The 72,089-nt window shown below is 37.3% G+C and overlaps 1 protein-coding gene across 1 annotated transcript; it reads left to right on the forward strand.

Annotated features, from left to right (window-relative positions):
* The first annotated feature begins 1,863 nt into the window (after positions 1 to 1,863).
* On the forward strand, positions 1,864 to 60,416 carry foxk2b (forkhead box K2b). The gene is made up of 9 exons (XM_056452847.1): positions 1,864 to 2,294; positions 40,911 to 41,102; positions 48,670 to 48,814; positions 51,101 to 51,247; positions 53,387 to 53,580; positions 54,819 to 55,027; positions 57,806 to 58,024; positions 58,213 to 58,425; positions 58,742 to 60,416. Exons 1-9 carry the CDS (start codon positions 2,011 to 2,013, stop codon positions 58,930 to 58,932), a joined length of 1,794 nt encoding a protein of 597 aa, XP_056308822.1. The 5' UTR covers positions 1,864 to 2,010; the 3' UTR covers positions 58,933 to 60,416.
* The last annotated feature ends 11,673 nt before the right edge of the window (positions 60,417 to 72,089 follow it).

Here is a 72,089-nt window from a genome sequence, read left to right on the forward strand (position 1 = left end):
TTAAGGAGAAAGTCTGAATGTGCAAATATAAAACCAACCTTACGGTTCACATACCCTGCCGTACAGGTGTAGTTCTCTGTCAGAATGCAGTATTGCTTGTTGATGATTACCCAGGCCTTGTATAACTTGTCCTGTATAGACCTTTTTCCTTGTCTTTGGCTAGGCAGAACCTCGATTTTTAGCACTACATAGTTTCGAATCTGGTAAGCATGGAACATTATTTCTTGCACATGACCACACATCTTGTTAAAACACTTGGAGTTTCAATGAGATCGTATATTTTTGGCTGGACGCATGTCCATTTCGTCTTATCCAATATTCATTGGGAGGGTGCTATCGCAAATGGACCTGTCAGATGAACGCCGCTCACTTTAACGTTAATTTTGCAGAATAACTGCTTATCACTGGGTGACAAACTGTTAGAATACTCTGAAAGCATTATATAAATAATATTTATATATAATATGTAATCAATATAACTTATCTCTAAGACAACAACAAACTCTGTACAGCATGGGATGTCATTCCCTCGCTGTTAATGCTGGCGCTCCCGGTTTTTTTCTGCAACCTCGATGCGCACGCATCCTGAATGTTTACAAACATTGTAATTCATATATTGGCTAGTTTTTAATTTAAAACTTTTTTTTAAAGATATACGATAAATTTGTATTTTTAAAATAAATATTATTTCACATTTCTTTATTCTCAATTTTTAGGAAATATTTTTGGTACATCAAAGTGTGGTTATGATAACCATCCGACAAGCTAATCCAGCTAAACATAGTGCTTAATGCAGCATTTAAATCTGATAATTAAATAGAAAATCAGGCGTATAACTGCAAAAAGGTCCAGCCCTTTCACTAGGCGGGCTACGGGCCTGGCAAATCAAATTTGTCCCCCATCCCAATCATGAAGCAGGTTAAGATTTATTTTTTAAATTATTTATGATTTTCGATTTATTTATTTATTCATTCTTTAATTTTCTTTTCGACTTAGTCCCTTTATTAATCTGCAGTCGCCACAGCAGAATGAACCGACAACTTATCCACGCACATACACTGCGGACAACTTAGCCTACCCATTTCACCTATAGCACATGTCTTTGGACTGTGGGGGAAACCGGAGCACCCGGAGGAAACCCACGCCAACACGGGGAGAACATGCAAACTCCACACAGAAATGACAACTGACCCAGCCAGCTCGAACCAGTGACCTTCTTCCTGTGAGGTGAGAGCGCTATCCAGTTATCCCTCTAGTTATTTATTACTATTTTTAATTGTGAATTCATTTCAAGAAAGCAAATAATTAAAAATGTAGAGACTGCATTAAGATGAAACAGAAAAGGAAATTGAGTTACAGCTAAATAAATAAATAAATAATGAATGGATGAAAATACAAAGGGGGTATTTTAGGATTGTTTGGGCCCCATTGCTGGGATTGCTTGCATAATATTAGGGAGGCTAGTAATAATAACCTAAATATGGTTTAAAAAAATAAAAACAGCTTTTATTGTAGCCGAAATAAAACAAATAAGACTTTCTCCAGAAGAATAAACATTATAGGAATTACTGTGAAAAATTCCGTGCTCTGTAAAACATCATTTGGGCAATATATGTATGTAGTAAACCCATTTCACATCCACAGCAAACATCCAGTCCAGTGTTGACAACTTTCCACGTACATGCGTGTTGAATCACAGCGCAACCGACCTTCAATCCGTCAAACCATCCATATCCATCACTCCATTGGCTGCGGTTGAATTACCGCATTCTTTTGCGCGCCTCCAATTGGCTGTCACACCCGTCAATCAAAGAACCTCCACCACTGGCGCGTTTTGATTGGCTAATGCCCCCTTCCCTTTCTCTCTGGTGAATCGCGGCGGTGGGTCGAGTCGCCGCCGCTGATGCTGCTGCTGGTGGAGTCTCCGGTCGGGCACGTTTAACGTTTTTGATTTTATTTTCTCCCCCTTCATATTAAATTAACCGCGTGTGCCCCCCCGAAAAGATAAAGATGGCAGCGATGGCCCGTCTGGAGGGCCGCGAGTTCGAGTATGTGATGAAGAAGCGCTCGGTGACGGTGGGTCGGAACTCGTCGCAGGGCTCGGTGGATGTTAGCATGGGCCACTCGAGCTTCATCTCCCGCCGGCACCTGGAGATCTTCACCGCTGCCGCCGAAGACACCGGCTCGGGCCCCGGAGGAGGAGACTTCTACCTGCGCTGCCTAGGCAAAAACGGGGTGTTCGTGGACGGGGTGTTTCTGCGGCGGGGGGCGCCACCCCTGCAGCTACCGAGAGTGTGAGTAACGTTAATTATAAACCCTCCCCCTCGTCTTCATTATGCTCAACCGTCGAATAGTCAAAATCGCTGTTATTGTTATTGTTGTTATTGTTGTTGTGATGCAGCCACCGGGAGCACGTGCTGGTGTTTCAATGTGCACGCGTTTTCCGTTTCGATTTCAGAGCCTCGGGCTGTGTCTCAACCCCTAAGCGAGCTGCCTAGCTAGGCGGCATAGCATTCCAGTCATTGTGTGAACGTTCCTTTTTATTAATGTGGTTATTTGCATCGCCATGACTGTTCTGCGCTTAAAATGCACGCGTAATTATTGTGATACTTCTCACACGTTAGTATCACACACACACACACACACACACACACACACACGCTTCTTCAAAAACACAAAAGACGCCAAGCTCATGTCTCCTACTATCACGTCGAGTATGAAATGGGTTTTATAGCTCGTATGTGTACAATATTGAGTATAAAAACGCGATGTTAGAGTCTGAGAGGCAAATGCTGCATTTCTGGGCACCATCGATGCATGCAATGGTGTTTTGGGGGGGTGTCATATATGATGTGCATGCTGCTGCAGCAGACACCATCACACGCGGGCTGTAACCTTTCTCAGGGCATTCGCTCAGTGTGATTGGAGCAGTTTTTATTGTTGTGCATCATTTTAGACGCGTGAAACCGCGTTTGCAGCACCATGTCTGATTAACAATAGGTGCATGCAGTATTTTGGGAGTCACAGGCACATGCTGCTGCAGTTTTAGGGCATCATAGGCGTGTGCAGCAGCATTTAGGGTGCATGCGTGTGAATGGCGATGTTTAAAATTGCTAGTAGTTTATTATTAATTGACAAAAATAGGCATTTTTTTAACAGTATAAGGTGCTTGCTTCCATGTCAAGGTGTGTGATATTTTTATGCATCATCACAGATGTGTGTAGTAGCCTGTAGTGTTTCATAGGCATGTCTAGTAGTGGGGTGTGTGTCATTTTGGGAGTCAAAGGAACGTTACAGCAGTATTGGGGTTTGCAGAATCTTAGGATTCATTCATCAATTAAAAATATTGCATGCCATGTATTAGCATTTATTCATTTTTGAGAATGAAAAATGCATGCAGGTGTTTTGTAAGTGTGCAAAATTTGACATTTTCAGCCATTTAGGGTGCATGAAACACTGCTGGTTGTGACTTGTTTTTTTAGGGAACGTTTAGTAGCATTTCTTTTTAATTGTACAGTGAAATGGTGCTTTTTTTTTGCATTATTCTTAGTCATCACTGGCATTTTATATTGCAAATGTATAATTTGTGTTTTCATTCAGCAACATTTTTAAAATGACATTAAAAATTGCAGATTTAAATAATATTAATTAGAACAAAGCTGTATATTCACAATGGGATAGACAACAAAACGAAGAATATCAATACATTTGTTTTAATAAGAGCAATAATGCTTCATATTTTTGTTTTGTGATGGATATCTGGGTTTATTGATGTAATCCGGAAGTCGACCTTTGGATCATACATTTGTTTTTTGAATGTCATATTTGGATCTGTTCTATTTGTTCTTTTAGTCTATAATATAATAATTTTGCACTGATATTTTAGGGATGCACAATATTGGAAAAAACCTACAATGCAATATTTTTATTTATTAAATATTAATTATTAACCCCAATATTTTTATTTATTTTTATTTATTTATTCATTTATTACAATATTTGACCAAATATCTTTATTAGCTCTTTTTCGAAACAATGAATACATTTATATTGAATTTTGATGATTTTGTAGAGGAGTGCCTTTGCGGAAAATAGACTAATTACCAGCATAGATAAATACAGTAGAGTAGCCATATAAGTAAATGGAGTCTAGCAGTATTCAGGTACAGATATGCCTGTCAGGATAATCAGTAGAGTTTTCGCACAACACATGGACGTGACCTCAATCATTTTTGGTAATGCTGTATATATCGCCCATACATAAACAAATCTAGCAATGTTTTAGCTGATGCTTTAGTGCAGCATCTCTATTGGAGGTGTTAGGGCTGCTCAATTATGGGAAAAATCATAATCGCGATTATTTTGGTCATGAGTTTAATCAACTGATAATCGTTTTGAATAATCGTGAAGTCAAAATCATTAGCGCTCCGGTGAATTTTGTATTTTTTTAAATAAATATTTCCAAAATGATGTTTAACAGATTCAGGAATTTTAAGAGTATTTCCTATAATATTTTTTCTTCTAGATAAAGTCTGATTTGTTTTATTTCGGCTGGAACAAAAGCAGGTTTAAATATTTTGAAACTTATTTTAAGGTTAAATATTATTAGCCCCTTTAAGCAATATATATTTTTGACTGTCTGCAGAAGAAACTACTGTTATGGCTTGTTTCCACTGACTGGTATGGTACAGTTTGGTTTGGTACGGGTCACCTTTATCAGGCTTGCGTTTCCACTAACAAGGGTACCCTTTTGGTGGGCGTGGTGTATGACAGACAGTTTCAGTCGACGTCATTCTCGCTGGAGGAAATGTCTACAATAAAGCTGTACGGGTCACTTACATATCATATGAGAAGCACTTCTCATAAAACAGATGCTTTACACACATAAATACTTGTGTAGAAATGTTTTTTACTAACTTTTCAATGAACATGAGTTGATTATAACTGCAGATCAATGACAATGCGAAACAGCCTACTGTAATGTCTGTAATTATATTAAATAAGTAAATAAATTAACATATATAAACACATACAGCCCCTTACAGTCTCCGATATGTTACCAACTACAGAAGAACTACATATAGCAGACATTTCGTCAGTATTTAGATTCAAAACAACACAAAATACAACCCACAGTCAGTGAAAACTTCTCATCTGTGTCTGTAATCTTCAGAAGCACATGTAGCCTCTGTTAGAGAGTAATTCTGTCATTCCCGGTTCATATTAGTCCAAAAGATGAAGATAATAAGTTAGTTATACATGCCATTTTGTTCATGTTTGCTGAATAATAATGTGCTCCTTTTTTTCCGGCTTCTCCTTTGTTTCGTCACGCTTCACTCTCGCGTTTGTCAGTGTCTGACAGGATCGGGTTTCAAAAGCACGTCAATAATTAAGCGCAGGTTATTATCATCAGCTCAAGAAGTTTGTTATTTCAGATATAATGTTAGAGACGCGCGCGAGCGCTAGCAAGAAAGCGAAACCGCTCGCGCCTCAGACTGGCTCGTAAAAAACTACAGGGCACAGGGTAAATCTGCTCTTCTTCTTGGCTTTGTGGCTGTTCATCAAGACGACGACAAGGTTAGTTTAAGCCCAGATCGACCATGGCTCATTATTATATGTATTTATAATTCCGCTTTAATCTCTCGCTGTGTATTTCAAACATGGCGGTTTTTTTGTTTTCATTCTTGTTGTGTAAGCGAGTGACGTATCTCTGTAAACCAATAGCGTTCAGCTGCGCGTGTGGCTCCGCCTTTTGGTACCCTTTCTCGTGTTTGGTACCCTTTCGAAAGGGTGCCGAAAAAGTGGTACGGTTCGGTTCGATACGCCTTTTGATAGTGGAAACGGCTATAAAAGCGTACCAAACCAAACCGTACCGTACCGTACCACTCAGTGGAAACGGACCATTATACAATCACTTGCCTAATTAAGCCTTTCAATCGCACTTTAATCGGAATGCCTGTATTTTAAAAATATCTAGTCAAATATTATGTACTCTCATCATGGCAAAGATAAAAGAAATCAGTTATTAGAAATGAGATATTAAAACTATTATGTTTATGCAGTAGGAATATCGCACGCTGTCACTTTAATGGTTTCTCTTTCTTTTGATTCTCAACTCGTTTGTTTTACACAAATGAGGGTTAATATGAATAATCACTAGACACCGCGTTTTGACACCTATTTGACCATTAAAGCGCTCACATTAAAATGATTGAAATAAAAAAAATGACTTTAGATGCGTGTGCTATGCTATGCGGCAGCATGCGGTCTCATTCGCACTTTTAAAAACATGAATGACAGGAATGTACATCAGTGAACGATGCGCATCCCATGCTGCAAACGTTACATTACAATACATGCTTTTAGTCATTTTCATGTGAAACTGAGCTTTGCAGAGCAACAAATGTGTACAACATGGAAAGGGGGCGGTATATGATGCAATAATCGTTTATCTCGACCAATGCTTTTTCATAATCGTTAGAAGCCAAAATTGAAATCGGAACCGAATTTTGGATTAATTGCACAGCCCTAGGAGGTGTCCGTACCTGTATAGTTAAAAAAACAATATAGTGTTTACCATAAATTGTCTGACAGCTGAAAATAGATCTAGTAGCAGAAATCGCAGCCTCTGTTACTTTTTACCTTACGCTTTTTTTGTGTTAACAACATTTATTATTATTTATAGTTTAGGATATAGGCGATGCAGTGGTGCAGTAGGTAGTGCTGTCGCCTCACAGCAAGAAGGTCGCTGGTTCGAGCCTCGGCTGGGTCAGTTGGCATTGCTGTGTGTGTGGAGTTTGCATGTTCTCCCCGAGTTCGCGTGGGTTTCCTCCGAGTGCTCTGGTTTCCCCCACAAGTCCAAAGACATGCGGTACAGGTGAATTGGGTAGGCTAAATTGTCCGTAGTGAATGAGTGTGTATGGATGTTAACCAGTGATGGGTTGCAGCTGAAAGGGCATCCACTGCATAAAACATTTGTTGGATAAGTTGGCAGTTCATACCACTGTGGTGACCCCAGATTAATAAAGGGACTAAGGCAAAAAGAAAATGAATGAATGAATTTAGGATATTTTTGTTTTTTCACGTTCTGATTCCAGTGCCTAATTATTAAATTGTTAAAATGATTAAATGATCAAATGAAATGATGTTGAAATGATAAAATGAAATTAATAAAAGGAAATATTCTAAAGAATAAAATATAATGTGTTTTTGCAAGAGTGTACTTGATTTATGATGCTATTATATTGTCATACTGGTATTATAGAATGAGAGTCTTAAAATAACAGTATTGTATATCGCAATATATTTTGATGCAATATATCATACAGCAAAAAAACTATCGTGACAGGCCTAGGTACACAAATCAAATAATCAAACGTAGGGCTGGGCGATAAAATCGGTATCGATATTTATTGACAGAACACTATTGTCAATATAAAAAAAATTGCTATGTGGTTTCACTATGAAGCGCTATAGTTTTATTAAAATGTGGCTGTTGAGCACGCGCCTTGAAAGCAATGACAATAAGCTTAAGGTGTCAGTTTGTCATTTTCATTGGAGGCGGCATGTTGTGGAAGTGGCGCGCACATGAACCGCGCGCATTTTCCAGCCACACCTAGTTGAAAACATCTCAACTATTCCAAGTGCTGTGAGGGTGCCACGATTCATGTAAGTAGAACTAACCAAACTGCTTCACACTTTGTATGAGATAGACATATTTCAGTAATAACGGCAGACTAATTACCTCAGACAAACACAGCGCATCCAAACACTGCAGCGCTTTTTGCTTTTCTCCATAAACTTGCATCGAAACCGCAGCAGTGGTTTGTTCATTTGTCATCCTCTGAGAAAATGCTTGATGGTCACCTAGTTATGAGAGACACCAGCGGAGCGCGAGCGCAAAGCCCATTGTAGGGGGTCAAGGAATCCACGTGCTTGTCACTTCAGGTCAGAATAGCAACATATGTGAAAGTGAGTGCCGTTATAGCAGCAGTGAGGAGATTGTAAATGAAAAAAGGATGTAAGGATGTCGCCAGAGTGGCTTTTTGGTGTCTTGTGAATCCCAGCCACTAGCTCCCCATCTGAAAGATTTTTTTAGCATAGGTGTAATGTAGTCATTCAACTTCACAATTTGTCATTTGTATTTGAATAATAATAGTTGGTTCCTTTACTTGAAAGCTCAGATTTGATCATGATAATTAGTGTTGTTGACAGTTTGAGGTTTACTGTATCTTTATTATTCACACCTTAAAGTTTGCTTTGATTTTTGCATTTATGCCTTACCATTGCACACCCTTTGTAACATTTTATTTATCAAGTTTAAGAGTCTCTTTAACACGTATGGGTATTTTACTATAAAGAGATCACATATTTTGTTTAAATATCATTGTTTTTGACTATTAAAGCTATTTGCCTTAGTAATGTCACATTTCTAGAACTGCTCGATCTTGCAGATTCGCACTCTATAACATCAGAAAGGTCCGACCCTTTATATCTGAACATGCAGCTCAACTCATTGTTCAAGCTCTTGTTCTCTCCAAACTGGATTATTGCAACTCTCTACTAGCCGGGCTACCAGCTAATTCTGTCAAACCTCTTCAGCTGCTTCAGAACGCAGCAGCACGAGTGGTCTTTGATGAACCCAAAAGAGCACATGTCACTCCGCTACTCACCCGTTTGCACTGGCTGCCAGTTGCTGCTCGCATCAAATTCAAAGCTCTGATTGTTTGCTTACAAAGCGACCTCTGGCTTTGCTCCTTCTTATCTGCTCTCACTTCTGCAGATGTATGTGCCCTCCAGAAACTTGCGTTCTGTGAATGAACGTCGCCTCGTGGTTCCATCCCTAAGAGGGAAGAAATCACTTTCCCGAACTCTCGCATTCAATCTGCCCAGTTGGTGGAATGAACTCCCTAACTACATCAGAACGGCAAAAAAAATACATTACTAATGCTTTGCTTCTTAGACTTTACACACCTGAAACTTGTCAATAGCACTTGTTCACTGCTGCTCTTATAGTTGTGTAAATTGCTTCCTTGTCCTCATTTGTAAGTCACTTTGGATAAAAGCGTCTGCTAAATGACTAAATGTAAATGTAATGTTTGTAAATTAAAATAAAGTGGTTAAATAACAAAAAAAATCCTATTATTCCTGAATGTTCAAAAAATTCAATAATTATCGATATTGAATGATATGAAAATTAGTACTTATATGCACTCACACTGGATTAACTATGGCTAAGGCTATCAAATGACACCTCTATCACATCGCATGTAAGATCATCGCATGTATATCATGTCTTTTCACGAGTTCACACTTGCAATAGTTTCAGAATAAAGCGTATTTGGCGTGCTGTCCGGGGAGAGGGCTCTGAGCTCGGGGAGACACCCCAACTCGAGTTATTCCCCTTATCAGGAAACAGAGAGGAATTGGGATTCGAGCGAAGTATCTAGCCCGGCCCCAGAACGCTCCCCCCGGGATTGTAATGCTTACGAAGTGAGGTGTTGGGGTGGTGGAGGGATGCTAAAGTCGTGAGATGCTGCAGGTAAGACAGCTTTGGTATATATAGGGGTTTGGTCAAGAACTGATTGGATAATAGAATAATTGTCAATGACGTATTTGATACTGAAACTTCTGCGCGTGCTCCTCCCGAAATTTGTTTATGAAACATCACTTGTGTGAGCAAGTTCAGTATTTCCACTGGAGGCGATGCGCTTTCCTGGCATACGTAGTTGAAAAGACCTAAACTTTTCAGAATGCCGCGAGTGCACCACGAGTCACATGATCAACAGATCGCTCGGCTTCATACTTTGTATGGAATATACACATTTCTACTCTAGTCCGAGAAAAATGAAAATACTAAACAATTTTGTAATATAGTTGATCATAAGACAGGTTCAACAGCCTTTGGCTACATTTGTTCTCTTTAAAAAGGAAATACTTAGCTAATATGTAGCTTAGATTTACATTAGACAAATTCTATTTTATTTAATCTTATTTTTATTTATTCATTGTTTTGTCATTTTATTTTCAGTGTAAATTGATTACTTCTGTTTAAATGTGTAAGTCCAAAAAGAAATGGACTATGGTTTGTTTTTTATTATTATTTGTGCTGTGTTATTAGGTTACTGAGCAGCATTAAATAACACTTTAAAGGTCACATAGTTTACCTCTTTTTTTATGATTTAATATTAATATTATGGTTCTTCTGAGTGTGTCAGTTTAGGCTCAGTTTAAAACACAATTCAGATTTTTTTATCATAATGTGTTAAAAAGTGTCATGTTGGGGCGTGTCCACAGTTCGCTGATTTATGGGTGTGTTGCTTCACATGTAAATTAGTTTCGGCTTCCCGCCCAACGTAACAAGGGGGCGGGGCCATGAGCTCACCCGCTCTGTGTCTGCAACACAGACAGGAAGACTGAGAGAAGGAGTAGGAGTACAAAATCATTTGTGTCTTTGTACAGTTTTACAGCCAACTGTGTGCTAGTTTCAAGTGCTGAGCTTGTACACAGAAACTAATAACCACGCACACTGAATTAACTTTGACTGAGGCACCGGATGCACTGCTCGAAGCCGTGACACGGCACACCAGACACTCTCTGTGGCGCGGCAGAAACATGAAGTGTCCCGAATCGTCGCGCCACGCATTTTTGAATTCTAAACATAGGTTTCTGCAGCGGTCCGCGGCGCCCAGCCGTCGACTTGATTGTACCCTGATAGAAACCTATGTTTAGAATTCTAAAACGCATGCTAGTTAAGATCACAGGGAGCTTCTGGGATCGCGAGAAATGCAAACGGCTGAAGTATAAGGTAGACTCAATGAGAAGTACACATGTTTGCAAACCTACCTAAAGATACAACCAATAATTCCGATTAGAGTGATAATGTGGAGAATATTGATCTTGTGTTGAGCCCAATAAGCCCTGCATCTAAAAATAGAGCTAGGGTGTTCCTTTAGTGATATCGCTTCGACTCACGCTGAAAATGGCGGACGTGAATCAACAAACTGAGGATATGATGACGCGCCTGTCAATCAATATTGGTGGGCGGGGGGACCGCTCTCCTACATAAAGTTGCGGTCGGTTTGAAAACCGCTCAAATTGGTCCACCGTTTTTTATGTTGTTAAATTGGAAAAAAAAGCACTGGGTGTGTTTATTTCACCCCAATATGACGGTCTATACACCATACATGCACATATGGCTGTCCAAACAGCTTGAAAAGTAGATTTTTTACCATAGGTGCCCTTTAAAGTAAACTGAATTTTCATATGATTTACTAAACTATTAGTGTTTTGAAATTAATGAATGCGTAATAATCGTGATCACTGTGAAACCATGATTCTTCCTCAGACTATAATCGTACAACTAAAATCTATAATCATTGCATCCCTGTTACACAGTCTCACAGGCCTTTTTAATGATTAAACTGAAATGACTCCACTATCTTTCCTGGTCAACTATAATCCTGACTCCACATTATAGATCCTGCAATGTGACTATTGCCGATGCACCCATTGCGATATCAATGCTATATATTGTGCAGCCCTAATGATTCATATATTTCAGCTATCTTTATTTTTAATTTGCATGGTATCAAATCACAGTGTCAAGCACGACTGTAATGCACACTTATCCTCTGCTTTTTTTAACGCACGATGACCCACATATCTCAATATAACAACAAATCTGTTGCACCCTTCGATGCCAGCCTTGAAAGCTATTTTTCAGCACTGCCGTTTTCAGCCTTGTGATCAAAGCTTTCTGTGTTACAGATCTAAAACTGCACATCACTTCTATCTAAAATTCATCTTCTTGATATGTGGAGTCACATTCAGAGTGCAAAGTGGAAGTGATGGTTTGACTGATTAACGCTTTCTAAATATGGAAGCATACATGTCGTTTTGTGTTATGAAGCTGTGAAGAGACTCTGATGTCTTTGATGACACACTTGAAGTGGCTTCAGAAAATGTAAATAAGGCTTTATATATCCTACATTTCTCTTTAAAGCCAAGCCGTGTGAAAATTGCTTTCTCACATGATATATTTTCTATTGCAGTTTCATTTGGATTGTGTTTTAATGTGGAAAATTAATAAATAACTTCATCAAATTAAAGATTAAAGGGACTGTTCACCCAAAAATGATAATATAGTCATTTACTCATCCTTGTGCAAAACTTGTTTAACTTTCTATCTTCTGTTAAACACTCAATTTAAACCATTGACCTCCATAGTATTTGTTAGTAGTGATGAGTCGTTCTTGAATGATTCGTTCATTTTGAACAAATCTTTTGTATCACTTGAGAATGATGAATCCTCTCAGGGAGTGATTCGTTCATTTGCACATGTACACATTAGGAAAAGATTAGTTCATTTTTCAAGTCCTCCATCGGATTTGAGTCGTTCGTTCATCACATGAAATACAGAAGCCATTCATATACAGTCAGAGGCGGAAAAAGATTCGATCCGTTCATCTCTCGAGTCCTCGGTTTGAGTCGTTCCTTCATCACATGAAAGACAGAAGTCAGTCATATGCATTTAGAGCTGGAAAAAGATTTGATCTTGAATCTTCGGTTTTGAGTCATCTCTTTACATGCTGTCATGTGATGAATGAACGACTCAAAGGGTGAACTAAACATGGGTGTTTCTGGCTCAAACTGTATGCATTGCTTAAGCTTATATGGTACTGTAAGTAGCTACGTTTCCATCCACCTATATTTATGTGCATTTTGGATATGTGCATAAAAAAACGGTTGATGGAAACGCCAAGATGCGCCTCAATTTAGAAAATGCGCATAAAAAACATGCGTATAATTGTAGTAAGTAAAACTGGCCTCAGACTGTTTAGTTTAGTCCGCGTCAAACCTGCAGGAAAATATCAGGCTTTGCTAAAAGGCTGACATTTTACCATCGATTAGGGGAGCATATTCCAGATTTCAAAGAAAAATCTTAATATTAAAAAGGAAACATAAGCTGGACCACGACAGATCATATCAATGTCATAATGAACGCTCAAATAATGTTTAAAGCAAGCATCATGTTTAGATTGTGGACCATAGGTCTGTTATTTTTACTAAAGAAGATATGTTATTTGAGTTTATCACCAGAACTATAGAAACTGTATTATGTTAATAAAAAATAAACGGCACAGTATCGGGATCGGATCTGTATCGGTTGATACTCAGAATTTTGGTATCGAGATCGGATCGTTTCCAAAAAAATGGTATTGATGCATCCCTATACAGGAGACTCTGCATGGAGGAGATTGATTAACAATGGTCTACAGCTAATCAGGATGCAGAACACAATGCACTAATCAGGGCACAGAACACAACGCTGTTAAAAAAAAAAAAGCATGTCAAATTGCACTTAAAAAATCCTCGAAACTGTGAGGCATAAATGGTGAACCATGTTATTGTGAGGGACCACTGTAATCCCAACTTGACATTGAAGATCTTGCAATTTAACTATTGCAGATTCTCCACATTGCAATATAGAAACCATATATTGTGCAGCTATAGTATTTGTTTTTCCTACTATGGATGTCTAGGGTTACAGGTTATTGCGACAGACCAGCCTGACCTCACAAGGAAACGTAACTATTTTACGTTGTATCAGTTTAGTAACTAATTCGTACCAATTTGTACGAGTTCAGTTGTACGAAAATGTATGATTAAAAAAAGAGGCGTGGCATCCAGCCCCGCCCCTAAACCCAATCAGCATTGGGTGATGAGCAAATCATACTAAATTGTACAAATTACGATTTTATACGAATTAGCCACTAAATCAGGACAGACCAATATTGGACAGACCAATAACGGCAAGCAAACCAGGACTAAATGGATCTGAATCAAACTAGTGAACTCCCTGATCAGTTCATGCATTCATTGGAAATCAAATCTAGGACCAAGGTGTTTCTTGCACCAAGATGTTTTAGTTAAAATGACCCGCTCATAGGTCGCTGCACGGGTTGTTTATAAATGCTCAATCTAGCAGTTTAGTGTATCGATGAAGGTTATTAGTGCTCTGGGTCTTGCGCTAATTAGACTGCCACTTGTCTAAAGATTGCAAGAGTGCCACGTCCACATACTTTAATTAGGCAAAAATCAATCTGTTCCACTCGCCGAGATGCGCAGGACGTCCAGATGGCTTGTGTGGACCATAATGGGCAGCACGTTTGGGGTGGAGACGCTTTGAGTTGCAATATTGATCAAGAAGCTAAAGAGCATTTAATTAGTGGAGAACGGCTCTTTGGGAGCACAAAGAGCTGCTGACGTTTCCACAGATGTCATGAGCATGCACGCTTACTACGTTTTTGCCCTTATTGTGGGGAAGATTCTGCTTCTTGAGATCCCACATTGTAAAACATGTAAAAATACTTAGAAACGAATAATTAAAATCTATATTTTAAACGAGTAACTACCTGACCCGCATGGTCTTTGTTTTACCCATAACCAAATTATGAATGAATAAAGATAAGTTACACACAAATTACCACCTGTAAATCTCTGCATGAATAGGCAGAGTGGTGTGTGTCGCTATAATGGCGTCGACAAACTTGGTTGGTAAAAAAGGTGCACAACTAGCAGGAACCAACCAACAGTATCTGAGGTTTTCACTAAAATTACCAAGTACAAGCGTGAAAGACTGAAGCAGTGTACTGACGCTGTGACACATTACATTATAGATTCAAAAGACAGAAGATTCATTAGATAGAGACTAATTAAGATTAATTAAATATAAATAGTGAGACGCGATCTAGCGGTACATCCTTAATCAACTGTCCGATGTGCAGTGGTCTCTGGGGCTTTTTGCTGGAGCTCAGACGAGCGCATGACAGTGTGTGTGTGGTCACGTGATGTGCGTTTTCAGTAGTATAGTGTGGACGGAGATCTGTTCAGAAATTCTAGATGAAACGCCAGTGTGTATGTGGATTGTTTTCGTTCTAAAATGCCATTTATTACAGACGTATTATTGTAAGTGGGGTCGAAGTGTGTATTTTTGCAAGCAGCTTGCTGCTGCAACGGGGTGGCATGGAGGATCGCTGTGCCGGCTTAGCATCGTGATGTCTATTGGCCATCAGCGATGGACGATGGCATTGTCTATCGACCCAACCCTAGTAAACACTGCCTTAAAATAAAGTACACACTAATTTTTTTTTCCTTGTTCAAACTACTTATATAAAAAGAACTGAATCAACACAATTCTTGTGATTTCATTGGGACAACTTAATTTTTTGATGTTCAATCCACATAAATTTGTTAAACGTGTTAACTTAATCGATGTGTTGTGTGGAACCCTGCATTTTTTACAGTGTACATGAACTGTTCATAATTATAAAAATTAAGTTAAGTGAACTTAATAGTTCTAAGAACAGAAATACATTACATTTTTTAAGTAAAATCATCTTAAGGGCAATGTGTTTACTAACTTTACACTTTATTATCAAGTAATTGTTTTTTACAGTGTAGTAAAACATGTAAAGCATCCTCAGTTAATGCAACTCTTTCTACATTTCACATCTATAAATCCCCATACATGGTGTTCTTGGCAGTGTTCCTGTGTGCTTATATGTCAGACAGCAGCAGTGAGATGTCGGGTCTTTGGTTTGGGAAGTATGTCGTAAAAGACAAACAAATCCACCTCCTGCTGGTTTTGGTTGAACCCCCGAGAAACCCAAACACTGACCTTGGCTGACCTTCGAGGAAACAAAAAAACGACAACAATCTGGGCTGTGAGAGAGTTTAAACTGCAGGAGAGCATTCTGGGAATTCATTCATTTGAATGAAGGTGTAGAGGAGGAAATATTTTTGCAGAAGTTTTCATGTCTGTCAGGCTTTATTTTTATTTATTTTTGTCAGCAAAACTCCTTCGATCTAGAATATGTACTTAAAATGTCTGTTTTTGCGAGACTTGTGTATTAATTGCTTGATATTACCAATGTCTAAAAGCTTAAAGGAGTAGTTTTTTTCTAAAAAATTTAAATTGGCATACTTTTTACTCCAAAAGTGGTTTTAAAACTGTTTGACTTTCTTATAAGATATTTTATAAGTGTTAAATCTGATAAATGAGTGAAACCTATGGTTTGAAGGATATTGCTAAGATTTGCCAAGTTGCTAAACATTTCATATGTAGTTTAATGAGCGTTTTGGGGCTCTATTAAATAGCAATTTTAGTTTGTCTTTTTTTCACGACTCTTGTTCTAATTGTGCTTGACAAGATTGTTTTTGTTATATCAAATGATGTTTTAGTGTGAGAAATTTTATTGTTGTCCTAATTTTGTCCAAATGTCATTGGAGCCGTTCGTTTGACTAAACACATTCTGTATTTAAGCAGATTTCCACACTATTTCTCAACAAATTAACAGCAGAAAGATTTAATTAATTTGCCGGTTTAATAATAAATGTCAATTTTGTCTACACACACACACACACACACACACACACACACATACACACATATGTATGTAAGTATATATATGTATGTATATGTGTATATATATGTATATGTATATAAATTTATTTTATAGTAGTTTTTAATACACCATTTTATAGTTTAGTGGTAGCTTGATCGTTTTTGTGGTCATGTTCTTCTTCTGTCATAATGTTGGTTTGCAGTTGTGACTCTAGACATGATCAGACCACTGGAGAGGAGGAGTGACTCCAGAATTAATATCTGTTGTAAAGTGGCGTAGTGACTCTTCCGTATTTGGAATGTTTTTTTTTTTTTTTGGTCTGGAACATTAGGGCTTGGTGTTTTGGTCTGTTTCAGCATATACACCCTAACTAGTATATTTTTTTTACTCGCTTTCTTGAGAGTATTTTTAATCCATATTCTGCAAACATTTAAGCACTGTTGTTTGTGTATCTCTATTTGTACTTGGTGATTGTAATAATTGTCTTCAATGAATCGTCCTGCCCTAATTTAAATCAATTTTCAACCTACTCATAATCAATCGTCATTACATCCCTAATTATTATATGTTTCAGTGTAGGGTTGTATCGAATTCAGTACCAATCGGTACTTATTGGTACTTAAATGTTAAAAACGTCCATTTCCGGCTAACATTTGAGCTTTTGAGCATGTTCTTAAATGATACTAATTGAACATCAACAGATATGACAAAACTTTTAGGACTGGTTTAACAGCGCTCAGATTTTAACAGGAAATGGACTATGGACACCAGTATTGGTTTGACCACTTTGAAAATGTAAAAGTATCGACTTCGGTGGGAAATGGACAATAGACATCAGCACTGGTTTGGCCATCGACTCGTCTGTGACAATCATATACTAGAACTAGTCTGTAGGTGTGTATGTGTGGTTGTACGTGTTAATGCCCTGTGAGTTAACAAATATGTGTTGCATATTTATGCAGCAAAACTTAAAAATATATAAATCAATAATAATAATTAATTTTAATAGTTTAACTTGGGGCTGTGCCGATAAACAATATTATATTGAATCATGATAAAATTTATGTCAATAACAATGATAAGCTCTGGACTTTTTTACTCTAAATTGATCTAAGAGCCAATCATACAGCAGAAATTTGCAACAATAGGAATCTAAAAGTGTGTTGATATTAGAGATGTACCGAATTTTTAGCTACTGAAAATCAGCTGAAAATGTTATTCTGTTTAATGGACCCTCAAATTTTTGTGGCTTCAGTCATTGTTGTTGATATAAACAACTTATATCGAAATGTATATCGTTATCTTTCAATATGGAAAATCATTATCGAGATTGCATTTTTGCCTTATTGCCCAGGCCTAGTTTATCTAATACCGTTAATCGGTCAAATGCATCCATTCAGTTAACGTTTAATGGTCAATATGAGCATCCCTACTCCCAACTCACTTCATAACTTCAGCCTAGTTTGAAATAAAACCTTTCTTTAAGATGATTGTAAAATTGTTTTCGATTAATCATCCCGCCATAATTTCAGTTTATTTTCAACCTGCTATTGGTACTTAAATTTAACGAACGTCCATTTCCTGCTAACATTTGAGCCTGTTTATAAACACTGTTGATTGTCCATCAACAGATTGGGTTCAGAACGTACTCAACAACGGTTGAATGTTCGCAGGAAATTGGCGTTTTTAAAATTTCATTACTGAATTCGGTACTTTTGACAACCCAATTGAAGTGTCAACAAGAAAACCAAAGAAAAGTTTTGAGTTTTGGGGTAAACGACATGCATTTTCTGTAGAGCTACAACAAGTTTTTGGGAAATAGACCAATTTAGGAGAGAGATTACGTTTCTTTTTCTTCATCTGACACACCGCACTGAACTAAAGCTGTGTCCTAGTGGTTTCTAAACTCACTTTGTAAAGAGTGCAAGGCTTGGCTCCATGCCTCGGCTTTAACTGTTGAGTTGTGCAGACTGAAGGGAGTTGGACAATACTCAAATGCCTTCAGTGCTGCTGGTTTGGGGGAAATTTACCATAGGGAAAGCTGTGGCTCGTCACTGAACCACTTTGGTGCAAAAATCTGAGGAAAATTAGTTTTACCAAACTGGCTGGATTTTAAGAGTGATGTTGTTATTTTTCAATGGCGACTAGAAAAGGAAAGGCAGAGTTTTGGGTGTTTGGGAAAACAATTCTTCTTTTGTGTAATCTGATGTGTGTTTTTGTACAAACTTGTAGCGTTTTGTGAGTAAGATGCAAAGAGATATGCAAGAACAAGTCTGTTCAGATCACATACACTTTCTCACACATTCATTCTCTCTTTCTCTTTCTCTTTGTTCAATTGATCTCTCTCTCTCTCTCTCTCTCTCTCTCTCTCTCTCTCTCTCATCGTAACAGAATGAAGTCATATCGGAAAGTAAAAATAGAAAATATTTAATTCACTGATGTTTTACTTGCAAGAGATTTACATTTAGTCATTTAGCGGACTCTTTTGTCTAGAGTGATTTACAATTGAGGAGGCATTCAGCAACAAGAGGTAATACATACAAGAAGTGCTAAATATATAAGCAACTGTTAGTGCTCAGTAGGGATGCAATGATTAACCAGTTTCACTATTAACCGCACATTAATTCGTCACAGTTAAATAAGCGTAAAGGCTTCTCAACGCCGAACAGAACAAAACTGCTGTAACTAAACAAAGTTATGCAAACTGTGCGTTAGTTTAAAGTTCCGAGCTTTTTATCTGAAGCTAATAACCACGCACACTGCTTTAGCTGTGACTGAGGCTATTAATTAAGGCAAGTTCATGCAAGTTTGTTATTTCCAAAGGAGGAACGCGCACGCAAGACAACACGATCGCGCTATCCAGGCGAACTTAGTTGAGATGACGGGGAGCTTTTGCAACCGCAGGAAATGGAAATGGCTTAAGTTTGCCGAAGACGCAATGAAAAGTACACAAGTTTGCAAACCCACCTAAAGTTACAAACAATGGCGCCGGTGAGAGCAATCATGTGGTGAATGTCGATCCGCCAGCCGAGATTAATCGAGGGTTTCAGGAGAAAGTGCTGAAAAACTTGGAGTGGATAAGCTGTTTAATGGCCTGAATCTCAATACGTTGCATTCATCGCGCGGCCAGAGCAAATGGCCGCTAAATGTAAAATCTAACACTATACGTCATCGCCAAAGAAGCTCGCCTTTACTAAGTTTAAACTTAAACGGCGGCTCATAACAAAGAACAGTACTGCGCAGATGGGCATTGAGAGAAACCTGCTCTGCCCCGCTCCTATATTAGGTCGGCTGACTTGCCTGCTTTATTAACAGAAAAATGAAAATCAGCGCATTACGAGACTGAGTATTTAAAAGGATACAAACCGAAAGCAAAACTTTTAAAGAGTGGTAGAAGTGAGACTTTTCTTAATTTCGTTTGTTCGGTCTTTCTTTTATTTTTCTATGTAGTTACTGATGACTGCTTTGCAGCTTTCAGCCCTGAATTAAATGATTTAATCTAATCTTACGTTTATGTTTTGTAGCAGACATATAATTTATTAAATTGACATTCGTATAAAAACTAAAGTGCAAAATTTATATTTCTTACTGCAGTGCTTCATTTTTCAGGGTGTCCGCAGGGTCTTAAAAAGTATTCAATCAAATTCAATTCAAAAAGTTAATCAATCGATTATGATAAAATTAAGGCCCTTAAAAGGTATTAAAAAGTCTTAATCACGTTTTACGAGGTCTTACATTTTGTTCTAGCGTTGTCCAAAGTGTTTGACTACAAAAAAGCATTAATGTATTTATTTTCCTCCTAATATTAACAACGACATGCTCAATCCAAGCAATTGGTTCGTGCCGGGGTGCATCTGGCCAAGCTCCTCGGTCTGGCTGGTGTCACGTAATTTGTGACAAACTCGGGAAGGTGATGTGATGCTCTACACATGTAGCGAAATCATAAAGTGAAACAGACGGCAAAATAGGAAAATGTAAGTTTGTGTACTCCTGGTTGGAGAAAGACGAGTTTAAACAGTGGCTGAAGCCTGTCGCTGAAAACAACGGTGTAACTTTGTCTTTCAAGCTTCGTTTCTTCTGAGCTTATCTGAGTTCTGTTGCGTAGTTTTGCTCCATTTGATTTATTTAACTACAACTGGTTATTAACAACTGTTTATGAAAAAAAAAAAAAACTTTTAATAACTTAAAAAATAACTTGAATGATGGCAATGAGGTCTTAATTTTTTGAGAAGGTCTATAAAAAAGTCTTAAAAAGGTATTGAAATTACCTTTAAGAAATTACATATATTCATGTTCTTTGTACTTTAAATGACAAAAAAGTTTGCTGTAGTTGTTTCAGCATTTATGTAGGTTATCTGTAAATTTGTTTACAGTATGTTTGGATTCTTAAGTTTAAGATTTTCTACGTAATTAATTTTGTTTTATTTACGATACTATAGTTATTTTCTTCATTTGTCATGACAACTTTATTTTAAAAAATGGCAGCGACGTTTAAGAGGTTTCGAATAAACAGTAGCATAGTGTAGCGTATTTTGCAATTATGCTTGGTCTTTCTTTGGTTGTTAAATCCACCACATCAAACCCTGTATATATATTAATAGAGATAAGGGTGTTTCTACAGGTGGTTTGTCAAGCCCACATAAATGCACATTTTTTATGTTTTTTATAAGAGATTTGGAGTGATTGTAAGAAACTGCAAAACTTGCACAATTGTTGGTTAAAGTGTCAGAGAGATGAAAGCGTGTGTTTTCTACTGGTGGTTTGTCAAACGCACTTGCCTGTGTGAGGCACACTTCATAAATGCATAATGTTTTTTAAAAGTGAAATGGAGGGATTGAAAAAAAAATGCAATTATGCATCTCCGTTAATTAAGTTAGACTGCGCAAATGGTGCGCACAGTGAAGCGCTTCGGTCATTTCCGCGTTCTCAGGGAGTTGTGTTTGGTTGAACAGTAAGCTCGCATCTTATTGGCTACAGGGCACGAGTGACTCACGTTGGAGGTGTGTGCTGACAGGAAAGTCTCAAAAATGCACACACTTGTATTCAGGGTGAGTCGTACGTGAGAGAGGATTTGCACATTCTCATTCAGGATGAACTCGTGGATTTTAAACATTCAAAAGTTTTTGTACACTCTTATATATTTGCAAATGGTGTTTTGCATTTGTGAAACGTATTTTATGAAAATGTATTTTTATTTTGTGCATGTGAATTGTTTTTGTTAGTATAAATAAATATTTTACGTACGTGAATTTGGCTACGCACGTGTACATCGTGTCTTTTGCGTGAATTATTATTGAGTCTAATCTCTCTCCATATTAAACTAACATTTTTACAAGCTAAGTTTAATTGATGATTTTCTTAGATTTCAGTTTGAAGTATTCATCAAATAACAATAAATAATGTTTCCTTCAGTCATTTAATGTCTTAAAAACAGAATTAACAATATAAATGTACTATTTCATAAGAAAAGTACCTTTAATTAGCCTCATTTCAGAGGATGCTAACTCTGAAGGATGTAGATTTCAAATGCGAGTCCTTCGATGTCCACACTATCTAGCCTACAGAGGACAGATCTTGTCACCAACTGTAACAGAACTCGTACTTGTAAACTGTGACAGAACTCCAACTTGTAAACTCAAATTCGTACAAGTTAGCCACTAAACTGACGAAATGTAAAATAGTTTTGTTTCCTCGTGAGATCAGACTGGGTTGTATCCTTAATTACCTGGCAACTGTAAAAGCTGCCGTTTTTTTAGTGGTAATAAAATATGTTAAGACTTTTTTTTTCCTGAAGTGATTTTAAAACTTATTTTAAGCGATCTGAAGGCAAAACAAGGTTTACAAAAGCTGAAAATATATTCCCTTTGATCCATACATGTACACATAAAAATCTAAACTGTCTATAAAATTATTAGTAAGACGCATCATACTCATTAAATCCTAATTTATTAGGGGTGTAGCGGATCACGATTGATCCGTGATCCATATGGATCACAACCCACAGTTCGGAACACACCTGACCCACAGATGAATAGCTTCTCTTTGAACTCGTAGGTTAATCCAACATTTATAACAATTGCAGAGAGATCGCCTCCCGCGTCATTCAAATCACATGTATAAAAGCAGTTTAGCTTCCCTGTAAAATATAATGACGACGGAAAAAGTTGGGGTGGGACCTACCTAAATACTTTCCTAGATTATTTATTAAAGGTGTTTTCTGTCACTGTTTGTTTAGCCTGCATTAATGCATTCAGTGTAAAGCTGCACAATTAAACACTAAAAGATCATGATCTTAATTCAATCCCGCGCAACATAAATGATAAATGAAAATGATTTGCATATGCTTATTAATCCTTCGAAGCGCTGCATTCAAATCTGCGTTTGATGGAGAGAGATTCAGTTTTTACATTTTTTTAACACAGAAGTACTGTGAGAACAGTTTATAGTTCAGATGTAAACACTGATGTTTATGGTAAAGATTAAAATCACCATTTAATGGAATTTGACACTGGTGAATGTTGTAGCAATTACATTGTTTAACCAATAGGTGGCGACAAACAATCATCAAAATTATGTCACTGAATAGGTTTTCAAAAATGATACACCTACAGTATAATGAAACATGAAGTTTTGTGTGTGAATTGTTGAATCATTAATTGAAAATAAATATGATATGCTGTACAAGATGTTAGATTTCAATATTCAGCATTATCAGCACCAGTAGAAAAATGATTTTTTGTATTGAATATTTTCTTTTTTTTTTCTTGATCTTTATTAAAATGACAAGTTCTAAGTTCTGTTTGTTAAAACCAATAGTTTTTGCAGTAATATTTTTGTGTAAATGGAAAGCAAATGACATTTGTCTCCTCCTTTTTTGCTGATCCGAAAAATGGTTCGATCCATGACTTAAAAATCATAGTGTGATCCGAACCATGAGATTTGGGGTTCGTTACACTACTATAATTCAAACATTTAATCTGGAGTTTTCTTTTAATAATGTCCTGTCGTTATCAGCGTGCAATGAATCTTGGGACGTTTGAGCTCTCGAAGGAACCACTGGTTGTATCAACACAAGCTCACGTCAATTCGTAACTTTGATTTAGTCGCTAATTCGTTTGAATTTGTTCAATCTCATTTGTACAATTTAGTACAATTTGCTCATCCTCCATTAACAGTTGGGTTTAGGGGCGCAGTTTGGTGCCAAGCCTCCTTTTCAAAATCATAGGCCTCGTCTGAAACCGCATACTTCCATACTGTATAGTACGCTAAAATCAGTATGCGAGCAGATATATATATATATATATATATATATATATATATATATATTGTCAAGCCCACATAAATGCACATTTTTAAAATGTTTTTACAAGAGATATGGAGTGATTGTAAGAAACTGCAAAACTGATTTTTTTTATTGAATATTTTCCTTTTTTTCTTGATCTTTATTAAAATGACAAGTTCTAAGTTCTGTTTGTTAAAACCAATAGTTTTTGCAGTAATATTTTTGTGTAAATGGAAAGCAAATGACATTTGTCTCCTCCTTTTTTGCTAATCCGAAAAATGGTTCGATCCATGACTTAAGAATCATAGTGTGATCCGAACCATGAGATTTGTGATTCGTTACACCACTATAATTCACCCATTTAATCTGGAGTTTTCTTTTAAAAATGTCCTGTCGTTATCAGCATGCAATGAATCTTGGGACGTTTGAACTCTCGAAGGAACCACTGGTTGTATCAACACAAGCTCACGGCAATTCGTAACTTTGATTTAGTGGCTAATTCGTTTGAATTTGTACGATCTCATTTGTACAATTTATAACAATTTGCTCATCCTCCGATAACAGTTGGGTTTAGGGGCGCAGTTTGGTGCCAAGCCCCCTTTTCAAAATCATAGGCCTCGTCTGAAACCGCATACTTCCATACTGTATAGTACGCTAAAATCAGTATGCGAGCCGAGTAGTATGTCCGAATTAATAGAATTCGAAAATCAGTATGCGAGAAGTACCCGGATGACCTACTACTTCTGGCAAGATTTTGAAGTGCGCATCCCATGCACGCTGTGCTATCCCATGATGCCTTGCGAGAGAATTCATGAATGGGGGTGAAGCGACGCATGCTCGGGTAGGTCATGTGATCATGTTATAATGGCGAATGTAGTAAGTCCAAATTCCATTCTTACTGCTTACATTCATACTGTATAGAACACACTTTTCTAACGGCCGAGTAGTACGATTAAATTCAAATGCAAATTCAAATTTCGGACGCAGCCATACATTTTCATATGACTAAACTCGAACAAGTTCGTACAAGTTAGCCACTAAACTGACAAAATGTAAAATAGTTTTGTTTCCTCGTGAGATCAGACTGGGTTTTATCCTTAATTACCTGGCAAATTAAGGACTCATTTGGAGGCTGCATTTGAAGGAGTCTTCGATTTTATTATGTTTTTTTAACTGAGATCGTCTTCGATGACGTAGTGCCCTTCAGAGGATGCAGCCTTTGAAATGAGACACAGCTTTAGTTGTGTATGTTTACAATACAAATGATATCGTAATGAACTATGAGAGGACAAAAATAATACGTAAATAAATAATGACATTGAAAATAAAAGAATCGTTCAACAATTGAAATCGAGGTAAAATGGTCATTTAATTGAGGATTTGTTTTTAGGTCATATCGTCCATGCAGCCCTACTCATACCATACACATCCATGAACTCTCCAACTCTCCTTCTCTGTCTTATACACACACATACACACACAGCACCCATGCAGGAATGTGAGGGTCTGAAATCCGACATTCCTGCAGTAAAGAGCCCCTTGTAGTTGCCATGACCGAACTGTTCTCAGAGCAGGAACACATTAAGATTTACTCCTGAATGCTCTTAATTAAAATGCACATCAACAGAAGGACTGTTAGATATCTGACATGGAGAACACTGCCAAAGATTAATGAAGGTTTTAGTTCAAAGAGTGAATAATCTGCATGAAAATGGTGGATATTTTTCCTCTTTGAAAGAAGAGAGGTCTCACTTGAATGTGCAAAATGGCTTCATGCTGCTTTGTGTTACAAACAGATATTTGTTGTTCGAAATCATTACCCTAATCATAAACATACTAGTTTGTAATGCAATTATATGTGTGTATGATTAAATTCTACATTGAAAACTAGGTACTGTTGTTGGTAAAAATGGTTTTACTTTTTTTTTTTTTTTTGTAAATGACTTCTATGATTTAGTGTGAAATTTTATTTTATTTTTTTTATATATATTTATGCAATACTTTGTGTTCATATATTGTTTCTACTTGCAATTTAAAATAAATACTTAGCATGCATTTAAAAGAGTAGTTTTGAGAATTTAGTGTGTTTTTGAATATATATATATATATATATATATATATATATATATATATATATATATATATATATATATATATATATATATATATATATATATATAAGTAATTTAGTTTAGTTGTTTTAACTAAATATTATTTATATAATTACCACTTATATTGATCACTTTTATTTAAATTTGGGCTTAGTTTTCACAAGCATTTTTTTTTTAGTATTATTATTAATATTGGTTTTGTTGTTTTTATTATTGGTATTAATTTTGTTATATATTATATTTAATGTTTAGTCTAGTCTTTTTAGTGTTATTACCATTAAAAAAATAGTTTTCCTTTCATGGTTTAATTTTCAGCTTTTATTCATTCGTTTTTGTTAATTGTGTTGTGTTTTTGGTTGTTTTGTGGTATAATGTTACTGTTTATTTACATTTTCTTAATTTTCTTCATTTTGTTTGGTTTTGTTATTTTATTTTAATGTTTGGGTATTTTAATGTAGTTTAAATTCAGTTGTCTTTTAGTGTTATTTGTGTTTTTTAATAGTTTTTCCTTTTTACTCTTTGACTTTCAGCTTATGTTAAAATTGTAGTTACGTTTTTGTTATTTTTGTTGTGTGTTTTTGACGGTTTTGTGATGTAATGTTACTGTTTATGTACCGTTTTTTTTCTCATTTGTTTAGTTTTATTATATTATTTTAATATTAAGCTATTTTAATTGAATGAATTCTAAATTAAATTGTATTTTAGTGTTATTTGCATTATTACCATTTTTAATACACTGTAAAACCCAAAAAGTTAAGGTAACTCAAACAATTTGAGGAAACCGATTCCAACAAACCATTCAAGTTCAAAAACTGATCCTAACGAGAACTGTGAACTTAATTCATTTGAGTAAACGGAGAAATTTGAGTAAACGGAAAAATTAAAATTCAGTAAATGAAGAGAACTCAAACCAACTGAGTACTGTAAAACCCAATAAGCTAAGGCAACTCAAACCTTTTGAGGAAACCGATTACAACAAACCATTTGAGTTAAAAAAAAAAACACGAATCTATACGAGTACTATAAACTTACTCCATTTAAGTTGAAGTAATGAGGTATTTAATTAACTTATTACATTCAACACTGAGTTCAAAACTCTTCAAACGAGTAGAATTAACTTTCAGCAAAGTTTGAGTTAACTACACTCATTTCATTTGATTATGTTAACTGTTGGGTTTTACAGTGTAGTTTTCTTTTTACTGTTTGATTTTCATCTTTGATTAATTTAACTTATTTTTTTGTAGATTTTGTTGTGTTTTGCATTTTGTTTTGTTTTATTATTAGTATTATTCTTTTGGTGTTTAGGCATTTTAGTTTACGGTAGTCTAAAATTAATTGTCTCTTAGTGTTATTTGTGTTAATATTTTAAAAAACTAGTTTTCCTTTCACGGTTTAATTTTCAGCTTTTATTAAAATTGTAGTTACGTTTTTGTCAATTTTATGTGTTATTTACTGGTTTGTGGTATGATAATTTATATTTATTTATTATACAATTTATATTTTTTCTTATAGTTTGGTTTTATTATATTATTTTAATCTTTAGGTATTTTAGTTTAGTGTAGTCTAAATTCAGTTGTCTTAGTGTTATTTGTGTTATTGCCATTTATTTTAAATAGTTGTTTTACTGTTTAATTAGATTTTTTTCAGTTTCTATTAAAATTTAAGTTAGTTTTTGTTAGTTTTGTTATGACTTTTTGACGGTTTCATGGTATAACGTTACTGTTTATGTACAATTTATTATTATTATTTTTTCATTTTGTTATTTTATTTTAATGTTTAGGTATTTTAGTGTAGTCTAAAATCAATTATCTTTTAGTGATAATACTGTTATTAGTGTTTTTGAATGGTTTTCCTTTCATTATTTGATTTTAAGCTTTTATTACAATTTTAGTTAAGCTTTTGTTCAGTTTTTGAAAGTTTTGTGGTGTAATGTTGCTGTTTTTGTACAATTTATTTGACACGATCTCACAGCAATTCAGACCTTTTTGCATTTAGTGTCTAATTTGTATAAAATCGTACATTCTCATTAGTACAGATTAGTATGAAAGTTGGGTGCCACGCCTCCTTTTTAAAATCGTACATTTTTGTTTGACTGAAGTCTTAAGGCTGATTTATACTTCTGCGTCAAGCACACGGGAATGCACCGGCGCAGCCTTCGTGCGGTCGCATAGTCCCCGCCGTGGCTGACGCTGACTCACCCCTCTCAAAAAATGTAACTACATGTCGCAAATGTTTAAGTGTCGATCCTGTGAAGGAGCTCCAGATGTTTTGTTTACATTATGATTAAATTTATTGCATGTCGCCGGTTCCCGCCTTTGAATGAGCAAGTTTTAATTACTTGTACATTAAGGTAGCGTACTCGAGAGGATGTAACATAACCTACTGCCAGCTAGCTTTTGGAAGTGTTATTGCAGAGCAACACAAACAGAATGCAGAAGTATAAATGCACTGCTATGGGCAAGACATGTGCCTTGGGTCATGCCGATCACTCGAAACCAGCCTTTATGAGTTAAACTGACAAAATGTAAATTAGTTCCGTTTCCTCATGAGATCAGGCGATTTATTTGGATTTGCGCTTTTATTTGTTTCTAGTTTGAAATTGTAGCATTTCCAGTAGTTATCATGGCAACCTTGTAGATACATTGTGTCATAATGTATCTTGCTCGATTTAAGTTTACAGAAGTGTAACTCTTAGGGTTTATAATAACCCTGCTGACATCTCACTGCATTGCGTCTTTTATAAATGCAGTCTTTTTTAAGATGTCTGAATCTCGGATCTTCCTGAATGAGTTTTTCAGCTCTCTTTAGTTTTCTAGCTGCTCTGAAGAGGAGAGTTTTCTCTGTGTAAATCACCGTGTCGTGTTTGAAGAGAGCGAAGAATGCTGTTTTCCACAACATGACCTCCAGGAATGAACTCGTCACTCCACAAACGTCCAGCAGATGTTGTTGATAAAGCTCATTCATGAACCAAGCTTCAGTGTGCAGATGTTTGACCGCAGCACAAATCACACAGCGTTCAGCTGTCAGATCTGTTGGGGTCTTATTGCTAGCTTTGTTGGATTTAGAAAGTGTTGCATTGATTTATTTATTACAGATTTATTTATTGCATGTTTTTTTTTTTTTTTTTTTAATTAGATGTCCGTAGGGTCATAAAGTCTTAAAGTCCACATGAACTGGAAACTGTGACTGATTATTTTTCGGATTGTGACTCAGTTTCTAGAGATACAGAATATTAAAGAAAACAGTGGAAGTTGCTTGTTTTTCTACTGCGAGCTGATTGGATGTAGTAAAGTAGGCGTTTCATTCAGAAAGATCGGAAAGTGTTTGGTGAGAGTTATTATAACCTAACAGACTCCTCCTCCTCCTCCTCACCATTCTGTTTGTTGTCAAAAGTGCCACGCACAATACCTCAGACACACCTAATCTGAGAATATAACAGAAACAAACAAAGTGCATTTTCAGATTTCAATTTTAGAGTACAAGAGCAAACTTTTGTTTTTCATAATGACATGCACAGATGAATTGTTCACCACAAAACTAGCAATGTGAGCTAACAAAATCAATAATCTCTAGAAAATGCATCACAAAATATCCAAAAATATATCTTACTAAAATATATTGTGTTCAATGGGGGAGAAGTTGTTGCTTTTTACCCAGACATTAACAAAAAAACAAACTAATGCATTTTAGAGCAGTAACCACAATAGTGGACTTTAATAGATACAGTGAACAACCAAATATTGACCTAGCCAGAATTTGCTGCATGACGCTTCATTTTTAATCCATTTTGGTTGACATTGAAATACTGCAATTTACCATAAAATTTAGCTGTTTTACCATTTTGTACCATATTTTTAACCTCCTTGGGCTTGAGCGTCCACATACGTTGACAGCACATTTTAGCTCTTAAGTGGCTATTTACAATACTTTGAATGTTTTATATTATGTTAGTGTCATCCTGCAGCATATAAAATGTCCCAACCCCTATTTTTAACTGTTCAAAATGGGGAAGAAAATTGTTTTTACACTCTGATAGTCAAAGCAAGTCAAAAAAATAATAAAACTATGTTAATTATGCATTAAAAAAATTCAGGAAAAAGTGTTTTATGTAAATTCGGACCACGAGTCCATGTATATGGACATCATTTTTCTCTAAAAGTAAATCATGTCAAAAGATAATACTTAGATTTTTGTTCTAATAAGCCCAAATAGCAAAGAGAAATAAAAAAACGCATGTAAAAAACACCTTGGGCCTTAAGAGGTTAATGGTCATTTGGACAACCATAGCTAGCTAGCTTTTTTTTACATAAATTGGACAGATTTTTATAGCGTCGATTTCTAATCAGAGAAAACCTATGAAGAGACTAGATTTAAACAGGGTCATTGTTAGGGATGGGTACCGAAACTCAGTACTTTATCGTTATTGGTGCTAAATGATAAAATACCGAAGTATCTATCGAAGTATCTAAGCGAAGTATCTAAGTTCTGAGGTTAACGGTTCTGCTATCGGTACTGGAGAATTATTGCTGAATAAACATTACTTACAGTAGCATAATTTAACTAACCAACCTTTTCTAATTTGCGATATTCTTCTGCACAGTTGGCAATCTCACCTGAGAAAGGCTTGTGTTTTCGCCCAATAGTACAAGCGCGTCAAGTATAAAAGCCTTCACAGTTCCCAGCTGTGCGCGCTCAGTAGAGACTCGCACTAAGCACGCATGCATAGCTCGCGACACAGACTCATGCGCACACATGCTTGTAAGCTTGTGGGGTGGCGGAGAGAACCAAAGGGGTTGTACTTTCCGAGTGAACCGCGACAATGCCCGTTGCAACAAACGCAACAAGTTGTTTTCTTGTACAAACGGAAACGCAAGCAATCTGGCTAAGCATCTTTCAAAAGTCCATTAACTGCAGAAAGACAAATGAAAAGTTTTCGACTGACTAGCTTAAGGTACGTCATCCACATCGTTATGCTAGCAGTCAATCACATAAGGTCTCTCTAAATTAGTGTAATATTAATTGTTAAATAAACACACACATTCGGTTACATTGAAAACAATATTTTTTGTGTGCAGTAGCCTAAATAAATCTTAAACATTAAAAATGCTTTTACATTACTGTATTTACAATTATATATATTTTTAAAGAAATTATAAAAAACTGCTTATTTTTACTACATTAACTCCCAAAACACCAGTAACTCATTTATGTGAATGTGTTAATGAAAAATCATAAACGTTTTCTGATTATTTAACTGCATTTTTGCAACTAAAAGGTGGTATTTTCAACTGCAGGGAGCGCAAGAAACCTAGAAAGATCCTGACTCCTGCCAGAGAAGGCAAACATGTTGATTTTTCTCCATTTTCCTTCAAACCAGTGTACGTTCTTTTGCAGAAAAATGTATATTTATTTGTTTTACAATTAATGGTTTTGCTTTATTTTACACAAAAATTTTTAATTCTGTTAAAATTAAGTAATACAGTTAAAACATTACTGAAACCCACCCCTAGTCATTGTGGTATAATTTTGAGGCTATATCAACCACTCCTAATGAACATTCAACCAGTTTTGTAGTTCATCATTTCACCTATGCATGGTCAGTGTTGGGGAGTAACTAGTTACATGTAACGGCATTACGTAATTTAATTACAAAATAAATGGTACCGTAATTCGTTACAGTTACTGAGAAAAAATGTGTAATTAAATTACAATTACTTATGAAAATGTTAAAGATTACAAATGGGGTTACCTCTTAATATGTTGAATAACATTAATCTGTTGCTTTGGCTGTTTTTGATATGCACGATGCCTTCTGCTAAAGCCATTTATTAAAGTGGTGCTGTCCTGCTATAACTGCATATCCCAGTAGCGTGGCAGCAGCGTCACTACTTTCTAAATCAAATAGCTTTTTGGTAGCAAAGCTATTTTTATATTCAAGTAGTGCAGTAGCGTCCACATAAGCTACATTTACAGATCGTGGATCAATAAGTGACGGCACAGATATTCACGGAGCTGTGAGGCTGGTGTCTAGCCAATGGAAATAAAGCTATATGATGGCGGGAACTACCTGTTTTTCAATGGTCGACAACAAACTTTTTGATGCGTTACTGCCACCTTTCTCTCTGGTAAGTGACGTCGCCAACCAAGGCTAACATGAGAAATTAGCTTGATGGAAAGATGACGGAGAAGAGGAGGTCTATATATATATATATATATATATATATATATATATATATATATATATATGAGTTTATTGTAATAAAGTATTCTGCTGTGATTACTATTTGTTCATGATAGTTACTAATGATACTACATCATGTAGTGTAATTCATTAATGAAGAGTTGTAAATTAGTATACAATATAATACTCATTCCTAAATATTTCCCTATAACTTGTTTCTGTTTAGTACAGTGTATTATTTAGAGTAAATAACTGAACTGAACAATTATGCCTCATGTTTCATTGACATTTCATTGACATTTACTGATCACTAAGATCTGATTGACTTGGATATAAGTTGCTTCGATTTAAAAATGAAAATTGCAAAAAAGCTTAGATGTATTTTTTTTATTGGTTTTGTGGTGGCTTTACTTTAAAATGAAATGAATATAATCTTAATTCAAGTGATGAAAGATTTTGAGATTCTAACAGTTAAACAGAGCTACTGTAAGGTCACACCTCTTGGTATAAATGCTTGAAAAGGATTTAGTTGAAAATATCCATTAGAAACTTACAAGTAATCAGATGTAATTGGTTACTTTATTTTACTTTAGTAATTGAAAACTTACAATACTTATTACATTTTAAATAGGGTAATTTGTAATCTTACATTTCCAAAGTAACCTCCCCAACACTGCATGATAACCTTAGATGAAAGTATCACCGGTATTGTGCTTACTGCTCTAAAATATGCTAAAATGTCTGGGTAAAAAGCAACAACCTTTACCCCATTGAACACAATATATTTTATTTTAAGAAAAATTTATCCTTTGGAACTATAAACATATCAGACATATTTAATTAAAATAAATCACTGACTACTGTTGCCCTATAAAACGAAATAAAATTATCGTAAAAAAAGGTGTAAAAATGCAAACTTGCTTATACCGTACACTATAAAACATAACAGTTAATCAATGAACAAATTGTGTTTTCTGTGTATTTAACTGTTGTGAATTGCATTATGGGATGTTGATATTCACTCTGTCGACTTTTGATTAAAAAAAATCAACTCTACAGTTTAACAAAGTGACTTATTGACATTTTACCAGTCCAAAATAAATGTATAATAAATAATATATAGAGAAAAAAATCTGCAGAATAACAGAATATATGCTGACAGAAGGTTTTTGCAGCGTAATATACAACACCAACACAGACAATATAGCACTTTAAACTATTAAACATGTTAATAAGTCACTTTATCCAACGTTTTTAGGTTAAAAGTTGTCAGAAGGATGATCAAGATCTCTCATAATGCAATTAAAAAGCATGAATAAATGGAGAAAATAAAAACTAAAATCACAAAATGCTAAAAGCTGCCAATTTATGGATATTTTTCACAGTGTGGAAATGGTAATGCAGGTATAAGTTTTAAAACCTTGGCTTTTTCTAACCGAGATGAACATTGAAATCGTCCCAATTACACCCCTATTTGCGAGTGAGTAAGCGGATGGTGTTCAGCTGTGTTGTGCTGTAATTGAAGGCGCCGGCCGGGTGTGAATAGTGTTCATGTGTGCCGTCGTCTGAATGCCAGGGCTGCGGGCTCTGGAGAAAACTTTATACAAGGCTTGGCATGAAAACTGCCCACCCAGTGCCAACCATATGGGTCGAGAGACTGGCTCTGGTCCACCACTTGAGAAGATCTCTTTACCAAGGGGTTGGTTGTGCAATTTTAGGATGTTTTCTTTCTCTTTAATCCTGCCACGTTAAATATCTATACCGTTTAATGAAGTTTTTTCTGTCGTGTCAATAATACTGAATCAGACTTAAAACAATGGGTGATACTTTACAGTAAAGCTCCGTTATACTGAAGACCAGCAATATTTGTATTGTATTTATTATTCATAGTTCAACTACTCTGTATTAGGTTATGTGTAAAGTTAAGCATTAAGTGTGTGTGTGTGTGTGTGTGTGTGTAAATGATCTAAATGTGTTTATATGTATTTTAATATTCTGGGTAAGGCATAAGACTAAATAATATTCATCCAATTAAATAGTGTCAGGCTGACATCTCCCATAATTCCAATAAGTAGCCCAAACTGTCTGTCAGCAAATGCGCAGCCGTTTGTATGCAGATCCGCTGTTGCATACACATTCATGAGAAAGAGAGTGCGAGCAGTTAAAGCATGCTGAATCAACTTTTTAAAATCTTGAATTAAGGGTGGGCGGTACACCTGTGTCATAGTCATCACCGGTGTGACATTGCGCCACGACATGGATTTTCTAATACCATCAATACCGTAATAAATCAATTATGCGCCTTGAACGGCTGCATTTACATCAATAATAGCTAATTCTAAATAATAAGGCATTAAATTTTCTTCAAACGTTCAGTTGTGGTCTGAATACATGTCCTTATACTACAGGGCTCGAAATTGCAACCATTTTGGTCGCATGAGCGCCCGAAATTTAATCTATGCGCCTTCATAATATATTTGGGAGCATTTGTGTGTCTGAACATAATGGTTGTAGTGCAATCTGATTTGATTTACTCTAAAAACTTGCTGAATCGCTCTACCCTGCTGCTGTATTGGTTCATATTAGCTGTCAGTCACTCAACGCTTCCCGCTGTCAGATAACAGGGAGCTTTTGTTACTGCAGGAAATGCAAACGGCTGAAGAGTGAAAAGTGCACAGGTTTGCAAACCTCACCTAAAGTTATAATAATAATAATAATGGCGCAGATGACAGCGATCATGACATGAGGTAAATGTTGATCCGCCAGCTGAGATCAATCGAGTGTTTTCGGAGAAGGTGCCCGAATCTCGATGCGTTGCATTCACCGCGTGTTCAGCGCAAATGTCCGCTAAATATAAAATCTAACACTGTACACATCATCGCCAAAGAAACTCACCTTTACTAAGTTTACACTGAAACTACGGCTCATAACAAAGAGCGGAATTGCGCCGGTGGTCATCATGAGAATCCTGCTCTGTCTGCTCATAAATTGGTGCGGCTGACTCGCCTGCTTTATTCCACCAACACAGAGAAATGAAGATCAGCTCATAACGAGACTGAGATTTACAATGACCCAAACCAAAACTTAAAGAGTGATAGAAGTGAGACTTTCTTTTGTCCGTTCTTCCTTGAGAGGTATATTATTTTGCAATTTAAAGTAATACCATGATATTATACCGTCACCGTTCAAAAGATGAAAAATACCGTGATATTAATTTTAGGTCATATCGCCCACCCCTATCTTGAATCAATATTGGAGTTACCTTTGCTTGCTGGAGAAAGGACGACACCATGGCTGAAGTATTTCTTTTAGACAGGTAATGTTCTGTTTTAAAACTATTTTAGCTTCACGCAAAGCTGATGTAGATGTTGTTGTTACTAGGGCTGGGCGATATGGGCGAAATATCCTATCTCTGTATTTTTAGGAGGAATGACGGTGTACAATATATATCCGGTAATTTCCCATAAATGTTTCCTTGACAGTTAAAGCCTTTTTTAAAACTTTATCTAACAAATTTTGAGCAAAATATAATTCAAACACAGGGGTTTCCCTCCCTGTTTACAAATAAACAGCTGCACATAAAATAACAGCTGCACAAAATCTTTAATAAATAAAACACAGAACAGGTTTTTCACCTGCTTAACTGTTGCACAACATTTCAAATTATAAACAAAATCTTTGATAAATGAATACAGTACAGAGTTTTTTATCCTGCTTAACACTATACACAGCTCTACTGTGCTGTTGTGCAAATAACAAAGTAAACAGAACCATAGAGAACGGCTACATTGTCAGAGCAAAAAAAGGAGCACACTTAAATTGTAACGGTGGCAATGTCTGGTGGATCAATATCCACGGAAGTTGAGGGGGAAGGATGGACATTGGCCATGTTTATGAGGGTAAACCAAGGGACAATTTAAGAGTTTGAGCAAATAAAAATCAAAAAAGAAAATGATCAGGACTGTATGTTGACTTTTTGGGCAATATGGTCACAACAAAAACAAACGAACAAACAAAAATAAAAAAATAACAAAGTACAACGGTACTAAACTTACAAGATGTGTCAATTCAAGTAAGTCAAACAATTCAAATGAATTTCAGAGTTCATTCATAATCAATACAGATCTTATACAATGACACAAACTTTCTGTAACAATTTATTTATTTTTTTATTTTTTTATTTTTTAACAAAAAAAAAAAAATCTTTTCCCACAATTTTTTTCAAAGTCTTTGTTAGTAAAGAAAAACTGTTCAAAAAGTCAAAAGGGTCGTTGTGTCAATTCAAGGCAGTCAACACAACGAAACGTCTTGTAGGATAGTAAAGAACCACATTGAATGTGAATATGAAACGCACAGTATTTTATGGCACATTTACAGTGTTGTTATGAGTAATCCTGTATAGCACAGTTGTGTGATTAATTAAATCAGCTGTATATACATTTAATTTACACATTTACATGTGTGTATTGTGCACAATTATTAAACAGTGCACACATTGAAGAGATCTAAAGAGAAGTCTTTCACTCCATGCAAAAAATCCTACACTTTTCCTTTTGTTTTGACTAAACTTGTTTTACTAAATAATAAATAAGGAGATGAAAATGAATAGACTGTAGATATGAGAAGTATTGAAATAGTTTCAGAGTACTGTGATGAAATGCTAGTTAAGCATATAAATGTAAACAGTCTTTATAACAGAGCAAAACGCAGAGCTGAATGTGTTATAACATAACTGAAAAGAAGAGACCGTCGTGTAATAAATACTGAACTTATAATCAGTGAATATGAGGTGGTTTCACTTTGGAAATGCGCTATAAATTTGTCCCATTTTGACTTTTTTAATTCTTTTGAACACATTCAGGTGCTGCTGGTAGGCTTGGGCGGTAATATGGTATACCCCGGGATCTAACAAAAGCAACTGTGTTAGTTTCAATACCGTTATACCATCATAAAAAACAAAGTACTTATATAGGAGACAAGTATTAGATATTATTTAATGCCTAAAAATGCATATGCATGATTGTCATCACAGGACAGTGTCGAGGAGAGAGAGAGGTGAGGTAAGATGGCGAGTCGTGCACCAAGTGACCTGGTCTCGAAAAAGAACACAACCTCTGCAGTTTGGCAGTGTTTCAGGTTTCGACAGAATGTGAAGGGAGACGTGGTAAATGCAAACTAGAGGTCTGCATTCCCGCAGCTGTGCCGCAGGAGCCGCGGGACCCAACCAGATTTCTTGCAGTGCGGAAATAAATTCCTGAATTAAGAGCGAGAGCGGTCGGTAACTCTGGTGTAATTTAAACAGGAGCATCCGGTCTAACAATATCGCCTCTGGGCGAGCGAGCATGCGCATCCGCGTGGATGCTGTGTATGTGTGTGAATGAGAGAGACCGTGATGCTGTGTGTCACTTGTTTGGTTCTGTGTGTCTCTGTCTGTGTGTGTCTCTGTCTGTGTGTGTGTGTGTGTGTGTGTGTGTGTGTGTGTGTGTGTGTGTGTGTGTGTGTGTGTGTGTGTGTGTGTGTGTGTGTGTGTGTGTGTGCGTGTGTGTGTGTGTGTGTGTGTGTGTGTGTGTGTGAGAGAGCGTGATACTGTGCGTCGCTGGCTTGGTGGTGTGTGTGTAAATGAGAGAGAGCGTGATGCTGTGCATCGCTGGCTTGGTGTGAATGAAAGAGAGGGTCCGGCGCAAATCTCTAATCCGAACAAGACAAACAGGTGACCGCGAACCTAAGGTCGTAAATACAGTATTCAGTTTCTGAATGGTTTAGGCACAAGCCAACAGTTTGGTGATGCTGTCTGAGCCTTACATCGTAATTTTTTTTCTTATGCACGGTAATACCGTATACAGAGGTAAAATAAGTAGGAGCTTTGACGGTATCAAAATTTGGATACCGCCCAAGCCTAGCTGCTGGTTAATGTGACAAGGCTTCTGTGTTTGTTGTTGCTGTCAATTACGGAAGAAATGATCGATAAAAGGTTTCTGATAGTCTGTGCCAATAGCCTAGTGGTTAAGTGCGCCAACAGATAGCACCATGGTGCTCACGGTGACCCAAGTTCAATTCCTGGCTTGAAGTCCTATGCCGACTCTTCCCCTCTCTCTGCTCCCAATACTTTCCTGTCTGTCCTCCACTATCCTATCCTAATAAAAGGTTTCTGATAAACCGCTGTGACAGCTGCAGGCGCGGTGTGACGTGTGTGCATGCGAGGGGGAGTCAGATTTCGATACAACAATGGCACTGCATTAAATAAATTACTTATATTAAAGTAATTAAATATAATTAATTTTTAGAAATAAACTGGCTCTGGTAACTTTATTTTAACTCCCAATTCTAATGACTAACTAGTGGCTTATTACTCGCCTATTAATAAAAGATTGGCTGTTTATTATTATTGAACTTATTCTTCATCTCTAATTCTGCCTTAAACCCAACTATTACATTAATAACTATTAATAAGCAGCAAATTAGTATTTTTATTGAAGCAAAAATCATAGTTAATCATTGTTAATACTGAGAATTGTACCTTAAAATAAAAATGAAGTGTTGCACCAGTTCAATATTCATTGCATATTATCACAAAGCTGACATCAGTGTTGTTGTATATTCATTTACTGTACTCTATTAGTCAGCGTTGCGTCATGATTAGCAATGTGTGTTTAAATCACAGGTATCATCGATGTGAGCTGCGTTCTGTCATGTTTTGCTGGATGAGGAGACTTGTTTACTCCTGGGGCTGTTAGTGTTAAATATTAGGTCTGGTTAATTTTAGCATCGCTCGGAGATCTGCTGATACTCCTGAGCTTTATTACCACAGTCAGAGGAAAACGCCTGTTTACATGCAGTAAAGTTACACCGATTACACTGATCAGATAAACATCCTAAACTGTGCTCTTTTGGGAACACACCTGCAGTTTTGCTAGTTTTTGTTTTAAAAAAAGTATTTATTTAGCGTTTTCAGTGCTAAAAGAGTGTTTTGATATGAAAACTAACTAAATGAAATACACCCAGTTAGACATTTTTGTTGTTGTTTGTTTTTCAGATCCATCATTTAGTTGTCATTGTCAGAATTGATATTGTATGTATTAATCAGCCCATATAGACCATTTTGAGGGATGTAAACAAACAATGGTCCCAACGTATTTCCTGTTTTACATTTTTAATTTATATAGCTTCTGATAATCCAAAACATGAGCCACATATTGATAAATAATGTTATGACAGCTGTTTTAACATAACATTTTGATTGAATTGCTGCTTGTTACAGTTCTGAAATAGTTTGATATCAAGCTGGAAATGTTCTGACATGACCACATTGAAACGGTCTATAGGATTTAGCAATTCAGTGATTGCCATATTTAATGTAAAATCATGCAAAAGCAGAGTAGCTTGTCATTTATTTTGTAATTTAATAATAAAATTTTTTATTATTTATTTAATTTAATTGATTAATTATAAATTGTCCAACTTTTACATACTTTTATTTTGGAGAGTTTAAGTGTATTAGTATATTTTCAGTCACTAAAGTAGAGCAGAGTACTTGCATAAAATGTATATAAATTAATATAAATTGTTAAGCCGGTGGTCCACAGTTCCACATCCAAGGTTTGGTTGTGTTTATAAGATGCAAAGCAATGTGTGCTCATGCTTCATTTGTAGAAAATCACGTTACTTTTTCATATATCTTACTTTGATTATATACAGCTACTCAGCTAACTTGAAAACGACTGTCATATTTCCTTGTTCCTCTGAAAGGCCCGCCCTCAAGAGGCTCTGATTGGTCAACTACATAATGTGCTGTGATTCGAGGATTGGCTCCACGTCACGCCCCTACAAGCGCATGCTTTTGTACTGTGTAAACAGTCCAGTCAGAGCACCTATTAGCAGCATAAGCTGCTTGAATCAGACAGAAATGAAGAGCACACAGCTCACACCTGCTTTCTACAATAACATCTGACAAGTGTCTTTCACAAATATTCAGAATACGCATGTGCAAGTAATATGAAACGTTCACATATCTTTAGCGAGTTGGTTATTTAATCCCAATCTGATATTGATATCGGAAGTATTTCCAATATCAGTCAAAGAAACTATATCGGACTTAGGTCTGCTGATTTTGTTTTTGGACTCATGTAGTTGCTTGCTTTATGATCTAGAACCAGTTTAAAGGGATGGAGTCTTAATTTGGCCATAACGTTCTCTGGGTGTCAGCAAATGGAATGATTTTTGGTGACAATATTTATTTTGACACATATTTTGGGATAATGCTTTGAAAATTTAAAAAATCAAAATGCATTGGGGAAATTCACTACCCTTTCGTCATGTTGGTGGCTGTTTTCCCCTCATTGACTTCCATTAAAATGACATATTTGATCGCAGAGCCATGACACCATTTAATCATGCATTCTTGATTGTTGCTGGTCTTTCCTGTTGAGAAGAGGTCAAATAATTTTTTTTTATTGGTGATCATCAGTTGCAATGCAAAAACAAGCCTAGTTTCTGGCTTATATATAGAGTATCGTGTGTGTGTTTGAGGGAAAAACGTTTGCGCACTTGCTATTAATACACACAATATACTCTACTGTTTTACTCCATAGAACTCTATTAAAATGGCAGAAACTTGTTTGCACAGGCCTATCAAATAGGTCAATGCTGCCAACTGATAATCAACAGTAGAAATGACAAATGGTACCTCTTCCCAACAAGGAAAAACACCAACAAATCAAGAATGCATGATTATATGGTGTCATGGCTTTGCAATAAAAAAAGTGACTATAATGGAACTCAAAGGGGTAAAAACAGCCCCAAACATAACAAAATGGCAGTCAATTTGAACAATACACAAAGGGTTAAAAACAGTATGACACAAATAAATGTTCACTTCAGATGTCAAATGCCTTTTTAATAATGTCTTCTTCTCTCTCTCTGTTTGTCAGGTGCACGTTTCGGTTCCCCAGTACGAACATCAAGATCACATTTACAGCGCTGGCAAGTGTCAAGCGAGAGAAAAGAGAGCCCGAGTCTCCAGTCAAAGCAGTTCAGCCTCAGATCTCACCTTTAACCATCAACATTCCTGATAACATCGCTCACCTTATGAGTCCTCTGCCCTCGCCCACCGGCACCATCAGGTAAACAACGCCATTTCTATCGCCATTTCACCATAAGGAAACCCTGCTGTTCTGTCCTCTCTCCGGTGTCTCTCTTCCCAAAGTTAGACAGACAGATAAACTCTCTCCAACACATATGTTTGTGGGAGAATGTTGCTTTATTCCACACCACGATGAGTATGTTGAAACGGTCATGTTGAACACAAAATAAAATTTTCCTTCAATGGAGAACTAACGAAGTCATCCTAAAATGATTAGAATAAACTTACCCAAATACACTAGCTACTAATATATATAGTGTATCCAGAAAGTATTCATAGCGCTTCACTTTTTCCACACTTTTTATGTGGAATTTATTTCCTCGACATTCTACACACAATCCCCCATAATGACAATGTGAAAAAAAAGGTTTTTGAAATTGTTGCAAGTTTATCAAAAATAAAAAAGCTGAAAAATCACCTGTACAGAAGTATTCACAGCCTTTAGTGTGAAGTTCTAAATTGAGCTCAGGTACATTCTGTTTCCACTGATCATTCTTGAGATGTTTCAGCAGCTTAATTGGAGTTCACCTGTGGTAAATTCAGTTGATTGGACATGATTTGAAAAAACATACACCTGTCTATATAAGGTCGCAGGGTTGACGGTGCATGTCAAAGCACAAACCAAGCATGAAGACAAAGGAATTGTCTGTAAACCTCTGAGACAGGATTGGGAAGGTTACAAAAATATAATTTCATTCCTATAATATAATTTCTGCTGCTCTAAAAGTTCCAATGAGCACAGTGGCCTCCATCATCCGTAAGTGGAAGATGTTTAAAACCACAAGGACTCTTCCTAGAGCTGGCCGGCCATCTAAGCTGAGTGATCGGGGGAGAAGGGCCTTAATCAGGGAGGTGATCAATAACTCTGGTCACTCTGTCTGAGCTCCAGTGTTCTTCTGTGGAGAGAGGAGAACCTTACAGAAGGACAACCATCTGTGCAGCAATCCACCAATCAGGCCTGTATGGTAGAGTGGTCAGACTGAAGCCACTCCCCACCTGGAATTTGCTAAAAGGTATCTGAAGGACTCTCAGACCATAAGAAACAAAATTCTCTGGTCTGATGAGACTCAAACTGAACTCTTTGGAGTGAATGCCAGGCGTTACGTTTGGAGAAAACCAGGCAGCGCTCATCACCAGGCTAATACCATCCCTACAGTGAAGCATGGTGGTGGCAGCATCATGCTGTGGGGATGTTTTTCAGCAGCAAGAACTAAAAGACTAGTCAGGATAGAGGGAAAGATGAATGCAGCGATGTACAGAGACATCCTGAATGAAAACCTGCTTCAAAGTGCTCTTGACCTCAGACTGGGGCGACGGTTCATCTTCCAGCAGGACAATGACCCAAAGCACAACGCCAAAATATCAATGGAGTGGCTTCACAACAACTTGGTGAATGTCCTTAAGTGGCCCAGCCAGAGCCCAGACTTAAATCCGATTGAACATCTCTGGAGAGATCTGAAAATGGCTGTACACCTTCACTTCCCATCCAACCTGATAGAGCTTGAGAGGTACTGCAAAGAGGAATGGGCAAAAATTCCCAAAGACAGGTGTGCCAAGCTTGTGGCATCATATTCAAATAGACTTGAGGCTGTAATTGCTGCCAAAGGTGCATCAACAAAGTATTGAGCAAAGCCTGTGAATACTGATGGACATGTGATTTTTCAGTTTTTTTTTTATTTGTAATAAATTTGCAACAATTTCAATACATCTTTTTTTCACATTGTCATTACGGGGTATTGTGTGTAGAATTTTAAGAATTTTTAATTCTACAAGAATTTTAGAGCAAACAAATGAATTGGATCCATTTTGGAATAAGGCTGTAACATGAAAAATGTGGAAAAGTAAAGCGCTATCAATACTCTCTGGATGCACTGTATATTTACAACTTAATTCTAAACTTCAAACATAAGCAATCGGCTCCTAATTAAATATCCACCTAACTGTCCCACATTTCCCACTAACTAAACTTACCTAATTCTTCTGTGTTTTCCCAAGAGTCAAGCCTCTTTAAGCAGCTAATAGTTCTGTTGGTCCAGAAAAGCAACCACGGCTGTACACTTAACCCAGGAAAACACTAAATATAAAAAACTATTAAAGCTGCAAGCAGCGATGAAAGGTACCTCGCTCCCAGGCTCACCGCCACACCCAGTGGCCTTAGGATGACAGAGAACAGTGAACAATAATAATTAAAGCTGATAAATATTAATAAAACCTGAGAAAATCTCAGATTATTGCCAAACTTCCTTCTGTCAGCAGGTGGCGCTGTGACTCCATATTGGCATGTAGATGTCTTAAGGAGAGGAATCTCATCAAACCTGCGAATTTTCATGTAGATCTGACATTGTGTGGCTGAGTTATAAGTACTTTCTACTCCCTGGAGTTACACTGAACTTTGTCAGTTCGTCACAGACACGTCCTTCGACAAAAACTCTAAATCTTCACAATTTAAACTCGCTAAGGCCTTTAGATGACTATACCCAATTTTGGGATTGATCTGATAAAATCCCTAGAAGGAAATTGGTAAAATACAACGCCTGGAAATGGCAAAAACAGCACTTTTTCGGCGCAGGAAGTTAAAAATATCTGACTTTCTGTGGGGTTTGAGATTTCACTCAAAGAGACTTATTTTGTAGGTATTGGAATGTTGGATGTGTGTGCCAATTTTCATAAGTGCATAGGTGTGCTTTTGAGCCATTTTGCCACACCCACTTCCGGAACCTATAACAAACGTAAATTATTGCCACTGTAGGCCTGAGTTTGAGCATGTTTAGACCCTCAAAAATGCAATTCATTCTAGAGAAGAAGCAACAGAGAAATTCCAAAAGGGCCTGTGCACCGATTACAAAAACTATTATGAGACAAACTTTACCTGTCTGAAGCCAAATGAGCGAACTGCTCAACACCTGATTCTCCTTACTGATTACCAGTCTTCATGCCTCTCAATAAGACGAGCCCCCACATGTTACAACTGGCTCAAAATTGTAACATAAGAGATACAATTTGACCAGGTAAATCATAAAGATATGATCATTGATTTTAGGAAGGCTGCTAACACACAGGTGAGCACTTCCATTAAAAATCAGCCTGTGGAAAGTGTGCAATCATACAAATATCTTGGCACAATTATTGACTCTAAACTTTCCTTTGAGAATTGTGCAGCAGTCTGTAAAAAGGGGCACCAGCGATTATTTAGTTTGAGAAAGCTAAGTCATTTCCTTATTGACAAACACGTGATGATTTTATTTTATCATGCTTTTCTTGAATCCATTCTATCCTTTGCTTTGGTGTCATGGTTTGGGAATCTCTCTGTCAAGAATAAAAACTCACTAAATCAAATAGTTAAGTGGTCCAGTAAGCTAACTGGGGTGTCACTAGCTAATCTAGAGGCTGTGTACACCAAGCAGCTAAAGAGAATCACAAATTCAATTTTAAGTGACACTGCTCATCCCCTACACTCAGAATTTCAGCTCCTTCCTTCTGGTCGCAGGTTTCTAGTATTAAGCTGTAGAACGAAACAATACAAAAATAGTTTCATACCAGCAGCCATTAGATATTTAAATAAGGCATAGACTAAAGCAGAGGTATCTCGGTGACCTGTATATTTTAGATCGTTTTAAACATTTATCTTGGGGGGGGGGGGGGGTGGACACTTGAAGTGATTTTTAATTTATACTTTTATAAGTGTTTTTATGTTTTATGTCCTAATGTTTACTTGTTGTTGTTACTGTGCGAGTTCCTTTGTGTGGCACTGTTGTGAGATGAGGACTCTTGACTGCAAACCAAATCTACCTTCGGGTATAAATAAAGTAACCTAACCTAAAGAGAAATTATTTCTTAACAAAACACATAATTAACAGTGGATATTTAAAGCAACCAAAGTCTGTACAAATAGAAGTGGTGAAGCGTATGCGCATGGTAGTGAACTGAGTTTATGATCAATACAATATAATCAAAATGATGAGTAGGTAATTAATAGGGATGCTTTGATCCATCGGCCAGAGATCGGTATCGGCCGATAATCACATTTCATGACTTGATCGGTACTCGCCAATCTAGCCGATCTCATGAACTGATCGAAAGGCTTAGCTCACGAGTTTACAAACAGCAAGACACACTTTTGCTAATCAGCAGTACTGCAACACGTGCAAAGATAAATGATGCATGTGGGCGTGAGTTATCACCATGCTTACGCCACAGCAGCTAAAATAGTTTATACAATGTATTGGCACGACTCACGTGAGTGGTGATCTCTTTGGTCACCATTGTGAATGTCCAGTGTTTTGATCTGCTGGCTGTGACGTGAGCAGGGTGTTTGCCGATATCGAGCGTCTTATCCAGCCCTTATGACCTCTCCCGGAAGCTCCACGATTCCGTTCATAGTTTAGTTTATTTGTTTACAGGGTCAATGCACATTAATAAACATTACTGTAAAATGTGCCAGAATTAGCCAAGAATGGCTATTTTTCATGTGTAGAAACAGAATGTTAAAAAGTCACACCTAAAATAGAAGCACAGAATAATAACATAAAATACACTTTCATATATAAAATACAATTAAAAAGTAAAAAACAAAAACAGACTGATGGCAGCAGAAGAGGACAAAAAGTGTCAAGAATACAGTACTAATGCTGACAATGCTGATTTGTAACTAATCAATTTTTAACATGAGGCTGAAAAGAACGAAGAGTAAGTGATCTAATTGTTGGTGGGTTGGAGTTCCATTCTCTAGCAGCTTTCGCTGAAAATACTGACTGACTAAATTGACTTTTTTTGAGAGGAATAATACAATCCCCTCTTTCACCTCCTCTAGTAGATCGGTGAGCAGTCGTTCTAATATTCACAAACTGATTTAGTGGCGAAGTCGGGTTATGTAAAGTCTTAAACATTAACCAGATATGTACATATTTAATTAAATATTAAATAGTGGCGCCGTTGCACCTGGGAATTAAATAAAATACCCCGGAAATCATGGCGATGGAAGTGAATGAGCAAGAGAACAGATCGCGAGAGGCACGGTGATGTTCTAAGCTTTATATTTGTTAGGTTAAATGAATAGTGCTGTAAAGAAAATCCCGGCTCTCTCATCTAGCTGCGATCATAGAGCTGCTTCCAAGAGTTTGAGCTGAGCAAGTATTTTAATGGCCTTGCATGTGTTTAGACCTTTTTACATACAAGAACTGAAAGTTCTGTGATTTTGATAGTATTGCAACTAGGAATGGGTATAAGATTCTGACGGTATGATAACCTTGGATAAAAATATCACGGTTTCACGGTATTGTGATTACTGCTCTAAAATATATTCTTTTTAAATGTCTGTGTAACAAAAACAAAAACTTTTTTCCCTTTTGAACACAATATATTACATTTTTTGAGAGATTTCTAATATTTTGAAGCAGTAAACATGTCAGGCTAAATAATTCAAATGAATAATTGACTTGTGCTGTCTTCATTAGTTTCAAAAACACAGATTGTTTTTACAATTTAAAATGGCATCTTTGAACATTTTTTTTTTGCTGAAGATACGGTTGTCCCCAAAAACAAAAAAGTAAATAAAAAATCGTACACGCACCTTAGGAACAGTGCTGCAAAAAATGTTGGCGCTTTTAAAACCTTGACTTTTCCAAACCGCGGTATACCTTGAAAACAGTCCAATGCCTAATCGCAAGTTCACTAAAACATGGCTGGAAAATCAATGAAATAAATATTTTTGAACTTATTTATTAATATAACTTTTTCTAATATAGGCCTAGTTATTGCAGTAAACAGTAGTTTATTGGCCTTATGGTTTCCGCTACATTCATTCTTTCATGGTGGGACGCCACGTCAAAATTCATCCCGCCACGGCTACATTACAGCTTCTCATTCAAAACATTAAATTTTTTTAATAGCAGGTGATAATTGTACCAAAACGTATTAAAGGGTATTATAACCGCGTGAACTTTTCTGTAACCGACCGTAGTAGTGCTGTGTGTCATTTGTTTAACCCTTTAAGGTTACGTGCTGACTGGCTGACTGACAGGTGCATGATGCGTGAGGCCAGCTAACACGACGTAAAGCTGTTTCACTTTACTTCAGGACGCATTAATACCACTCTGTAGGTCTATTGGAGACATTAATAAATATTCCTAGCAAATTTAAATAATGTTGGAGACATACTCGTTACATAAACGCACTAAATCACACTTCAGCAGCGTTTATTTGAGAGCGCACAAGAAGATCTGCGCTCAGTGTTGCCAGATGATGCTGACTGTTTCCAGCCCAAAAGCTGTCGAGATCACAAGCGTTTATACACTGTTCTAAGTATATGTATGTGAAGAACGGGGGCTATGGCATCACTTTGGGAAATCAAAACAGGTTTATGAGGGCAGACCGGGACTGGCGGGCATGCCGTTGTAAAACCGCCCAAATTTTCACTACATGCCTATGTCACTTTTTACCCGCAAAAAAATAAATTCAAAACCACCCAATCTGGCAACACTGTACTGCGTTTGAGCAGCGCGTATTTGAGGGCGCTAGAAGCTTTGTGCACGAGCAGAGGAAATCGGCGCGCAAGCAAAGAGATTTGCATGCTGTAGGCTATTAGATGAATGCGATCTCGACTCGTAATACTGCGCTCACGCCTTTTGTCATTGAAATAACGCCACAGGTAGTTAGTAGAGCTGTGTAAAAAGGCCTGCCGCCACAGCTGGAAATAATCCTAGAGGAAACACTGGGCCGATTTCCTTTTAGTAAAGACGTAATGCATTAAGGTGTGCATTTTAACTTCTCACGCATCAAATAACGCTCCAAACCCTTTCTTCATTAAGACATGTTGAATTCTTCTTCCATTATTTGCATTGTTTCTGCGCCTGACAATTACATGTCTACACTAAATGGTTGTAAGAGACGTGTTTAAGGTATTATATGCAGCATGCTTCATTTATTCTCTTAAGTAAAGAGAAAGCTCCACTTCCGTATCATACTTGGAGGGAAAACGTGCTTTATGCATTATAAAGCTTGAAGCATCAGAATCGGGATTTGGTATCAGCCGATCACCATGACAAGGAATCGGTACTCTGTATCGGCTGTAAAAATCTTGATCGGAGCATCCCTAGTAATTAGGCAAGTCATTGTATAACAGTGGTTTGTTCTGTAGACAATAAAAACAATATAATGCAAAAGTGGGCTAATGATATTGACCTTACAATGGTTTTAATAACATTATTCTTGCAGAAATAAAACAAGTAAGACTTTCTCCTGAAGAAAAAATATTATCTGAAATACTGTGAAACATTCCTTGCTCCATTAAACATCATTTGGGAAATATTTGACAAGAAAAAACAGGAGGGCGAATAATAATGACTTCAGCTGTAGATATTTAGGATTTTTTTTTTTTTTTTGCTGTGTGTATTGGAGAAACACTCGTAATTTCCCATGTTGAATTGCGAGCACAGCTGCGTCTTTCATGGGCCACTTCTGCTCTGAATGATGTAATTGAGATTGAGTTTTTTTTCCTGTCTATTTCTGCTGCTGATTCCTGTTTCTCTGTGTGTTTTCTCCGTGTTCAGCGCTGCTAACTCGTGTCCGTCCAGTCCTCGTGGAGCAGGATCGTCAGGATATCGGCTGGGCAGAATCGTGCCGGACCTGCAGCTCATGAACGACAACTCACAGTCTGAAAATGACAAAGAAACATCAGAAGGAGACAGTCCAAAGGTGAAAAGCATGCAGGAAACCAACAACACATTTCTACACTACCGCTATAGAAGCCCTACAGCTGGATGTAGCAGAATGTAAATAATGAGAATTGGCAAAGAAAAAATCCATTTGTCCACTTCATTATGAAAATAGACATGATCAGGTAGTACAAACACACAGACTTACACATTATAAAAGATACAGCAATTATTTACTGTAAGTGTTGCCATGAATATAACTAATTCTGCTGATATGACATTAAAACAAAAGTAGGTAAGTAAATGGATAAATAAGTAGGTAAGTAAGTAGGTAGATGGGTAGCTAAGTAGGTAGGTAGGTAAGTAGATGGATAAGTAAAAAGGTAAATAGGTAGGTGCGTAAGTAGCTAGGTAAATTGTTAAGCAGGTACGCAGGTAATTAGGTAGGTAAGTAGGTAGGTAAGTAATTAGGTAGCTAAGTAGGTATGTATGTATGTAGGTAGGTAGGTATGTATGTATGTATGTAGGCAAGTAGGTAGGTAAGTTGTTAAGCAGGTAGGTAGGTAGGTATGTAGGTAGGTAGGTAAGTATGTATGTAGGTAGGTAACTAAGTAGGTAGGTAAGTAATTAGGTAGCTATGTAGGTAGGTAAGTATATATGTAGGCAAGTAGGTAGGTAAGTAGTTGGTTAAGTTGGTAAGTAGGTAGGTAAGTTGTTAAGTAGGTAGGTAGGTATGTAGGTAAGTATGTATGTAGGTAGGTAACTAAGTAGGTAGGTAAGTAAGTAGTTGGGTAAGTATGTAGGTAAGTTGCTAAGCAGGTAGGTAAGTGATTAGGTAAGTAATTAGGTAGGTGGATAAGTAGGTCGGTAGGTATGTAGGTAGGTAAGTAAGTAATTGGGTAAGTAGGTAGGTAAGTTGTTAAGCAGGTAAGTAATTAGGTTGGTATGTATGTAGGTAGGTAAGCAAGTAGGTGGATAAGAAGGTAGATAATTAAGTAGGTAGGTAGGGAAGTATGTATGTAGGTACATAGGTAAGTAAGTAAGTAATTGGGTAAGTAGGTAGGTAAGTTGTTAAGCAGGTAGGTAAGTAATTAGGTAGGTATGTAGGTAGGTAGGTAGGTAGGTAGGTAGGTAAGTAAGGTAGATAATTAAGTAGGGAAGTATGTATGTATGTATGTATGTATGTATGTACCACTCATGTAGTACATGTAGTAAAATAAACAGGATTTATTTGTTTGTGTGTTTCAAACAAGTCTTTTATTGCTCATGAGTGTTGCATTTAAAGAAGCTATTATTTAAAAATATTATTTAAAGGTGACCTATTATGCCCCTTTCTACAAGATGTAAAATAAGCCTGTTATGTCTCTAGAGTGTGTGTGTGTGAAGTTTCAGCTGAGGATGCCACACAGATAATGTTTTATAACTCTTTGAAACTGACCCTTTTAGGCTTTGATCTGAATTGTGGAGTTTTGGTGACTGTCGCTTTAAATTCAGATAAGATTGTGCTCTTTTCAAAAGAGGGCGGAGCTACAAATGCCTTTGTGTCAGCATAGTGAAAAACTGAAAATGTCAGAAGAGTCTATGGAGACTACGGTGTTCATTTTTGCACCGACCAGATGACGCAAGTTACGGTTTGCGATGAGAATGAATTATATCTCTGTGATGGCATGTTGCAGTCGAAACTTACCACAAAAATGAACACTTTCACCTTTTCAGATTAATTACATGCACTAACGGTGTATTGGGGAACTGACAGTTTAAACTCAAAAGTGACCTGTCTGTCAGATAAAGCATATGTTCCCACAAAACCCACACCTCCAGTTTACAACCATAATATAATATATACAAAGTAGGGTTGTCAAAAGAATTGACTTTGGTACCAGTCTGTTTACCACTCTTTATTACTCTTCACTAGTTGCAAACACATATAGAAGAACACTAGATTGTTTTAATGTTGCGTAGATCAGCTTATCAGTCTATAAGCTGATGTAAGAGCGATCTGCTGATGATATATGTGACTGTGCTTTTGTGTTTGCAACTGGTGAACAGCGGGAACTATTGACCTTTACAGCCAATCACAGTCATTTTTATTAGGCACGGGAACACGGTGTTTAATCAGCGGTGTTTAAGTACACACTCAAATGTTAGCGTGAATGCTAATAATATTTCAGAATATGAAAGTTTTTATTTTTATTTTGTTTAAGCAAATGCAGTTCTGTAATCATTGAATCTGAATTGTTCGTACTTTTTAATGCAGCTGAATAAAACTGATGGTCTGCTATGAGTGAATCTGCATGATCCTTATCTGTTGTGTGTTTGTGTGCAGGACGACTCTAAACCGCCGTATTCGTACGCTCAGCTGATCGTTCAGGCCATCACGATGGCACCGGACAAGCAGCTAACACTAAATGGCATCTACACACACATCACCAAGAACTACCCTTATTACAGGACAGCAGACAAGGGCTGGCAGGTCAGAAACACACACTCTCATGCTTTTATATGTATTTACATTGATCATTTACACGCAGAAGATTGAACAGCCTAAATAATTAACATTGCATTCAGTATTTAGTCACTTTAAATCATGCATATGGATGTGTGAATTAAAGTTTGTTACAATTAAGTAGTTACGACATCATAAACTTTAGTAGTTTTAAAATGCTGTTATTTTTCACTTCTCAATTCTAAACACACATCAGTTATGACAATACAAAAATAAGACCACTGCTACTGACTGCACTAGTGGTTAATTATTTTTTTAGTTTCTTCCTATATATTGTACATTTTAACTGTATAATGATATTCTTGTACCTAATTAAAACAAAATAACATAAAAAAATATTCAAGTTTAAGTGGATTGAGCAAAATTGTCCATAAAAAGCTTGTTACATAAGTCAGTTAAACAAGGAGCTATCTCTGTGTGTGTGTGTGCGTGCGTGCGTGTGTTTTCAATGTACACTCACTGGCCACTTTATTAGGTACACCTGTCCAACTGGCGGCAACTCTATGCATTTAGGCATGTAGATATGGTCAAGTCGTACTGCTGCAATTCATACTGAGCATCAGAAAGGGGAAGAAAGGTGATTTAAGTGACTTTGAACATGGTGTGGTTGTTGGTGCCAGACGGGCTGGTCTGAGTATTTCAGAAACTGCTGATCTATTGGGATTTTCACACACAACCATCTCTAGGGTTTACAGAAAAAAGGTCAGAAAAAGAGGAAATATCCAGTGAGTGGCAGTTCTGTGGGCGCAAATACTTTGTTGATGCCAGAGGTCAAAAGAGAATGGCCAGACTGGTTCCAGCTGATAGAAAGGCAACATTAACTCAGCAGAAGGCTACAGCAGCAGAAGACCACACCGGGTGCCACTCCTGTCAGCTAAGAACAGGAAATTGAGGCTACAATTCACAAAGGCTCACCAAAACTGGACAATAGAAGATTGGAAAAACGTTGCCTGGTCTGATGAGTTTGATGGCAGGGTCAGAATTTGGCCTCAACAACATGAAAGCATGGATCCATCCTGCCTTGTATGAACGTTTCAGGCTGGTGATGGTGGTGTAATGGTGTGGGGGATAATTTCTTGGCACACTTTGGGTTCGTTAGTACCAATAGAGCATTGTGTCAACACCACAGCCTACCCTAGTACAGTTGCTGGCCATGTCCATCCCTTTATGACCACAGTGTACCCATCTTTTGATGGCTACTTCCAGCAGGCTAACACGCCACGTCATAAAGCGCGAATCATCTCGGACTGCTTTCTTGAACATGACAATTAGTTCACTGTACTCAAATGGCCTCCACAGTCACCAGAGCTCAATCCAATAGAGCATCTTTGGGATGAGGTGGAACGAAAGATTGGCATCATGGATGTGCAGTCGACAAATCTGCAGCAACTGCGTGATGCTATCATGTCAATATGGACCAAAATCTCTGGAATATTTCCAGTACCTTTTTGAAACTATGCTAAAAAGGATTAAGGCAATTCTGATTAGGTGTACCTAATAAAGTGGCCAGTGAGTATATATTAAAAAAACCTAAATATTTAATGTTATAACTATTTTGAATTTATCAAATTAAATGTGAATTATGAAGACAGCATTTGAACTAACATTTATTAATGCATTTCACTCATGTTCATAATAATTTTGTCTTTTTTTGTGTTATTGCTATTTGTTCATTTTTTCCATTTAATAATTTCTGTATTTATTTCAGGTAGATTCCAAAGCATTATTTAAAATTGTACTTTTACTTTTAATCAGTTTTTGGTGTTAATTTTTTCTTTTTATTCAATGATTCTCTTTATTCACTTTTATTTCAGTTTTAGTTTATAATTTTAGGATTTTAACTTGTTCATTTATTTAATTTAGTAATGTTAGACAACATTCCTGAAAACAAAAATACATTTATTTGCAACAGTTCCTCTTTATTTACATTTTTGATGTTTTTTTTCCCTCATACTTTCGTCTTTTTTATTTTATTTTAAATATTGTAATTTTCTTGGTTCATACCAGCATTATTTTAACGGCCATTGTTTTAGCTATAGTTGAAGATTACACCCCACCTGGACAGGCCGTTAAAGTCATGTCTTGTATATGCGTATGTGTTTTCAGAACTCTATTCGTCATAATCTGTCCTTGAACCGCTACTTCATCAAAGTGCCACGCTCTCAGGAGGAGCCGGGCAAAGGTTCGTTCTGGAGGATCGACCCGTCGTCTGAGGGCAAACTGGTGGAGCAGGCCTTCAGGAAACGCAGGCCGCGGGGCGTCCCCTGCTTCAGGACCCCGCTGGGACCCCTGTCATCCCGGTCAGGGACACACACCATTTACACTTCTTCCAGAAAGTGTCATAAATATACAGTTGGAGTCAGAATTATTTGCCCTCCTTCTTTTTTAAATATTTCCCAAATTATGTTTAACAGAGCAAGGAAATTTTCACAGTATTTCCTGAAATTGTTTTTCTTTTGGAGAAAGTCTTATTTGTTTTATTTCAGCTAGAATAAAATCAGTTATTAATTTTAAAAATAAACATTTTAAGATCAATATTATTAGCCTCCTTAAGCATTTTTTTTATTGTCTATAGAACAAACTACAATTAAACAATGACTTCCCTAATTACCCTAACTTACCTAATTAACCTAGTTAAGCCTTTAAATGTCTCTTTAAGCTGTATAGAAGTGTCTTGAATATTATCTTGTCCAATTTTCTGTGCTGTCATCATGGCAAAGATAAAATAAATCAGTTATTAGGAATCAGTTATTAAAACTATTATGTTTAGAAATAGTGTGAAACAATCTTCTCTCCGTTAAACAGAAATTGGGGAAGAAAATAAACAGAGGGGCTAATAATTCAAGAGGGCTAATAATTCAGACTTTAACTGTTTACAGCAATGCTTAAACAGGACACAAAACAATCTGATTTCAGATCAGATTTTGGGTTTCGAGCCACACATCGCAACATTTTCTTTTCACAATCTTTTAAGATAAGATTTGATCAAGTAATCATTGTCTTGATTGATCATTGTAGAAGGCTTTTTTTAAAGTAAACTTACTTGAAATATTTACTAAAGATCATTTCAGATTTTTGTTTTTTGTTTTCAGTAGTTCACACAAAAATTAAATGATTATACTTTTCTGTTTTGGGTTTTGAGCCACAGATTGGGTTGTTTGTTTAACAGGTTTTTAAGACAAGATTTGATCAAGTGGTCAATGTTTAGTGAAGTCTTTTTTGTGTTTTATTTTAAGGTGCTTTCACATTAGCACTATTGGACTTGGGTGTGCACCTGTGAATTAAAAAAACAGCCATTGGCATCCATAGTAGGACCAAAAAATACATTGGAAGTTTTCTTCTCCAGTATTTTCCAGTTTATTTTCCTTTGTGTTCAACAGAAAAAAGAAACTCAAACAGGATTAGAACAAATGGAGGAGTAAATTTCATTTTTGAGTGAACTATCCCTTTAATTGAAGGCCTTTCCCTCTGTCATCATTAAAGTTAGCAAATAAAAAGTGTAAAAGTGCTCATTGTGTGGATGTTGTTTTGTTGACAGGAGCGCGCCAGCATCGCCCAATCACTCGGGCGTTCTCTCCGCCCACTCCAGCGGCGTTCAGACTCCTGACAGCCTATCACGTGAAGGCTCTCCGGTTCCCATGGACACAGAGCCTGTCTCTGTCCCACCCCCTGCTGCTGTTGCTGTTGCTGCCGTCCAACCCAAACTAGCAGTAATTCAGGAGACCCGCTTTACCCAGAACACCACAGGTAATTATATTATAAAACCATATATGGTTTTAACATTTACAGTTCATTTACAGAAATGTAACGCATTCTCTAATGAATTCTCAATGTAATTAATATTTACTTTAACCGCTTTGTTTGTTGGCACGGTTATGTGTGTATATATATATACACACACTACCTGACAAAAGTCGTGTCATGGATCTCAGTTGTAAGAGCAACAAATAATAACTTATATATATATTTGGAAAAGTGGCAGAAGGTAGATTTTTCTGATGAATGATCTGTTGAACTGCATCCCAATCATCACAAATACTGCAGAAGACCTACTGGAACCCACATGAACCCAAGATTCTCACTGAAATCAGTCGAGTTTGGTGAAGGAAAAATCTGGTTTAGGGTTACATTCAGTATGGAGGTGTGTGAGAGATCTGCAGAGTGGATGGCAACATCAACAGCCTGAGGTATCAAGACATTTGTGCTGTCCATTACATTACAAACCACAGGAGAGGGCAAATTCTTCAGCAGGATAGCGCTCCTTCTCTTACTTCAGCCTCCACATCAAAGTTCCTGAAAGCAAAGAAGGTCAAGGTGCTCCAGGATTGGCCAGCCTAATCAACAGACATGGACATTATTGAGCATGTCTGGGGTAAGATGGAGGATTTTAGTCATTGCAGAGATGTATGGATGGAGTCCTCCAAGCTCATGGGAGTCATACACAATATTCATTATTTCTCCACTGCACCATGACTTTATATTCTATACTGGACATTATTTCTGTTAAGTGAGGAGACCTTTTTCTGAGCAAAGTTAGACTTTACTGTTCTAATGAAATCATTAAAAATCAAGGTATGATCATATTTTATTTTGGTAAAATAAGCGTAATCTAGAGGCCTTTGTCTTTCAAAAAAGCCACTTCTGATACCAAATGATCAACTAGAAGTCAAGTTATTATTTGTTGCTTCTAAAACTTGGATAGGGGACAAGTCTTTTGTCAGGTAGTGTATTTATATTATGAATCCTGATAACTCCAATAGTATCTGAATGCTGACTTGTATTTGCAAGCTGAGACTTCATATTTCAGGCATGCAATCTCAGATACAATGCGCTCAATGGAGCTAGTGACGTCACTGTGAGCGGTAGGGTTAGGTGTGCACATTAAAAACATTGCATGCAGTCGGCGCCAGTGGTGTAGTGGTTAGTGCGTCGACACATGCACTCCGGTGCTCACGGCGACCCGAGTTTGATTCCCGCCTCGTGGTAATCAAAAATAAAAAAAATAAAAAATGTATAAAAAAAAAAAAAAAACATTGCATGCAGCTCAGCATGCAACTGCACCCGGTCTGCATCAAGACCCTTCTCAATTTGTCAGTAGTTGCATCCTAAATGACACACTTATACACTCTACCGTGTAGTATGATTATATAGCCATCCTAAATTAAACACTAACTTTTTTTATTATACCAAAATTCAAAGGCAACGTTTAACGGTTGCCAAATTAGTGAAATAAACAACCAAATAGTACCTATCATGAGTACAACTACATTCACCATTAGGAGAGTGCATAAATGCTTAAGTGGGAAAGTTTTGCTTTCACAATTTAAAAGAAAGAAATCCAACTTTAGCGCCCATTAGCTCCTTTTCTTGATCACTAGCTCCTCCCCTTCCAGGATGTGAGCAAAGTGAGTGCATAAAGTGTTCAATATTGCACACTTATTTTGTTGATTGAACAAGTTCATCATCCAGGTATTTAAAGTGAACTTACTCGTTTTTAGAAGTATTCTAAACCATTTTATATTATAAAGGATATATTATGCAATTTGGAATGCACCTAGTTTGTGTGTGAATCTGTGTACTACACTACCTGACAAAAGTCTTGTCGCCTATCCAAGTTTTAGGAACAACAAATAATAACTTGACTTCTAGTTGATCATTTGGTATCAGAAGTGGCTTATATGAAAGGAAAAGGCCTCTAGATTACACTTATTTTACAACAATAAAATATGATCATGCCTTGATTTATAATGATTTCATTAGGGCAGTAAGGTCTGACTTTGCTTAGACAAAGGTCTCGTCACAACAGAAATAATGTCCAGTATAGAATATAAAGTCATGGTGCGGTGGAAACAGAATGAATATTGCGTCTGACTCCCATGAGCTTGGAGGACTGCATCCATACATCTCTGCAATGACTCAAATCACTTATTAATAAAGTCATCTGGAATGGTTAAGAAAGCGTTCTTGCAGGACTCCCAGAGTTCATCAATAGTCTTTGGATTCATCGTCAATGCCTCCTCCTTCATCTTGCTCAATAATGTTCCCATCTGGTGACTGGGCTGGTCAATCCTGGGGCACCTTGACCTTCTTTGCTTTCAGTAGCTTTGATGTGGAGGCTGAAGTATGAGAAGGAGCACTGTCCTGCTGAAGAATTTGCCCTCTCCTGTGGTTTGTAATGTAATAGGCCGCACAAATGTCTTGATACCTCAGACTGTTGATGTAGCCATCCACTCTGCAGATCTCTCGCACGTCCCCATACTGAATGTAACCCCAAACCATAATTTTTCTTGACCAAACTTGACTGATTTCTGTGAGTATCTTGGGTCCATGTGGGTTCCAGTGGGTCTTCTGCAGTATTTGTGATGATTGGGATGCAGTTCAACAGATGATTCATCAGAAAAATCCACCTTCTACCACTTTTCCAACTGATCAACTAGAAGTCAAGTTATTATTTGTTGCTCTTACAGCTGGGATGAGTTGAGTTAACACTGTTACTGAGTGTGTGTGTGTGTTTTGTTTTGTCAGCGTCTCCCATCACCACACAGCCGGTGCTGATTGCGGTTCAGCGTCCACTCACTCAGAACATGAAGCCGGTGACGTACGCAGTGGCCGCTCCCGTATCTTCCTCCACGTCTGCGCAGCCGCTCATGCAGACTGTGCATGTGGTGCATCAGATCCCTGCGGTCGCCGTCAGCACCGTAAAAACAGAGCCGCGGGAGAACGGAGACTATGACGAGCTCAAAGGTAACTGCACCTGCTTACACGTTAAGCTACTTTAATTCTTTATTTATTTTTATTTCATGCATAAAGAATCTGATTCAAGTACAGACAAAAAACGGCAGGAAAAAAAAGATCCGATTTCTGTCCAGTCAGTTGCTGTATGTCTGTTTGCTTCAGATGCTGTAAGAAATGTGTGTTGTGTCTCTCTTTAGTGAAGGTAGAGGCGGTTCCTGGCATCGCTCACGGCTCCATAGGAACAGCAAATAGGGTGATCCAGACCAGCGCTGCAGCCACGCCCCTTCAAACCGTTACTATAGTGCAGCAAGCCCCATTGGGCCAGCACCAACTGCCAATCAAAACCATCACCCAGAACGGCACTCATGTAGTGCCCATCGCTACAGCGATACAGAGCCAGGCCAACACAGGTACCGCATGTTTTTTAAAAGATAAAAAGATTTAGATAGGGTCAGATAGTCCCATCATTAAAACCTGATGAATCCGCACTAAAGGACTCATAGCCTTGACCTAAAGTCTAGATAGTCCCGCCCTAAAAGTCTGATAGTCCCACACTAAAGGACTGATAGCTCCGAAGCAAGTTGTTTTGAGGGGGCAGGGAAAGTTATGGTATTTGATTTCTGAGGGCAAATTATTATCATATAAATGATGTGTAAATTTTTCTATGCATCATTTCAGTATTATTTGCGAATCTCATCTAAAATGTCTCTTTCTTTTTTACCGCAGTGTCGAGTCCGCTTCACCTGTTGGCCGCTCACGCCTCTGCGTCCGCCTCTCTCCCCACAAAGAGACAGAACGGAGAAAAAGCCAGTGATCCACCAGAGAGCAAACGATTGAAGACTGAAGACGAAGAGCAGAAAGTCAGCTCAGACCCCAACGGAAGCGCGGCGGGCACAGACTCCGCCAACCACAACTAGTTCAACAGCACCCTTCTTCTCTGTTTATCTCCTTTCCTCTTTCCCATTCTCTCATCACGGTTTCTCTTCCATCCAGCTCACGGTGCCAAAACCTGAAGGCTTTCACTCCGGACCACACTCTGAAGCCAAGCAAAAAACCTAATGTCAACAACAACCAACAAACAAAAAAGATAGCCAAACACATAGAAGAGCGTCCGTCAGTACCGTAATCTCTTTTTTTTTTTCAGTTTTATTACTCAAAAGACTGATTGATCAAGAACTCGCGCCTCCAAAAATACAAAAGCGACTGCCATCTGGTCCATAACCGGGCATTTTATGAAGACTTTCAACAGATGTTCTCCAATCAGAGGGCTCAGATTGCGTTCCTGGGAAATATTTAGCATCTCACAGCCAAAACTGGACGTAATCCCGGAGGTTTAGCGAACATGCGATGCGCGCAGATGTTCATCCCATCTGCAGAGATTCTAGAACCCTCAATTTAGAATGTGAATTCCAGAACTCCAGCGGAACACTGGGCTGCGTTCCAACATTCCAAAAGTGTGGCGTTCGAATCGCAGGAGAGGATGTCCTGGAATGGAATTACACACCATGAACCACACATACGTTTTTTCTGTTGTTGTTTTTTTTTTGTATAAATAGTGCATACTAGGGCTGTACTTGGAGACTGTCTTCAGCCAAAGGGATCAAAATATTCCGAAAAATTCCTAAACTTTCGGCAGCTAGCCTGACAGCGTCCCCCACAATCCCGTTTGCAGCAGTCGTAGTGGATAATATGCAGTATTTTGTCATTCATATGTGGAGCGTAGGGCGTGTTTCGGTTAATAGAGACGTTTTAAAAAGTAATAACAATAAGGATATATATAATAAGCAGCAGCATAGGAGCAGAAGAGGACGTGGGACGTCTGGACTGTGTCTCTTTTCTGTTTTGTGAAACTAAGTGTAATTTCTTTTCTAAGATGGAGAAAAAAAAAACAAAGTGTATCAGTGGAGTATTTCCTTCCTTTTCTGTTTTCTTTTTAAATCGGAGCTTTGTCACATTGACATTGTTTTCATCCCCGCACAGATGCCCGAGTGGACTCGTCATTTCCGTGTGTACTTGAGCTGTCATCATTCAGCTTGCATGTGACAGACTAGACAAACAAACGTACCTGAGCCGTCGATTTAAACGTGTTAAAAAAAGAAATAAAACAAGAAATGAGAACCTGCTTTTGAATTGGACCACAGATCTGCACTCGATTCGACCGTTCTTCTGTTGACTTTTGTTTTGTTTCTTTCGTTTTCTCTCTGTTTGGTTCCCCTTTTTGTTTTTAGGCTGTATTGGTGTAGGCCGATTCTGTCTGCTTAATGATTTGATTCGGGTCAGGCCGGCGAGTCTGACTGATTATATATGTTTCAAACAAAAGCAAAAAAAAAAATATATGATTGATGTTTGTTCTGCTTCAGTGGGTCAATGCTTTTTTTTATAAATTAATTTAAAACCTTAAGCTGTTCATGTTCTTGTCTTCTTTTTATTCATACTTCAGTCTTGTATGTATGCTCCATATATATACATACACAACCTGACAAAAGTCTTGTCGTCTATCCAAGTTTTAGGAATAACAATTAATAACTTGACTTCTAGTTGATCATTTGATAGCAAAGGCCTCTAGATGGCGCTTATTTTACTACAATAGTATATGATCATGTCTTGATTTATAATGATTTCATTAGGACAGTAAGGTCTGACTTTGCTTAGACAAAGGTCTCGTCACTTAACAAATAATGTCCAGTATAGAATATAAAGTCATGGTGCTGTGGAAGAAGAATGAACATTGTGTCTGACTCCATCATGAGCTTGGAGGACTGCATCCATACATCTCTGCAATGACTCAAATCACTCATTAATAAAGTCATCTGGAATGGTGAAAGCGTTCTTGCTGGACTCCCAGAGTTCATCAAGATTCATCTTCAATGCCTCCTCCTGCATCTTACCCCAGACATGCTCAATAATGTTCATGTCTGGTGACTGGGCTGGCCAATCCTGGGGCACCTTGACCTTCTTTGTTTTCAGGAACTTTGATGTAGAGGCTGAAGTATGAGAAGGAGCGCTATCCTGCTGAAGAATTTGCCCTCTCCTGTGGTTTGTAATGTAATGGACAGCACAAATGTCTTGATACCTCAGACTGTTGGTGTAGCCATCCACTCTGCAGATCTCTCACACACCTCCATACTGAATGTAACCCCAAACCATGATTTTTTTCTTCACCAAACTTGACTGATTTCTATGAGAATCTTGGGTCCATGGATATAGATAGATAGATTTATTCATTCATTCATTTTCTTTTTCTTCTTAGTCCCTTTATTAATCTGGGGTCGCCACAGCGGAATGAACCGCCAACTTATCCAGCATTTGTTTTATGCAGCGGATGCCCTTCCAGCTGCAACCCATCACTGGGAAACACATACACACTTATTCACACACACATACACTACGGACAGTTTAGCCTACCCAATTCACCTGTACCATAGTCTTTGGACTGTGGGGGAAACCGGAGCACCCGGAGGAAACCCACGCAAACGCAGGGAGAACATGCAAACTCCACACAGAAACGTCAACTGACCCAGCCGAGGCTCGAACCAGCGACCTTCATGCTGTGAGACGTTAGCACTACCTACTGCGTCGCCAGATAGATATATATGCATAGATAAAAAGATATAGATAGACGGATGGATCAATCAATGTGATGCAAAAAATATACAGGACAACATTGTAAAGATGGACAAGAGATTGATATAGGTGGATGGATGGATAGAAAGAGATAGATAGATGGATAGATATAGAGGGAAACTCATGACACACTACCGTGTCATCTGCAGTCATTTACAGTTGTTTTATTTTCTTTCTTAAAGAAATTTTTGCTCTCCACTGCTACATTTATCTGATTGAAAATACTTTACAAATGGTAAATGGCAATATTATAATATTGCAAAATATTACTTCAGCTTATAATAAGCATTTACTGTGATATATGTTAATATGTAGCCTAATTCATGTAATTCAAGCTCAACTTTTGGCATCATGTGATGCAAAAAATATACAGGACAACATTGTTTATTCCTCATTAAAAAAAGATAATAGCCTAAATCTTAACCATTATGGACATTCTGTGTTCTATTTGGATTCTTTAAAAATATCTTCCTGGCCCTGCAATGTTCCTGAAATGTGGTTTCATAGTTTAAAAAAAAATACAATCAAAATATCTGTGATAATTAGTTAATCCAAAAACAAAATAGCATCAATTACTAGCATTAAGTGAAAGTTCTGTGTTTGCTTGGACATTAAGCCATTTTGAGACCTTACATTTTGTGAATGTAAAAAAAAAAATCTATTAGCATTTAAAATTTTCTGAGATTGAGTAAAATATTTTGGGGGTGAATTATTGTTATGTGAGTTTATTGATTCACTTTTTAATAGGGACAGTTCACCCGAAAACAAACATTTACTCACACTCAAGTGGTTCCAAACTTTTAGGAATTTCTTTCTTCACAGAACAAACACAGAACAAGATATTTTGAAGAATGTTGGGATTAAAGCAGCCATTGACATCTATAACAGGGATCTAAAATACTATGGAAGTCAATAGCAGTTTTTTTTTTCTTCACTATATCTTTTTTCTTCAAGAGAAGAAACAAGCATAGAATAAGTTAAAGGTGACACAATTTTAGCCATACTGTCTTATTAAATGGTGTATCTGTTCTATTTTGATGGCTTTTAAGAGAAAGAACGTTCAAAAATTTAAATTTGGTGTTTAATTATTGCTATATGAGTTTTATTCACCTTTTTAGGGGACCATTCACCTGAAAAGAACATTTACTCACACTCAAGTGGTTCACTTTTGTGAACAGAATGTTGCTTCATCCTATCATTCTGAAGAATATTGGGATTAAAGCAGCCATTGACATCCATTGCAGGACTCTAAAATACTATAGAAGTCAATAGCATTTTTTTTTTCTTCAGTAGATCTTCATTTGTATTCAACAGAAGTAAAACAAGCACAAAAAATGTTAAAGGCGGCGTAATTTTAGACGTACTGTCTCTTTAAATGCGGAATCTGTTCTATTTTGTTCCCGCGGAGGCTTTTAAGAGAAAGAACACGTTCTAAATGTTCTAAAATGAGATTCCAGATCTCAGCCGTTTATTCTAAACACAGTAATTTCTCCGATGAGCACTGTGTGGCGCTGGTGTGCAAGTTTTCAGAAGGCTTCTTGTCGCATTTATGAAGAGGTGATTATCATCATAATCCTCATGTACCGTTAACATGGTCTAGATTTTTTTTTTCTAAATGTACACCCAATATAGCTGAGACTTTAACCTCTCCTTATAAGAGGCGTCTCTGGAGGATTCAGAACTCTTTAATACACTGTTATTAAAGATGATTTGATTGACCCCTGCGCTCCTCCTGAGGGACTCGTCCTCTCATTCTCGAGTTTTCACCTCGTTAAAGTTGAGTTTTAACATACAAGATGGCGGCTATGTTGAGTTTGTGCAGGCGGTCGAGAAGTGCTCATATAAAGTCACAGTAAATTATTATTCCACTGAAGACACGGACTGTTTTAACAAAACTAGCTCAATTTCCAATCACACTACACTTCAAAAATACCTGTTAATGAATGGTTTCCGTATTTCATGATTAACAAGTGTTTTCTGTTTATTTAAGGTTGTGAATTGCATTATGGAATGTTGATCTCTACTCTGTCCAATTTTGATGTTGAAAATTCAACTCGACAGTTTACCAAAGCGACTTTTATTGACATTTTAATAGTTTGAAATAACATAATAAATAATATAGAGAGAAATAAGTCTGTAAAATAACAGAAAATGTTCTAGCAGGTTATTACAAGGTGTGTGTAGTGTAATATTCAAGACCAACCCAGACAATATATCACTGCAAACTATTAAAAATGTTTATAAAAGTCGCTTTTTCAAACTTTTCAAGGTTAAAAGTTGTTCAAGGTCTTAAAAAGCAACTCAAAAACATAAATAAACAGGAAAAATAAAAACATGAATCACAAAGTATGGAAAAATGATCGTTTATGGCTGTTTTTTTTTTTACAGTGTAGCCCAAAACAAGCCCAATCCCTAAACTCAAAATATGCCATTCCAATACATAAAAGATGATGTTTTTATATCACTTAATGCATTCAGTTTATTTTTTCTTTTCATAAATAAAATCATCTTACCTTTATTGACAGCTGAAGAATCAAATCCTTCAGCTGGTTGTGGTCATGCTTTTTTTAATCTAGAATACATATACTCGCTGGCCACTTTATTAGGTACACATTACTAGTACTAGATTGAATCCCCTTTTGCCTTCAGAACTGCCTTAATCCTTTGGCGTAGATTCAACAAGGTACTGGAAATATTATTCAGAGATTTTGGTCCATATTGACATGATAGCATCACACAGCTGCTGCTGATTTGTCGGCTGCACAATTTTGGTAAGCCTGTGTGAATTGTAGCCTCAGTTTCCTGTTGTTATAGCTGACAGGAGTGGCACCCGATGTGGTCTTCTGCTGCTGTAGCCCATCTGCCTCAAGGTTGGACGTGTTGTGTGTTCAGAGATGCTCTTCTGCAGACCTCAGTTGTAACGAGTGGGTATTTGAGTTACTGTTGTCTTTCTGTCAGCTGAAACCAGTCCATTCTCCTCTGACCTCTGGCATCAACAAGGCATTTGCGCCCACAGAACTGCCGCTCACTGGATATATTCTCTTTTTCAGACAATTCTCTGTAAACCCTAGAGATGGTTGTGCGTGAAAATCCCAGTAGATCAGCAGTTTCTGAAATACTCAGACCAGCCTGTCTGGCACCAACAACCATGCCACATTCAAAGTCACTTAAATCACCTTTCTCCTCCATTCTGATGCTCGGTTTGAACTGCAGCAGATCATCTTGACCATGTCTGAATGAATTGAGTTGTTGCCATGTGATTGGCTGATGAGAAATTTGCGTTAACAAGCAGTTGGACAAGTGTACTTAATAAAGTGGCCGGTGAGTGTGTTTTACATTACTCTATGGCATTTAACATATTCTATTATTAAAAAAATCACTTAACCATTTGGCATGGCATGGTTGTTGGAGCCTATGCTGTTGACTCATGTCAGCTAAGAACAAGAAACTAAGTCTACGATTCACACAGGCTCACCAAAATTGAACAATTGAAGATTGGAAAAATGTTGACTGGTCTGATGAGTCTCGATTTCTGCTGCAACATTCGGATGGTAGGGTCAGAATTTAGTGTCAACATGAAAGCATGGATCCATCCTGCCTTGTATCCATGGTTTAGGCTGGTGGTGGTGGTGTACTTTGTTGGTGGGGGATATTTTGTTGGCACACTTTGGGCCCATTAGTACCAGTTGAGCACTGTGTCAACACCACAACCTACCTGAGTATTGTTGCTGACCATGTCTAGCTCTTTAAGACCACAGTTTGCTGCTTGTTTAAACTCGTTATATCAAATAAGTTGAGGTTTCTTAAGGTTTTTTTGGGACAACTTAATCGTTTTATGTTCAATCCACTTAAATTTGTAAAATCAATTTAGTTAACTTCATCAATTTGTGTTGTGAGAACATGAAGGAATTGTGTGAAACCCAGCTTTTTTTTTTTTTTTTACAGTGAAATAATCAATAACCAGAAGACACAGATCGAAAGTAGCCCAATTCTGAGGGAAAACTGCAGACTTGACAACACTGATGGAGGATGAGAGAGCTCTCTTATTTTATCCAAAAACACCATTATTTGTGTTCGGAAGATCAACTAAGGTCTCAATGAATTGAAACGACACAGGGGTGAGTACTTAATAACCCGGTTTTCATTTGTGCATGAACTAACCCTTTACATTTTGACCTGTTTTTTGAAGGAATAAGCCTCTTCAGTCAGTCAGACACACTAAATAAATGAGTCATTGGATTTACTCAATTGTTTTAAGGTAAGTGGTTGGAAACAGTTTACATGGGCTGAATTTAAATGTGGGCGGCGCAGTAGCTAGTGCTGTCGCCTCACAGCAAGAAGGTCGCTGGTTCGAGACTCGGCTGGGTCAGTTGGCGTTTCTGTGTGGAGTTTGCATGTTCTCCCTGCGTTCGCCTGGGTTTCCTCCGGGTGCTCCGGTTTCCCCCAGAGTTCAAAGACATGCGGTATAGGTGAATTGGGAAGGCTAAATTGTCTGTAGTGTATGAGTGTGTATGGATGTTTCCCAGAGATGGGTTGCAGCTGGAAGGGCGTCCGCTGCATAAAACATGTGCTGGATAAGTTGGCAGTTCATTCTGCTATGGCGACCCCAGATTAATAAAGGGACTAAACCGAAAAGAAAATGAATGAATGAATGAAATTTAAATGTTGAACATTACTAAGTTTAACTCTCTACTGCACATATTTAATGGTACATGACTTGATTTTTTTGGTTCTTTTGGGAATATTTTATTGTTAAAAGTTGTTTTTGGTTTGACAACACCTCCCCCCCCCCAACCATGGTACAAAGTCACAGAGAAAATTCTGCACATATTATATATCAAATATCATGAGTCAGTGATCAGAGAGCAACACTAATTTACAAATCTTATTCGAATTGTAACAAAATCATTAAGGAAATAGGGAAGAACACATAAAGCATATCCAGTGTTCAGCATAACTCACTACTCTGTCCATTTGTCTGTGAATATAGGTCATATATTTTAGTGCATTTGAACAAAAAAGATTTATTAAACTGATATATTTATAATAATATTTTATTCACCGAACATCAAGATAATACATTTAAATTAATGCAAATATTGGAAAAATTTCCACTAAATTTAGAATTTTTATTTTTAATTTATTAATTTATTATTTTTTTTGTTGAATTTTGCTCTTCTACATTTGTTCAACATTTTTCTCTAACAGATCAATTTAGGTTTACTGTTTTGGACGGTTATCATAAATTATTTTGTTAGAATAGCCCTAGATCTAATATTAATTTAAATGAGAGATTTGTGAGGGGTGTACGTATATATATGCTGAGCACTGTATATAGTGGAATGTTAGTGGTCTATATATTTGACCCTATTTTGTGTGCTGCCTGCTGTGTAAATCGATCACTTATAAATGATAGTCAGGGCTACTTTTTGAACTTCTGAAGATATTTTTTACACTTCTGCTCAAACCTTGGGGATGGGATTTGCCTAACTCCGGGATCCTGCTCTTTACTTCCATAGAACAAGCTTACATGCATCTTTCTGTCAAAATATGTTTAAAAAGTCAAATTAAATGAAAAATAATACAATGTGTAATAATGATAATATTTGGAAATGTCCACATGTAATGTCAGTAAACATTTCTTGAAAAGTACCACTTATCGCACAACGTTGCCCTGAGGCAATATAAAGAAAAATTGAATTTCTGAACATGTAAAATAAAATAAAACTTCATAAAACATGACAAAAGGCTTCTCTACAACTTCACAAATACACACATTTTTCTTTGTACAGTTTAAGTTACTTTAGATGAGGTTAATTGAGCAAATAATCTTCACTTCTTCTCATACCATGTGCTCCTGTCACCATGAGTCAGAAAATAAAGCTCCACCTTCAAACGGTGCTAGATAGTGACTCCTACACCTTATTGGATGTTTTATTGATACTTTTTCTAACATTTTAATTAGTTGCAATAATTTAAAAAAAAATCTGTGCTTAGCAAGAGCCTTAACTCAAGCCTAAACTTTCTGTTGCCTGAGGGCAACGCTGTGCTGTAGAGCAGCGGTTCCCAACAGGGGGGTCGAGGCCCACAAGGGGGCCTCAGCGAGCTATGTGGGGGGTCGCGTCATATTTAAAAAAAAAATTTATCAGTGGGCAATAAGAATGATCATGTTGCGTTAGTTCATTACATCCCCTAGCTCAGTGGTCCTCAACCACCGGTCTGTTGATCAATTAGTACCGGGCCACACAAGAAATCATTAATTATTTCTGTTTTATTTATTATCTGAGTCTGAACGATCTTTTATTTTGAAAAATTAGCGTATTCTCTTGCCTACGTCTCAGTCACTTGAGAGCCCAAATTTAACGCACAAGCAGCAAAATGAGTAGAAACATGCGTCTTTAGAAAGTTTCTTTGCTAAGGGAAAAAGGGCAAGTGAAGGACCCGCGACCTGCCAAGGAATAGATCCGCAACCCACTTGTCAACAAATCTGGTGAATCCACCATGGCTGTGCAAGAAGATCAACTGATGAAGATTGCAAATGACGGCGGCACATCGCGTATTTCTAGAGTTTGCACAAGTTTGTTGTTTCCAATGGAGGTGCGCGGTATGCGCGCATAAGTAGCGTGACGCGCTCGCACCAATGAACCTCAGGCCGCGACACGAGCGCACTGAGAGTCACTTGACAAGAATTGAGCGATCTGCTAAAGCTTGTATGGAATATTCACATTTTGGTAAGACTAATTTTCTCAGACAAACACAGAACACCCAAACACTACAGTCCTTTGTACTTTTATCAATAAATAAAACTTGTATCAGGGCGACAGCAATGTTTTGCCAGTTTGTCATCCTTTGAGAAAACGGGTTGATGGTCGCATATGAAACGCTCAGACTATGAAAATAGCATATATTTTTGAAAGCCCAAACACCTTATATGCGACTGACTTTCCTTACTTGAAGGTGATACATATCACAAGGTATTTTGCCCAAAAAAAAGACAGGTAAGCAAATTTAAGTTTTTTTGGGCTAGAGATGGGTTACACATAGCCGGACTAGATTGGGTCTATACTTCACCGAGAAACTGAAACTACGTCTATTACTTGCAGGAACCTCATAAACGTTATTGACTTTTCTTACATGATGGAGTATCATACATATCATAAGCTTTATTTAGCAAAAAAACAACATGCAACCAAATTTAAGGTTATTCAGGCTAAAATTGGGTTACACGTAGCCGGGCTAGATCTGGTCTATACTTCACCTAGCCGGTGAAATGATGGCTATTGCTTGCTGGGCTATGAAACAAAAATGGACAAATTTGTAATCCGTCCTCCACAAAAAAGACAGAGGCCCACTGATTCATCTCGCAGCAATCCTCACACTTATTGATAGAGCATAACAAATTACATGCAAGTATTAAATTGTAATAGCCTATATTATTTTTTCCCTTGTACATCATCGTGAATACTGATATTTTGGTTATTGAATTTCAAATAGGGCCAATTTAAAGGCCAAAGGCTTACATTTGTGTTACAAATGGCTAATGATGTTTTGCTTTTATATTTTACATTAGGCTATCATTGATTCATTCATTAATTTTCTTTTCGGCTTAGTCCCTTTATTAATCCGGGGTTGCCACAGCGGAATGAACCGCCAACTTATCCAGCACATGTTTTATGCAGCGAATGCCCTTCCAGCTGCAACCCATCTCTGGGAAACATTAGGCTATTATTTGTGCATAAACATATCTAGATATCAAGATATGTCATCATCTAGATCAACATATAAACATTTTTTGTCATCTTTACTGCAAACTTATATGAGCAATAATATCATTTTCTGGGGAAAAAGGTTGGGAACCACTGCTGTAGATGGTTAATTTGTTGACATTCAGACATATCAATTGTTTGCAACCACTCACCTTAAATGTATTAAATCCAATGAATCATTTTTTTTTTCAGTGCAGCAGGAAAAAGGCAGCGGTGGATCAGAGCTGCAGATATCGGATGTAAAGCGAGACAGACGGGCAGCTGGTGGGAGGTAAATGAAGGCTCTAATGAACACGTCTCGCTGGCACACGGACGTGGGCGTCGTCGTCATGGCAACCAGGCGCCGAGTGATGCTGATGAGAGGAAACGAGACGCTGGCATCGCTCTCCATCACACCTATTCAAGCTGGCTTCCTCTGAATAAAAGCAGGACCTTGAGTTTAACTGAGCCTTGCAGGTCATACAGTCACAGCTGCGGCAGAATTCACCATTCACTCGTTTTCCTTCAGCTTAGTTCATTATTTATCAGGGGTCACCACAGCAGAATGAACCGCCAATACATTCAGGGTATGTTTTACACAAGGGATGCCCTTCCTGCTGCAACCCAGTACTGGGAAACACCCAATCACACTCATTCACACACGCTCACTATGACTAATTTAGTTTATTCAATTCACCTGTAGCGCATATGTTTGGACTTTGGGATAAACCCACACCAACACGAGGAGAACATGCAAACTCCACACAGAAATGCCAACTGACCCAGCCGGGACACAAACCAGTGGCCTTCTTGCTGTGAGGCAACAATGCTAACCTCTGAGCCACCATGTGTGGCAGAATTAAACATCCAAAAGAATAATGTAACCAGAAGTATGTATGACTGCATTTCGTCTTTGAAACAAACACCACAGGATGCCGTTCCTTTTCTCGTTTAACAGCTGACCGCTTACCTCAATGTGGAATGCTTTCCCGTCGTTACCAGTTTGCCTAGTAGCTCGCCATGTACATCAGCAGACTTGAGACGTAGAGAGGAGTTGACCACAACAATGGGGTTCGAGTCTGCTGCTTTTAAAAACACTATCGGTTGGGTTTACAGAAGGTGGTGGGTGGGTCAATTGGTGCTTTTGAAAACACTATTGGTTGGGTTTAGGGAATAGGTGGGTGGGTCAATCGGTGCTTTTGAAAACACTATCGGTTGGGTTTAGGGAAGGTGGTGGGTTGGTCAATCAGTACTTCTTAAAACACTATTGGTTGAATTTAGGGAAGGCAGTGGGCGGGTCAATTGGTGCTTTTAAAACACTATCGGTTGGGTTTAGGGAAGAGGGTGGGCGGGTCAATTGGTGCTTTTAAAAACACTATTGGTTGGGTTTAGGGAAGGAGGTGTGTGGGTCAATTGGTGCTTTTAAAATACTATCGGTTGGGTTTAGGGAAGGGGGTGGGCGGGACTATCAATGCTTTTGAAAACACTATCGGTTGGATTTAGGGAAGGGGGTGGGCGGGTCAATTGGTGCTTTTAAAAACACTATCAGTTGGGTTTAGGGAAGGAGGTGTGTGGGTCAATCGGTGCTTTTAAAACACTATCGGTTGGGTTTACGGAAGGGGGTGGGTGGGTCAGTCAGTGCTTTTGAAAACACTATCAGTTGGGTTTAGGGAAGGGGGTGGGCGGGTCAATCAGTCCTTTTGAAAACAATATCGGTTGGGTTTAGGGAAGGTGGTGGGCGGGTCAATCAGTGCTTTTGATAACAATATCGGTTGGGTTTAGTAGGGGGGGTGGGCGGGTCAATCGGTGCTTCTGAAAACACTACCAGTTGGGTTTAGGGAAGGTGGTGGGAGGGTCAGTCTGTTTTTGAAAACACTATCGATTGTGTTTAGGGAAATGAGTGGGCGGGTCATTTGGTGCTTTTAAGAACACTATTGGTTGGGTTTAGGGAAGGAGGAGGGTGGGTGAGTCAGTCAGTCAGTCGACCGTGGCCTCTGGTGGATTCATGCAAGAAAAGCAGGCGTGAATGGCACTCTCGAGAGAAATTTGAAATCTCAAAAAACATACACAGTGGACTCTGATGGATTCAATAAAACGATAACCGATAACTCTTTAGATTTGGAAACTGATATATAGGCTGATGATTACAATTTATTTTAAAGTATCTGCATTATTGCAAACACATTCAGTGGACAACTGTTTATTTATTTAATTTTTTTATTGTAAAGCCTTAATTGCTGAAAAGAAGAAATTTATTAGTTAGCTATTTATTTCTATAGCCAACTTGTTTTTTTATAAATAAAAACTGCCTGTCAATAAATATTGTGGATTTGCTGCTGAATTTAGTTCAATCCTGAAACCTTCTACATTTGCAAAAAAATTCCACAAAGTACACAGTTGAAAATTGAATCCGACTACGAAATCAGAATAATAAAAATGGTGAATGGTGAATTTCAAAATTTAAAGAAATTTCAGTTGCGACTATACCATGGTAATACAACTGTGTTTTTACTTCAATAAACAACTTTTTTTACTTAAAATGTCTGTAATCTGCTCAGTAAGCCATGAAGATATTAACAATAACATCAAAAATGTTTGTAATTATGCTCTAAAACTAGGGATGCACCGATAACCGATATCTCTTTAGATTTGGAGACAGATATACAAGTCAATAAATATAAATGTTTCAAATTATTATGCATAAT

This window comes from Danio aesculapii, chromosome 3 (genome assembly GCF_903798145.1).
Source record: "Danio aesculapii chromosome 3, fDanAes4.1, whole genome shotgun sequence".
Lineage (NCBI taxonomy): Eukaryota > Metazoa > Chordata > Actinopteri > Cypriniformes > Danionidae > Danio > Danio aesculapii.

Coding starts and splice junctions, on each gene's coding strand:
- foxk2b (XM_056452847.1), top strand. CDS start 2,011: ATGGCAGCGATGGCCCGTCTGGAGGGCCGCGAGTTCGAGTATGTGATG. Junction 53,581..54,818: donor CTGGGACCCCTGTCATCCCG/GTCAGGGACACA, acceptor TTTTGTTGACAG/GAGCGCGCCAGCATCGCCCA. Junction 58,426..58,741: donor ACAGAGCCAGGCCAACACAG/GTACCGCATGTT, acceptor TTTTTACCGCAG/TGTCGAGTCCGCTTCACCTG.